The 71,307-nt window shown below is 48.5% G+C and overlaps 4 protein-coding genes across 4 annotated transcripts; 3 read left to right on the top strand and 1 right to left on the bottom strand.

Moving 5' to 3' along the window:
* Window positions 1–19,653: 19,653 nt before the first annotated feature.
* On the top strand, window positions 19,654–28,202 carry LOC120694150 (wall-associated receptor kinase 2-like). The gene is made up of 2 exons (XM_039977311.1): window positions 19,654–20,686; window positions 28,042–28,202. Exons 1-2 carry the CDS (start codon window positions 19,684–19,686, stop codon window positions 28,200–28,202), a joined length of 1,164 nt encoding a protein of 387 aa, XP_039833245.1. The 5' UTR covers window positions 19,654–19,683.
* A 528-nt stretch (window positions 28,203–28,730) lies between these two features.
* LOC120694149 (wall-associated receptor kinase 3-like) lies at window positions 28,731–30,323 on the top strand. Its single transcript, XM_039977310.1, has one exon. The coding sequence runs from the start codon at window positions 28,731–28,733 to the stop codon at window positions 29,904–29,906; it is 1,176 nt and encodes a 391-aa protein (XP_039833244.1). The 3' UTR covers window positions 29,907–30,323.
* Window positions 30,324–30,336: 13 nt separating this feature from the next.
* LOC120694148 (hsp70-Hsp90 organizing protein 1-like) lies at window positions 30,337–34,408 on the bottom strand. The gene is made up of 7 exons (XM_039977309.1): window positions 34,340–34,408; window positions 33,780–33,929; window positions 32,923–33,024; window positions 31,384–31,554; window positions 31,185–31,264; window positions 30,988–31,040; window positions 30,337–30,350 (listed from the first exon to the last, which is right to left on the bottom strand). Exons 1-7 carry the CDS (start codon window positions 34,406–34,408, stop codon window positions 30,337–30,339), a joined length of 639 nt encoding a protein of 212 aa, XP_039833243.1.
* An 872-nt stretch (window positions 34,409–35,280) lies between these two features.
* LOC120694147 (wall-associated receptor kinase 2-like) lies at window positions 35,281–65,650 on the top strand (the record flags this gene model as incomplete). Its single annotated transcript, XM_039977308.1, has 3 exons — window positions 35,281–35,446; window positions 64,767–65,014; window positions 65,077–65,650. Coding segments are annotated over exons 1-3 (988 nt in total), but the record flags the coding sequence as incomplete, so codon positions are not given.
* Window positions 65,651–71,307: the final 5,657 nt, after the last annotated feature.

Here is a 71,307-nt window from a genome sequence, read left to right as displayed (position 1 = left end):
CAAACGGAGGATTTTTGGCACATGAGATGGCGGGTCGAAGAGGGGTCTAGGGGCTAAATAGGGATCCGAGGGCCTATTTGTAATTAGTTTTGGGGGTGGAAGGACTTGATTAATATTTTTGAAAATATTTGGGTTACTCCAAAAAAGGACAAGGGTCTATTTAGAATTAATTTTATATAGTGGAGGGGCTTATTCATTAAAAGAAATAAGAGAGGGGCTTCTTTTGGAAATATTCTCGAGATGGCAAGGGCTTAATGTGACACCCTAATTTTAATTTCAGCATTTTTTTTTAATAAATTTAATTGGTTTTATTCAAATTTCTAAGATTTATTGTGTTTAGTTGGCATTTAAATCTAATTTTTGTTCAATAAATAATTAAAATCCATCATAGGTTAATTTTGTTGTTGCATCATGCTGGAGCATCTTTTCTTTTGTTGTGTGGTTAGGTTTTGAATTCAAATTAGTTTGAATTCAATTAGTTGTTTTGTTTGAATTAGAAATAGGAAAGGTAACCCAAGACCCAAAGCCCAACAAACCAGAACCCAGTCCAACCCTTTCACCCGGCCGGCCCAGCTCGCCCCCCGTTCCTCCCTTCCCCAGCGCAGCGCTCCGGCCCAGCTGCAGCCCGCCAGCCTCCCCGGCCTGCCCCGCGCCACGCGGCCCGCTCCCCCGCACACGACCGGGCCGCTCCACCCCGGCCTGCTTTGCACAACAGCCGCTCGCCCGCACCGCGCGACGCCCACCCGCTGAGCGCCCGGGCCCACTGGTCAGCCCCCTTCTTTCCCCCCCCCCCCCCGCGCGCGGTCAGCTCGCTCAAGCACACCCCGCGGCTTCCCCTCGCTGGCGCTGACGAACCGACCCCACCTGGAGGTATCTTCTCCCTCGCAGAGCAACAACCCCGCCATCCCCTCCGAGTTTCCCGGTGAGCCTTCCATCCGGGGCACGCCTCCCCAGGATCACCTGGGATGCTCTATAAACGGCGCCCGCACCCTGTAACCCTAGCCTCCATCCGCAGCCATCTCCTCAGCCCTCTACGCCGCGCCACCCCCTGGGATTTCCCTTGGAGCCGCCGCTACAGGTAACACGGCCGCCGCCCGATTTCTAGCCGCCGGCAATCCCCAAGCCTCCCTGACCCCTGGAACATCACCGCAGATCAACGCTGAAGCTTTGCGTGAGATCCAGAAGCCGGGACGCCCCTGCTGCAGCCTTGTCCGCGAGCTCCGCGTCGCCTCCACCGCTGGTCAGCTTCGCCGTCGACCCTGCATGCCAATCCAGCCCGTCTCGATCCCTCGGTAAGCGGCAGCTCTTTTCCTGGTCCTTTTGCTCTGGAGTTTAGATCCCGTGGGCCACGCCAGAGGCCGGACCCCCAGCCACCGGCGTTGCGCCGCCGCGCAGGCGCGGCCCTGCCGTGGCGGGCATGCTGCGGCATGGCACCGCCCCGCACGGGCAACGGTTCCATTTGTTTTCGCACTGTGCGCCCTCACCGTCACGATTGCACCCGGTTTTGAGCGCCACACGGCACGAACACGACCTCGCCGGTGGACCTCGCCGAGCCGAACCGCCCGCGCCGCTGCATCCGTGTCCCTGAGCCCTGCCGAGCCCAATTCAGTGCCCTGGGTGGTTTATCCATTCACGTATACCCTTCCTGATCCAATCCCCGCCCGAATCAAGCCCCGGAGCACCGAGATTGGCGGAATCCGGCGAGCCCCGTGTCGCGCCGCCGCGGAGCAGGGGACTCCGGTGACCTGCGCCGCCACCCCGCGCCCGATCTGCCCAGATCCGTCCGATCCGGATTCAACGCGCGCGATTAGATCTTGGATCCATCAGATCCTGACCGCCCGATCCAGATCCAACGGGCCTAGATCCAAGATACCGGTTCGGTCAGTGTTTTTGTTAAAGAGCCCCTCCCTTTCTTAGATATCAACCCGCGGTCCTTTTCTTTTGAAAAGTAATTACGGATCGGCCCAAAACTTTGCAAGAACACCCCTGATCTTCCTAGAATTAGCACCCGCAGTCCAGGCCTTGTGTTTTTGCACGTCAGCCCTTAGATTTAATGTTTATTTATGTTTTAGCCCTCGGTTTTAGCAGAAAACCCCCTGGAACTTCAGTTTTCTTACAAATAAGCCCCTAGGACTTGTTTTTAGCCTAGAAAATGTGTTTTAGCTCCGTTTTTAGCGTTCTTTATATCCACGCGATCGTTGTAACGCGTAGAATAGTTCTAGAGTAGTTTTGGGCGCTGTTTTTATGTATTGTTGTACTGTTCTTTAACTTTTTGTTAGAGTTTGCTTGTATGCTTATCGTTGTGCATTGTTTTGGCCATGTGTTCGTGAGTAGACGTTGATCCATCTGAGGAGCCTCAGTACCAGTACCTGGAGCAGCCGTCTTCGGAGCACTTTGAGCAGCAGCAGGAGCAGTACGAGGAAGGCAAGTGTAACATGAACAACCTATCACTTTTAATTACAATTTCATACTGCATTTTAATACTGTATGCCTTTAAGGATTTCCTAGCCAGTTTGTATCCTTTAAATATACCTTTGGGTTGCATTTTTTGGTTAGTTGTGCTAGGTTGCTGCGCTATAACACACTCTGGTCCTTTTTAATTAATTTGATTAATGGTTTACTTGAACTTAATTCTGAGAGTGGCCCTCTGTGTGGATGAGTGGCTCACGTCTCGTTAAAAGATGTTTTTGTAGAAACATGGTTTAGGGGGCCAGCACGGTGCTTAGTGCTTGGTTGGCCACTCTCCATAAGGACCGGTTCATAGAGCGACAACCTGGGACAACAGCGCTACCACAAGGCTAGAATGGGATAGACTTGGCGTAATAATTAGATCTTTTTTGTTTGGAGTAACTTACCTGCGGGGCAAGAGTAGTAAGCTTCAATGGTCCCTGCTCCTCCGGCTTGGTCTGTGCTTGGATTGCGCTCCTGTGCTTGTACCCCCGGAGGTGGGCCCCATCGTCGCCGATCTAACTCTCGCGGTTACGCCTTACCAACGAGATTCTTTTTAAAGGCCTCGTAGTGAGTCGCTAGTCATCTCACCTAAGGAAGTGTGATGAACAACTGGCATAGCTCACGACTTGTGGGTAAAGATGTGCAACCTCTGCAGAGTGTAAAACTGGTATACTAGCCGTGCTCACGGTTATGAGCGGCCCAGATCCTCCTTTTGATTAGTGAAGTTATCTCCTTCCGACGAGGGAGGTGCTTCTCGGGGTTTACCTTGGTGGTTTGGTTTCGGTTTGGTTTCTCAGTAGTTACATGATTAAACTTGATTAATTACTATGTAACTGGGTTAACGGTAATTCATCAACTCGTAGTAAATAGATCTAATAAAATTTTGCCAACACTTAAAAGCTAATGCAGTTGAGTCAGCCAGCCTAGAGCTTCATAGTTTGTGTTATACTTGTTGAGTACAAGTTGTGTACTCACTCTTGCCTCTTCTCTACTTTTTCCTCTTGGCTTCGCTACTGCTGCTCAGTTCCTGCCGACACGAGGGAGTTCGTCCAGCGCTACCAGGACTACGAGGACTTCTAGGTGCTTCGTCTCCCAGTCGACGTCCCTGTGGCGCCCTGCTTCAGCTTCAGAGAGCTTTTTCGTATTTTGTGCTTCGCTTCCACTGTATCAGACATTTTGTCATTATTGTAATAAATAACATTCGTATTCGCTTTATTATGTCTTTTTACGTGATATGTGCTATGATATACTGTTCATTCTGTTGTATATACGTGTGACTTGATCCTGGCACGTATATGATTGCTCGGTTTATGTTCTTTTATAAACCGGGTGTTACAGAGTGGTATCAGAGCCGTATCGACTGTAGGACGAAGCCTAGATAGAACTGGTCGAGTTTTAGGACTTCTTCTCACCAATCCTTGTCTGCTGAAACTATTTTACTATTATACCCCTTGACTTCTTTGACTTTTTACCTTTCTTGCCTTGATTTCTCTCTCTGAAGAATAGTTTTCGTAGATTTTGGCCTGAATCAGTCATCTGACCACCCTGAGTATAGCTAGGTGACCCTTTTATAATAATACGATAGCACGTTCTGCGACGCGTTGTGTTAGTCGAGTCTATTGCTCAAACTCGGCTAAGTCGTGAAAATTGTCTGCTTGTTATTATGCTACATGCTTGATTTGGATTTTTGACTGATTGCATAGTTTAGTAGTTTAAATTTGTTTAAAGAAAATCACTCTGATGTTAAAGATAACTAATTAATAAAATGAGTTAGATCGTTGGGGGTAAAACAGTCCACTCTATCCTGTCTACTTTATCATGGCTGAGTCTTTTTCCGCAAAGAGTTATCATATCCATCTGAGTTTATTCCTGCAATATCCTTAATCGTGAAATCTTTTGTTCAAATCAGATGGTGAACACCAGGAGCACCGGTTCAGGTTCTGGCCAGCAGCAGGGTCAGAACAACCAGGGTACTGGGATCCCGATGCCGCCGCCTTTGACTCCGGAGCAGTACTTCCAGCTCCAGATGCAGATGATGGCTACCCTGAACAACACCGTTCAGGCTCTTCAGCACGCTCACACTCAGCCTCCGCCTCCTCCACCGCCGCAGCCTCGCAACAGGCATGCTGAGTTCCTGAGGGGTCACCCGCCGACGTTCTCTCACACGTCCGACCCTCTTCAGGCTGACGACTGGCTCCGTGCAGTGGAGCGTCAGCTGGACATCGCCCAGTGCGATGACCGTGAGCGCGTCTTGTACGCAGCAGGACAGCTGCGAGGGGCAGCTTTGGACTGGTGGGAGTCCCACCCAGTTCACGACCGCGAGGCTCTCACTTGGCTCCAGTTCAGGGAGCGTTTCCGCAGCCACAACGTCCCCGCGGGCGTTATGAAGATGAAGCAGAAGGAGTTCCTTGCACTGAAGCAGGTAATCTTAAATATAATCATTCAGCGGTTTCTTTTGAGCTAATGCCCCTTGTTCTATCCTTATGAATCTTGAGTTAATCTTCCGATATCTATCTGTCTTTGTGAATTCAGGGGACTATGTCGGTCACGGAGTATCGTGATCGCTTTCTTCAGCTGGCATGCTACGCCCCTGCCGAGGTTGCGGATGACCGCAAGAAGCAGGAGCACTTCATGGAGGGTCTTGAGGACTACCTCCAGTACGCGCTGCTCAACCTCCGCTTCGACGACTTCAACCATCTGGTTGACAGTGCGCTCAACACTGAGCGTAAGCACCTCGAGATGGAGGACAAGAAGAGGAAGGTTGTCCCCGTTGCTTCCGGCAGCAACACTCGTCCTCGACTCCAGCAGCCCCAGCAGTACCAGCCTCAGTACCGGCCTCCTCAGCAGTACCAGCAGAGGCCACCGCAGCAGTACCCGCCTCGACAGCAGCAGGCAGGTCAGGGCCCGAGGTTACCGGCACCTCCGGCTCGTACTGCTCCACCAGCTCCACCAGCACCGCAGGCTCCACGTCCGGCAGCTCCTACCGGACAGCAGGCTCAGGGACCTCCACGCACCTGCTTTCACTGCGGCCAGCCGGGGCACTACGCCAACGCTTGCCCCCGGAAGGCGCAGGCGGGACAGCAGGGGCGCCCAGCTCAGCCCAGGGCGCCAGCACAGGGCAGGGTGAACCACGTGACGGCCGAGTCAGCGGCCGAAGCTCCCATCGTGGTCATTGGTACGTTCATGGTTAATTCATATCCAGCTACAGTGCTTTTTGATACTGGTGCTACGCATTCCTTCATTACTCAGTCTTTTGTCGAGCATCATGGTATTCATACTAGCACATTAAAGAGGTGCCTGTTAGTATCTTCACTGGGAGGACAGTTGAGGTCTCACACTTACTGCCCGAGAGTCAGTGTTTCTTTGAGGGGAGTAGAGTTCTGTACTGATCTGATGGTGCTAGACACCAAGGGCATTGATGTCATTCTGGGAATGGAGACTCTGGCCAAGTGGGGAGTTCGGATAGATTGTGCTCAGAGGACAGTCTTGCTATCAGCTTCCAGTGGCCAAGAGGTTGTTATCAGTGCAGTAGAGCCTTCTGGATTTCTTCATCAGATGGAGGCTAGACCCACGGACGGTATTCGCGTGGTGTCTGAATTCCCGGATGTCTTTCCGGATGATCTGCCAGGTATGCCGCCTGAACGCGCCATTGAGTTTTGTATTGATCTCTTGCCTGGCACAGCTCCTATTGCAAAGCGGCCCTACCGTATGGCACCTATAGAGCATGAAGAAGTTAAGAAGACTATTGATGAGTTGCTAGCCAAGGGCTATATCCGTCGCAGCTTCTCTCCTTGGGCTTTTCCATTGCTGCTAGTAGATAAGAAGGATGGCTCGAAGAGGATGTGTGTGGATTATCGTGAGCTGAATGCAGTCACTATCAAGAACAAGCATCCACTGCCCCGTATTGAGGATCTCTTCGATTTGCTTCGAGGTGCTCGTATATTCTCGAAGATTGATCTTCGTTCGGGATATTTTCAGCTGAGGATCCGTCCTGGGGATATTCCGAAGACGGCATTCACCTGCAAGTACGGGCTATATGAGTATACAGTCATGTCCTTCGGCTTGACTAATGCCCCGGCTTTCTTCATGCATCTGATGAACATGGTCTTCATGGATTATCTGGATGTCTTTGTGGTGATTTTCATTGATGATATTCTGATCTTCTCCAAGACAGAAGAAGAGCACGAGGAGCATCTGAGACTCGTATTGCAGAGGCTGAGAGAGCATCAGTTGTATGCCAAGTTCAGCAAGTGCGAGTTCTGGATTGACGAGGTTCCATTCCTCGGTCATGTTATCTCTCAGGGAGGCATTGCTGTTGATCCGAGCAAGGTGAAAGATGTGCTCGAGTGGGAGACACCGCAGACAGTAAAGGAAGTCAGGTCTTTCTTGGGCTTAGCAGGATATTATCGGAGGTTCATTGAGAATTTCTCCAAGATCGCGAAGCCTTTGACTTCTTTGCTGGAGAAGAATGTGGCTTTTGTATGGACCGATGAGCGTCAGATGGCTTTTGATGAGCTGAAGAAAAGGTTGACTACGGCGCCAGTCCTGACTCTGCCAGACCAGACGAAGAGGTTCACGGTATATTGTGATGCTTCGAAGGATGGTCTTGGGTGTGTTCTGATGCAGGAGGGCAGAGTGATAGCGTATGCTTCACGGCAGCTACGCCGGCATGAGCTGAATTATCCTACTCATGATCTTGAGTTAGCCGCAGTTGTGCATGCTCTGAAGATTTGGAGGCATTACTTGTATGGGCAGCGATGTGATATCTACACTGATCACAAGAGCCTCAAGTATATTTTCACGCAGAATGAGCTGAACATGCGACAGAGAAGATGGCTAGAGTTGGTCAAGGACTATGATCTGGAGATTCACTATCATCCGGGCAAGGCCAATGTTGTAGCAGATGCTCTGAGCAGAAGAAGTTATGTCAACATGGCCGTGGCTTTCCAGATGCCTCCAGAGTTATGCGAGGAGTTCGAGCAGTTGAGTCTGGGCTTCTTGCATCATACCTCCAGTGCAGCATTTGAGGCAGTACCGACTCTAGAGTCAGAGATCAGGCAGCATCAGAAAGATGATGAGAAGCTGCAGGAGATTCGTGAGTTGCTCAAGAAGGGCAAGGCTCCTCATTTCAGAGAGGATGATCATGGTACTTTGTGGTACAAGAACCGGATCTGTGTGCCAGATGTGAAGGATCTCCGGAAGTTGATTCTGAGTGAGGCCCACGATACAGCTTACTCTATTCATCCGGGCAGCACGAAGATGTACTATGATCTGAAGGAACGTTTCTGGTGGTATGGTATGAAGCGTTCAGTGGCAGAGTACGTGGCTATTTGTGACACCTGTCAGCGTGTCAAGGCTGAGCATCAGAGGCCAGCAGGTCTGTTGCAGCCTTTGAAGATTCCAGAGTGGAAATGGGAGGAGATCACTATGGACTTCATTGTTGGATTGCCTCGTACTCAGAAAGGGTACAACTCCATTTGGGTAGTAGTGGACCGTCTGACGAAAGTTGCTCACTTCATTCCAGTGAACACTACTTACTCCGGTGCTAGACTTGCAGAGTTGTACATCTCTCGGATTGTCTGCTTGCATGGTGTGCCGAAGAAGATCATATCTGACAGAGGGTCTCAGTTCACTTCTCGTTTCTGGGAGCAGCTCCATGATTCGTTGGATACGAAGCTGCGTTTCAGTACAGCTTATCACCCTCAGACAGATGGGCAGACAGAGAGGACCAACCAAGTGTTGGAGGATATGCTGAGAGCTTGTGCTATCCAGTACGGTACTAGTTGGGATAAGTGCCTGTCTTATGCTGAGTTTTCATATAACAACAGCTATCAGGCCAGTCTGAAGAAGTCTCCCTTCGAGGCATTGTATGGCAGAAAGTGCCGGACTCCTCTCTATTGGGATCAGATTGGTGAGAAGCAGCTCTTCGGTCCTGAGATCATAGATGATGCAGAGCAGATGGTTCAGGCTGTGCGAGAAAATCTGAGGATTGCACAGAGCAGACAGAAGAGCTATGCAGATGGCAAACGGAGAGACCTGACTTTCAGTGTTGGTGATTATGTGTATCTGAAGGTGTCTCCGATGAGAGGAATCCGCAGATTTAATGTCAAAGGGAAGTTAGCACCTCGTTATGTGGGGCCATTCAAGGTGCTAGAGCGGAAAGGCGAAGTTGCTTATCGCCTGGAGTTACCTCTCAGCCTCTCAGGAGTTCATGATGTCTTTCATATATCTCAGCTGAAGAGGTGTTTGCGAGTACCCGAGGAGCAGGCACCCCTGGATGGAGTCAATGTCCAGGAAGATTTGACTTATACCGAGCATCCGGTGAAGATTCTGGAGACATCAGAGAGGGTCACTCGGAACAAGCGCATCAAGATGTGCAGAGTTCAGTGGAGTCATCACAGTGAAGCTGAGGCTACATGGGAGCGAGAAGATGAGTTGAAGAAGACATATCCAGATCTCTTTGCTAGCCAGCCCAGCTAAATCTCGGGGACGAGATTTCTTTAAGGGGGTAGGGTCTGTGACACCCTAATTTTAATTTCAGCATTTTTTTTAATAAATTTAATTGGTTTTATTCAAATTTCTAAGATTTATTGTGTTTAGTTGGCATTTAAATCTAATTTTTGTTCAATAAATAATTAAAATCCATCATAGGTTAATTTTGTTGTTGCATCATGCTGGAGCATCTTTTCTTTTGTTGTGTGGTTAGGTTTTGAATTCAAATTAGTTTGAATTCAATTAGTTGTTTTGTTTGAATTAGAAATAGGAAAGGTAACCCAAGACCCAAAGCCCAACAAACCAGAACCCAGTCCAACCCTTTCACCCGGCCGGCCCAGCTCGCCCCCCGTTCCTCCCTTCCCCAGCGCAGCGCTCCGGCCCAGCTGCAGCCCGCCAGCCTCCCCGGCCTGCCCCGCGCCACGCGGCCCGCTCCCCCGCACACGACCGGGCCGCTCCACCCCGGCCTGCTTTGCACAACAGCCGCTCGCCCGCACCGCGCGACGCCCGCCCGCTGAGCGCCCGGGCCCACTGGTCAGCCCCCTTCTTTCCCCCCCCGCGCGGTCAGCTCGCTCAAGCACACCCCGCGGCTTCCCCTCGCTGGCGCTGACGAACCGACCCCACCTGGCGGTATCTTCTCCCTCGCAGAGCAACAACCCCGCCATCCCCTCCGAGTTTCCCGGTGAGCCTTCCATCCGGGGCACGCCTCCCCAGGATCACCTGGGATGCTCTATAAACGGCGCCCGCACCCTGTAACCCTAGCCTCCATCCGCAGCCATCTCCTCAGCCCTCTACGCCGCGCCACCCCCTGGGATTTCCCTTGGAGCCGCCGCTACAGGTAACACGGCCGCCGCCCGATTTCTAGCCGCCGGCAATCCCCAAGCCTCCCTGACCCCTGGAACATCACCGCAGATCAACGCTGAAGCTTTGCGTGAGATCCAGAAGCCGGGACGCCCCTGCTGCAGCCTTGTCCGCGAGCTCCGCGTCGCCTCCACCGCTGGTCAGCTTCGCCGTCGACCCTGCATGCCAATCCAGCCCGTCTCGATCCCTCGGTAAGCGGCAGCTCTTTTCCTGGTCCTTTTGCTCTGGAGTTTAGATCCCGTGGGCCACGCCAGAGGCCGGACCCCCAGCCACCGGCGTTGCGCCGCCGCGCAGGCGCGGCCCTGCCGTGGCGGGCATGCTGCGGCATGGCACCGCCCCGCACGGGCAACGGTTCCGTTTGTTTTCGCACTGTGCACCCTCACCGTCACGATTGCACCCGGTTTTGAGCGCCACACGGCACGAACACGACCTCGCCGGTGGACCTCGCCGAGCCGAACCGCCCGCGCCGCTGCATCCGTGTCCCTGAGCCCTGCCGAGCCCAATTCAGTGCCCTGGGTGGTTTATCCATTCACGTATACCCTTCCTGATCCAATCCCCGCCCGAATCAAGCCCCGGAGCACCGAGATTGGCGAAATCCGGCGAGCCCCGTGTCGCGCCGCCGCGGAGCAGGGGACTCCGGTGACCTGCGCCGCCACCCTGCGCCCGATCTGCCCAGATCCGTCCGATCCGGATTCAACGCGCGCGATTAGATCTTGGATCCATCAGATCCTGACCGCCCGATCCAGATCCAACGGGCCTAGATCCAAGATACCGGTTCGGTCAGTGTTTTTGTTAAAGAGCCCCTCCCTTTCTTAGATATCAACCCGCGGTCCTTTTCTTTTGAAAAGTAATTACGGATCGGCCCAAAACTTTGCAAGAACACCCCTGATCTTCCTAGAATTAGCACCCGCAGTCCAGGCCTTGTGTTTTTGCACGTCAGCCCTTAGATTTAATGTTTATTTATGTTTTAGCCCTCGGTTTTAGCAGAAAACCCCCTGGAACTTCAGTTTTCTTACAAATAAGCCCCTAGGACTTGTTTTTAGCCTAGAAAATGTGTTTTAGCTCCGTTTTTAGCGTTCTTTATATCCACGCGATCGTTGTAACGCGTAGAATAGTTCTAGAGTAGTTTTGGGCGCTGTTTTTATGTATTGTTGTACTGTTCTTTAACTTTTTGTTAGAGTTTGCTTGTATGCTTATCGTTGTGCATTGTTTTGGCCATGTGTTCGTGAGTAGACGTTGATCCATCTGAGGAGCCTCAGTACCAGTACCCGGAGCAGCCGTCTTCGGAGCACTTTGAGCAGCAGCAGGAGCAGTACGAGGAAGGCAAGTGTAACATGAACAACCTATCACTTTTAATTACAATTTCATACTGCATTTTAATACTGTATGCCTTTAAGGATTTCCTAGCCAGTTTGTATCCTTTAAATATACCTTTGGGTTGCATTTTTTGGTTAGTTGTGCTAGGTTGCTGCGCTATAACACACTCTGGTCCTTTTTAATTAATTTGATTAATGGTTTACTTGAACTTAATTCTGAGAGTGGCCCTCTGTGTGGATGAGTGGCTCACGTCTCGTTAAAAGATGTTTTTGTAGAAACATGGTTTAGGGGGCCAGCACGGTGCTTAGTGCTTGGTTGGCCACTCTCCATAAGGACCGGTTCATAGAGCGACAACCTGGGACAACAGCGCTACCACAAGGCTAGAATGGGATAGACTTGGCGTAATAATTAGATCTTTTTGGTTTGGAGTAACTTACCTGCGGGGCAAGAGTAGTAAGCTTCAATGGTCCCTGCTCCTCCGGCTTGGTCTGTGCTTGGATTGCGCTCCTGTGCTTGTACCCCCGGAGGTGGGCCCCATCGTCGCCGATCTAACTCTCGCGGTTACGCCTTACCAACGAGATTCTTTTTAAAGGCCTCGTAGTGAGTCGCTAGTCATCTCACCTAAGGAAGTAGTTACATGATTAAACTTGATTAATTACTATGTAACTGGGTTAACGGTAATTCATCAACTCGTAGTAAATAGATCTAATAAAATTTTGCCAACACTTAAAAGCTAATGCAGTTGAGTCAGCCAGCCTAGAGCTTCATAGTTTGTGTTATACTTGTTGAGTACAAGTTGTGTACTCACTCTTGCCTCTTCTCTACTTTTTCCTCTTGGCTTCGCTACTGCTGCTCAGTTCCTGCCGACACGAGGGAGTTCGTCCAGCGCTACCAGGACTACGAGGACTTCTAGGTGCTTCGTCTCCCAGTCGACGTCCCTGTGGCGCCCTGCTTCAGCTTCGGAGAGCTTTTTCGTATTTTGTGCTTCGCTTCCACTGTATCAGACATTTTGTCATTATTGTAATAAATAACATTCGTATTCGCTTTATTATGTCTTTTTACGTGATATGTGCTATGATATACTGTTCATTCTGTTGTATATACGTGTGACTTGATCCTGGCACGTATATGATTGCTCGGTTTATGTTCTTTTATAAACCGGGTGTTACACTTAATTATAATTATTGGGAACATTTTGGGTCACTCTGGAAATGGCTAGGACCTATTCATAATTATTTTGTAAAGTGGAAGGGTAGATTGGAATTATCAAAGATAGAGGGGGTTTTCTTTAAAAAGGAAAATAGAGAGAGTGGGAGGGCTCTTAAAAGAAAAGGGGGAAGAACAGGGGGCTCAAGACAAAAATTGCCCCCTTTCTTCTACCTGTCGACACAGGAAGAACAGAGGAGGGGGAGGGGGGCGCCGGCCATGGAGGAGGGGGAAATAGAGAGGGGGGCTAGGGGGTTCTATTCCCCTACCTGTCTCGAGTAGAGGCGGCCCGTGGAGGCGTGCCCGCGGTGGGCGGTGGAGGTCGCCGGAGATGGTGGTGGTGGCGGCGCTGCGGGCATGGGGGGGAGGGCTGGAGGTGGCGGGTGAGCTTGTGGTGCTTGACGGCTGCACGAGGGCCTATTTATAGCCCGAGGCATGGTGGGGAAGAGGGGGGCGCGACGGTGGTGGCCGGCGAGCTCAAGGACGGCGATTAATGGAGGTGGGTGTTGACATTTCTTAGCGCAATCACTAGGAATGGTTAATCCTTAGCAACAGTGCCAGAAAAGCCTGTTGGCAGTCCTTAGTGCAATCACTAGGAATGAGGGCGTCGAACCCATCCTAGCAATTGCACCCAAGGGGTGCCACTCTCGTGGTATAATTAATACGATTACAGATGGATTCGCAAGTGCACGGATATAGTAAGGGTATCGTCATTTATTTGTGTCTCAAAGGACGGCAGTGGCAAATGTATTGTACTCAACATTAACCATGACATTGTGCCTCAAGCAATAGGCAATACTCTAACAGGGGTAAGTACAGATAAAGAATAAGCAAGGGAAATGCGACACAGCACACATCCACACTCCAAGAGGAAGGAATAAATGAGAGAAACTATAAAACAAAGGACTACTCTATCCTACGTCAAGTCAGCTGGAGCATAGGCTAGGTTAGGTGTCCTAGTGCTTCTATCCAAAGCTGGGATTATGTTAGATCATGGTTAGGACTGCATGTGCCAGAAAAATGGGATAGCGGGGAGAAGGTCCCGCACCGGAGTACATCCAGTCTCGTTACCTCTTTGAATGAACTCCTACACCGAACCCGAACGTCGGGGAGTACTCTAAACGCAACACCGCTGTTACACCGGACGGACAGGGCTGTCACCACCTGTCGTCTACCCCAGTCACACCGTGGAGCACGGTCATATCCGAAGGATCCCACATACCCGAGCACCACGCTCGTGTATGAAGTCACTACTCTAGTACCCCCAGGTCTCCCACCCTTCGGATGGACGAGTAAAACACTAGAGCAAGCCCGAAAGCACAACGAACATCTATCCGTACCCGGATCATCTGGCCTAACCAAGATCGTAGCATAACTTATGAACGATCTAAGCATGGATTGATAAACTATCAAGATAGTAAAGCAACCATGGCAGAACTCTATATTATGAATAGAAGTCTGACAAGTCGGATACAAAGCCATACCAGGAGCCGAGGATTGCTCAACGACCCCGAGTACGACCTGCTCGCTAAAGAGAACTAGCCAAGCTCCACTACCTAGCTAAGAGAGCAAGAGAGAGGAAAGCCTTCTTGGAGAGAATGGAATGAAGTGTGTGTGTGTGTGAGGGGTGAGAGGGGGCCCTATTTATACTAGTGGAGGTCGGTTCCCGCCAAATGCACGTATGGAAGGTAATCAGGAGACTTGGGGCCGACTCCTCGAAATGCACCTGGACGGGAGGCCGGCCAGGTTCGGCCGACCCAGGGGGTCGGCCGGCCCCACCTGGCCGCCTCTCGTCCTTATCCTTCTCTGGCAGGCTGACATGTGGGCCCTGATATCTTTCCTTGTATGCATTATGCGTGGCGCGCCCGTTTGCTCGGCCAGATGGGCCCTCCTTGTAAGTGGGTGACGCCAGATGCGATATTTTGCGTAGTTGTATGGCGTCTACTGCGTGTTTTCGTCTTATTCCGCTCCTGCTCATCTGAAATGTACAAAACTCAAAAACAACTGTGGAGCAAGGTTAGTGATACAAATATGCGAGTAAGGCATGCAGTTTTCTTTATTATTGAGTATAGTTGATTGGTGAAAATGGCACTTAAGCACCGTCAATAGTGGGGCTTGCTCGGCCACTTGCTGGGCGTCCTATAGCGTGGTGCTGTGGCGCGGACGCGACGGCGAGAGGACGAGAGGACGGAGGGGCGGCGCAAGTGGGAGGGGCGGCAGCCAATGGCGGGGCACCGTGTGCGCGGCCGGCTCTGCTTCGCCGTGGCTCGTCGGGGCGGGCGCGAGCGCCGAGGTGGGCAAGGGGGGTACGACGCGCGCAGAGGGCGGAACGGGCGAGCAGCAGCCGCAAGCGGGGGAGGCGACGCCCAGGGAGGGGCTCGGCGCAAGGGGGCCGGCGTACCGAGCTCTGCTCGTGCAACGCGTGAGGGAAAGGAGGAGAAGAGGGAGAAGGAGAAAGGAAAGGAGGCGGAAAAGAAAAGGGAAAAAGAAAAAGGGAAAAAGAAAAATGGAGCGAGAGAAAGAGAGAGCTGTCGGCGGGATTCGCGGCGGCGGTCGGCCACGCGCGCGCTGCGGCGTTCGGCCGGTCAGCGACGAGCACGCGGAACGAGAGAAAGGGAAAGGGGATAGGACGGCGATTGGTACTGGTGTCGAGACGGCGGATTGCCGGGACATGATTTTGGGAGATTGGGAGCTCGTGCGGAAAATAATTTTGTAGTGATTTGAGCTCAGCGTTGAAAAAGGTTTTGAAAATAATATTTTTAGCGGGTGATTTATTTGGGCAAATTTTCGGGATGTTACAAACTCCTAGCTAACACTGAGTCAGACACTACATCTGCTCTCGGTACTAGGATTTCTGTTGAGGCCTTCAACAGAAATCCCCCTCAACCTAGCGAACTAATTTGAGTTCACTAGTCCGGGCGAGAAAACCCATAAGACAAGCTCCGACAAACAAGAGGGATAACTTAAACTGAACTAGAAGTAAACTACTTCCGCAGACAATTGCTAGTACTTGAAAAGATAAACGACTTGTGAAAAGTAAAGCTGACTCAAGTAAATAAAAAAGATTACTTATATTGATAAAGTCAAAGAAAAAGATACAAGAGTTTATACCGAGCTCCGATGACGACTCCGAATCCCCAAGACAAGATCGACTCGACTGTAACTCCCAACTACTAATCCTACTCTAGAAATGAGAGAGTGAAGAGAACTCCTTTGGTGTGTGTTTACAAGTGATGAATGGGGTCCTATTTATAGTGGCCAGATGTCGGTAAACGAGTAATCGCTGCAAGAGTACGCTACCCCTGACTTGGTTTGAACTTCACGCGAAAGGGGAGCTCCGGAGGCTGCAGTGTGGGGCTGGGCAGCCTGGCCTAGGCCGATCATCCTGGCTCTAGCACCACGTGTACACCGACTTCGCTTGGACGTCTCTGATTAACTCCAGGAGGTCGGAAAGTTGGGTATTTTCCTCGGATGTTGGAATCTCAGGTCGGACGGCCCGGGGGAGGCCGGGCGGCCTGGTCCCGGGGCCTGTTGGCCCTCCGTTTCACCGACTTTGAAGATCAACGCTCCACATTGCCTCTGAGTTGGGTAACTTCCACGTTTACAGATCTGGGCGCTAACTTGTGGGTCCTCTACTTGATCCACATGTCTTCCGGATCCACCGACTAAATTAGAGGTGATTTCCCGGTTCAGAGGCATTGTGAGCATGTCACGTTGCTCCTGTAACAAGGGTGTACCCCTGTATGTTGAGGTGTCAGGCCGGCCAGCACGGTTGAGGCCGAGTGGCCTGGATTTTCTCCGTTTTCGACCATCTTTGGACTATGATCTCCTACAGGCACAATTCATCCAATACTTGTGGAACTTATTAGAATTAAATAAAATATACATAGAACATAGTGTAAGAGATCAATTTATTTCCGAGAAATTGACAATCAAAACGTGAAATAATGTCCATCAACAGTAGCCTGAGGCCGATCCCCGGCGGCGGCGGTAGGGCCAGAATTCGGCTGTGTGTGCGTCGGGCGCTTGCTTGACTCGGCTATGGCGACGCCGGCGGCCGGTGCTTGATATTGCTCGGCATGGGCGGCGACCAACCCTCTTCACTGCGGTGGCGCCAATGTCCGCGTCTGGCTCGGCCAGTTTCATTGCGGCGGTCGGTGCGGCATGGTCCAGTTGCGTCGGTGTTCGCGACTGCCACGGTCTGCTGGAGCGGCGACGTATTTGACGCGGCAAGGGCCCGGCTTTGGCTTTTGGCGGCGGCTGGTCAACCCCGTGCCGCTATGTGTTGGCGGCTTCCTGATGGCGGGTGCCGGCAATTGTTTGCTCGGACGTATGGCGACATCGCAGTGGTGATGTTGTTGGCTGGGATACGGGTGAAAGCCCATCCCTCCTTGGAACGATGTTGATGGTGCTATTGGCGTCATTTCATCGAGCATCTCTAGCACGAGGCTCCTGTCGGAGGCCAACGATTTGGATGTCGGCCTTTCATGTCTGATGTGGCGGGTGAAAACCCAATGTCATTATCTCACCATGCTAGCGTGTTTGGTGAGATGAGATGCTTAATAGATTCCTCCAATGTGACCACGCGTATGCATTATAATATAGCTAGCTCTGGCAAGAGCAAATCGCGGGAGTCCTAAATTCATCGTAGCTCTCCGGCCTGTGGCCAAGCATTGCTGCAAGTCATCAAGAAAACTGTTTTTTCATTCATTTATCATGCTGTGGGAGTACGTGTGATGATTTTGCATAGTGTTCCGTTCGACAATGCAAAAGTTGTGCAGAAGAAAATGAAGTACTACAGAAGAAAATGATGTACTGTAAAAGTTGTACAGAAGATGAATACTCGATGGTTTTGACAACCACTATCGTACAATACATTTCCAAAATCCAAATGAGCTGTGTGGGATTAGAAGAGTACTTCAAGTCAAATCTACTATGATTTTTTTGTGGTTCTAAAGTAAATATTTCCTGCCTAAGGTGTCAATTATTGGCAAATGAGGAAATTAAGTAGCAAAAAACATCATTTCTCAATTAAGTAGCTAGGCAGCATGTTCATTTCTCAAGGTGTCAATTATTGGCAAATGAGTCATTATGGCTGCTGCAATCGTCGAAGAACTTCATACCGCCGCCACCCCATCTCCTTGTTGGTAAAGGCGGTGATGTCAAGGGTGTCCAGTCTCAGCGCCAACGCATCTTGCCGACGCTGCTGTCACGCCACACTTAGCTTCCTCCTGGCGATCGCGCAATGCCTTGCCTAGCCAGTCTGCGCAGGAACAACCATGGTACTAGGTTGAAGCAAAGGGTGGGCTTGCACCTGCCACTGCATGCTGGTCGGAGAGAGGGGAAATAATGCCGATCAGCTCATGCTAGAGAAAAACTAGGATTAGCTATTCTAAACTTTTTGTCAATCTAAACAAGTATTTTGGTTCCCTCCAACACTTCAGTGAAATCCAATAAAAGCAAAGGGTAAGTTTAATCGAGTAATCATATGAGTGCCATCAATGTAAGCCCATGGAGTATATATGTGCAATCCTTCGTCGTTAAATTCATCCTGGCTAGCTAGATTGTAACCTGTAACTGTAAGCATGCCAGTGTTGCCACCCACAAGCCCACAAGTCATGCAGTAATTATGTTTCATTCATTTGGCATGCTGCGGCTGCGCTCCAGTTTCGTGCGATCGTTTTAGTGCTTTCATATTACTATTCTGTTGAAAAGGTTGAGTTGTGGAAATGAAAATAGGCTGACGAACTGCGTTATGCTTTAGGCATTTATTGTAGCTGCCCGAAAAGAATTTTGGGCGCACCTAGGAGAGGACCCCTTACAAAATTTTAGCTGCAGGTTTGGATTCAGATTCGAACAAAAGATCGTTGTTTCACCAGAAAATTTTGCGAGTTCCAGTAAAAACAAAACGGTTCGAACGAAAAATGCCAATTTTCAATTTCTTTTAGGATTTTATTGAGGCTCTCTGGTCAATACGGTACAGGATCAACTCAAAGAAGTAGCCTCGTGATTCATCGTCACCACGGTCTCTGCTTTACCGGCGCCCGGCGTCGCGCTGATTTCAGAGATGTCGCCTGCGGTGGCCGTGCGGCTGATCTTGAACACAGTTGGCAGCTGAGGCGCCGAGCCATTGGCGCTTGAGCAAAGAAACTGAAACACCCAATCCGATCAGGGACAGGGACAGGGACAGCCGCTCATTAAACTCGGATACGAATCCAGACGAAGGAATCCAATGCCAGAGCCATGCAATCTTGCACGAGAGCGTTGCCAGTTGCCAGATCAATCAGTCTGATCGAGCAAGCTGATGCACCTGGCGGATCGGAGCGGCTACCGGAGGACGTGCGCCGCCGCGTTGGCTCGGCGCGTCTGCCGGACGGTGGCGCGTCTCCTCCTGCGCTCTGTCGCCGAAGGTATACCATAGGAGGTTAGCTTATACTCCCTCCGTTCTAAATTATAAGCCATTTCAAAAAATTTGGAGAATCAAAAATTTTTAAGTTTGATCAAATTTATACAACAACATGATAACATTTACGATACCAATTAAGTATCATTAGATTCTTTATTAATTATATTCTCATAGTATATCTATTTGCATAAATTTTTGTGTTTTTTTCTATAATTTTGGTCAAACTTTGAGATAGTTTGACTCTCCAAAATTTTTGAAATGATTTATAATTTAGAACGGAGGGAGTATTAATTTACATTTGTACAGATTGATGTATGGACCTTGATATATAGTACGCTTTTTGCGAAATAAATGGAGTTCTCCAATTATTTTTTTCTTTTGTCTTCCCGGCCTAAACAAGGTCTAGTTTCCTTGATCTGATCCGATCCGTACTAAAAAGAGGTTGTTTCTTCTTCTTATTTTTGACATTTTTTTCATTTTGATATAAAATAGTTAAGGATATCAAGTCTCATGGCTGGGTAGCGTGTTTGGTGAGATGAGATGTAGGTTCCTCCAACATGGTCACACCCACGCGGATATACCCGCATTTGCATTAGAGCAAGTTAATAATATAGCTAGATGCTGGCTGCAACAAGAATTTTTTCAGCCCACTCGTAGCCCACCTCTCAGTCCATTCTCCATTGTGTTTGCAAGAATTCTTGCAGCCCATGTCTCAACCTCTCGGTTTATTCGTATACTAGTTAGTTCTTCATCATTAATATATGACCCATTTATTTCTTTCTCAAAAATTTTTAGTTCTTATGTTAAAACCAACTGTAAATTTATAATTTGCTTCCACCTTATATTCTTTCAGCCTTTTATAATACCTGCTCTATCTGTAGCAGGAGCAGATCGCGCGTCACTAAACTAGTACTCCTAGCACTAGGCACTAGGCAAATTAGCAAGAAACCATGGCAGCAGCGGTGCTACTAGTGGCTGCGGCGGTGGTGGCGATGGCGGTGGCGTCGACACAGCGCGCGGCGGCGGCGGACGACGCCCCGCTGCCGCTGGTGGCCCCTGCGCCGGTAGGGCTGCCGAACTGCACGACCACGTGCGGCGACGTGCTGGTGCCGTACCCCTTCGGCCTGGGCCCGCCGCGCTGCTCCTGGCCGGGCTTCAACCTCACCTGCGCCGACGACACCGCCAGCCGCCCCGGCGCGCCGCCGCGGCTGCTCCTCGGCGACGGCACCCTCGAGGTCGTGGACGTCTCCCTCCGGAACACCGCCGTCCGCGTGGTTCGCCGCGGCGCCGTCGCCAACGTCACCTCCGGCCGGAACGTCACGTTCGGGCGCAGCTTCACGGGCGGCTACAGCGGCTACACGCTGTCGGACCGCAACGAGCTCGTCCTCTCCGGCTGCAACGTGGTGGCGGTGCTGGTCGGGGACCTCGACGAGTACTCCAACATCATCAGCGGCTGCGCCTCCTTGTGCTCCTCCGACGACGGCACCAGCAAGGGCGACATCAGGCAGCCGGCCGGCAAGTTCTGCTCCGGCCTGGGCTGCTGCCAGGCGCCCGTCACCATGAACTACAGCAGGCCCGAGGGCGTGCAGGTCAGCTGGCTCCGGGGCGGCGACGACCGCCGGCAGGACCTCCTCCGGCTGGAGCCCTTCGTGCTCGTCGCCGAGAAGGGGTGGTTCGACCAGAGCCCGGTGGCCGACCAGCTGGTGGGGCCCCCAGGCGGGAGCCAGAGGCCGGACGCCGCCGCGATTGAGGTCCCCCTCGTCCTGCAGTGGACGGTCACCAACGTAGCCCCGCCCGACGACAGGTACCCCGGGCCGGCGTGCTCGCCGGCGGTGGCCCAGAGGCTCTGCAGGAGCGCCAACAGCGAGTGCACGACCAACGGCAACGGCGACTACTCGTGCCAGTGCCGAGAGGGCTACGACGGCAACCCTTACCTCGACGGCGGATGCCAAGGTGATTGTTACTACTGGTTACTGACGCGCTACTCCAATACCACTCCACATAGCGGGCATTTTGTAGGGAAACGGGTAGACTACGCTAGCATCACTACCGCATATACCCAAGATACTTGCGAGTAGAAGATCATAGATTGTTACCACTAGACGCACAGCGCAGCGGAAGAAGTCGCGCGTCGATGTAGAGGAAGTAGTCGATCACGTCCCACGAACCGAGCTCCTCGTACTTGATCCCAGCAGCCGATCAGCGCAGCAGCGCCTCCACGGAGTCCACACGTACGGGGATGAAACGCCGGGCATCGGTGTGCTAGCACCGTACGCACGGCAAGGGCGGCGGCCGAGAGAGAGAGGGAGGGGCGGCGGCTAGGAGGTGGCGCGGCTCACTGGGGTGTCGCCCCCCTAACCCCTCCCTCGTATATATAGGGCGTACTAATGGGCTTCTATCTCATAGGCCCATTAGTAACCCTAATCCCTCTTGGATCAATATCCTCTTGGGCCTTTAAACCGTATTGTGATGATGGGCTCTTGGGCATATCACCAACAATCTCCCACTTGCACTAGAGACAATCATACAGGCAAGCTTTCCAACATTCCAAACCCCTTAAGTGTGTGACCCGTTAGGTTCATGTGTAGGTGGTCGTGATCGAAAATCATTTCCAAATCACAAGTCAATAGCGGCACCTAGCAGGGCATAGTGACTCACAAATACACATAAAGATCATATCGGCCGAACCTTAGATATACTCATACACCGATCCCTTTGCCACATGATACCAGTCAAGCTCAAAGCGAGATGCGTGCCACCTTTGTGATAGCTCGACCATTCTCTCGATCTAATAGTGGATTCTATTCATAACTAACCTTTAGTCATCATGATTAACTCTTTAATCACTTTGGCATGGCCATGCACTTTCAAATCCAACTATCTCGAGGGGCCCAGAGATATCTCTCCCGTTATCTAGGAGGGGCAAATTCCATCTTGATCCGCTCACATCCCATTCCATGTTTCATGACATACCTGTAAGCTGCTTTTGTAACTACCCAGTCACGGAGTAGCGTTTAGCAGCCCCAAGATGCACCACTACACACAGTGAGAAACAATGGCGATCTCAGGTCTAAGGATTCAGTAGGTATAACACTCAAGAACAACTGATGGCACATACAAAATAACAATCCCAACATTGTCTTGGAGTGGGTCAATCCAACACCATGTTCACCAACATGTGTCCACATCATTAATCCGATATCTCCATATCCATGATCCGTGAAACATGATCATCAATTAATGCATGTGCTAGTCTCAACGTCGTTGTTGTCCCACACAACGACATAAACTAGGGATAATTTAGAATCATATCATTTTCAACAAAGAGTTTCACGAACAAGTCACATACTTGATAATCAATGTAAAATAATCATCCATGGAACAAATAACAATTATTTATCATTACATAAACATACTCATGACACAAAATCTCCCACGCACACTAGAATCACTGATGTAAGTATCTAATACCCATAGATCTCATGTGCGCCTCATGCTTTGGTTGTGGGAGAGGCTTCGTCAACGGATCAGCAACGTTTGAATCCGTGTGCACCTTGCAAACCTTCACATCACCTCTCTCAACAAAGTTACGGATGAGGTGATACTTTCGCAGTATATGTCTGGACTTCTTAGTTGTTCTAGGCTCCTTTGCTAGTGCAACGACACCACTATTATCACAATAGAGGTCCACTGGACTGGACGCACTAGGAACAACACCCAAGTCAGAAACAAACTTTCTGATCCAAACAGCTTCTTTTACAGCTTCGGAAGCTGCAATATACTCGGCCTCTGTCGTCGAATCAGCCACCGTATCTTGCTTGGAACTCTTCCAGCTCACTGCCCCACCATTGAGGCAGAAAACAAAACCGGATTGCGATTTGGAGTCATCTTTGTCTGTTTGAAAACTAGCATCGGTGTAACCCTTTACAAGGAGCTCATCTTCGCCTCCAAATATTAGGAACATATCCTTAGTTATTCTCAAGTACTTAAGGATACTCTTTACAATTGTCCAGTGAGGTTCACCGAAATCTGACTGATACCTGCTCGTAACACTTAGAGCAAAAACATCTGGGCGCGTGCAAAGCATAGCATACATGATCGACCCTATGGCTGAAGCATAAGGAATCGTACTCATCCTCTTTTGCTCATCAGGTGTCGTAGCACACTGACTCTTGCTTAGAGTAATGCCATGTGACATTGGCAAGAAACCTTTCTTGGAATCTTGCATATTGAACCGATTCAATATCTTGTCAATGTACGTGTCTTGGCTCAATCCAATTAGCCTTTTTGATCTATCTCTATAGATCCTAATACCCAGAATATAAGCCGCCTCTCCTAAATCCTTCATCGAAAAACTCTTTTTCAATGAGGTTTTAACGGCTTCAAGCATTGGAATATCATTTCCGATCAGTAATATGTCATCCACATATAGGACCAGAAACACAAGTGCGCTCCCACTAGCCTTTTTGTAAACACAAGGCTCATCTTCATTCTTGATGAAGCCAAACCCTTTGACTACTTCATCAAAACGAATATTCCAACTCCGAGATGCTTGCTTCAATCCATAGATGGACCTCTGAAGCTTACATATTTTCCCAGCATTTTTAGGATCGACAAAACCTTCAGGCTGTGTCATATACACATCCTCACTTAGATGTCCATTAAGAAAAGCGGTTTTGACATCCATTTGCCATATCTCATAGTCATAATATGCGGCAATTGCTAGGAGAATCCGAACAGACTTTAGCATTGCGACGGGCGAAAAGGTTTCTTCATAGTCAACACCTTGAATTTGTCGGAAACCTTTCGCCACCAATCGTGCCTTATAGATGTGAACATTTCCATCCATGTCTAATTTTTTCTTAAAAATCCACTTACAGTCGACAGGTCTTACACTGTCAATCTGATCGACCAAGTTCCAAACTTGATTATCATGCATGGATTTTAACTCGGATTCCATGGCTTCAAGCCATTTGTCGGAGTCGGGTCCCATCATTGCTTCTTTGTAGGTTAAGGGCTCATCATTTTCCATCAATAATACATGGCGCTCCTCCGTAATAAGGAGGTTGAGCTTGTCAGTAGCGCGACGTGCCCTTATAGACCTTCGTGGGGCTGGTGCCTCAACTACGGGTTGTGCAACATCTTGCACATCCCGTGGATCTTCAGTGGGTGCTGAAACAGTTTCGGGTGTTTCCTGAATTTCTTCAAGTTGCACCTTGCTCCCACTAAATCCTTTTGAGAGAAACTCCTTTTCTAAGAAAACACCATTGCGAGCGACAAACATTTTGCCTTCCGCCTTATTGTAAAAATAATATCCTTTGGTTTCCCTAGGATACCCCACAAAGAAACATTTGTCTGACTTTGGAGTGAGCTTATCTGACATCAAACGTTTGACATAAGCCTCACATCCCCAAACTTTGAGAAAAGATAATCCGGGACGCTTCCCAGTCCATATCTCATATGGTGTCTTCTCAACAGACTTACTTGGAACCCTATTCAGTGTGAACGCAGCAGTTTCAAGAGCATAACCCCAAAATGACAATGGAAGATCAGCTTGGCTCATCATGGACCTAACCATGTCCAACAAGGTTCGGTTCCTCCGTTCGGAACCCCATTCCATTGAGGCGTTCCGGGCGGAGTTAGCTGCGGAACAATTCCACATTGCTTCAAATGATCACCAAATTCAAGGCTCAAATATTATCCTCCACGATCAGATCGCAGAAATTTAATTGTCTTGCCTAATTGATTTTGTACTTCATTCTGAAATTCTTTGAACTTTTCAAATGATTCAGACTTGTGCCTCATTAAGTAGATATAGCCATATCTACTAAAGTCATCAGTGAAAGTAATGAAGTACTGAAAACCACCTCTGGCTATTGAGCTCATTGGTCCACATACATCGGTATGTACAAGTCCCAACAAGTCACTCGCCCTCTCACTCTGACCAGTGAAAGGCGCTTTGGTCATCTTTCCAAACAAACAAGACTCACATGTGTCAAATGATTCAAAATCAAATGAGCTTAACAATCCATCTTTATGGAGTTGTTCAATGCGCTTCTCATTTATATGACCTAAGCGACAATGCCAAATAAAAGTGGGATTCAAATCATTTGGTCTAAGCCTCTTAGTATTAATGTTACAGACAGATTTATCCTCAAGATCAAGAACATATAATCCATTCACCAATGGACAATGAGCATAAAAAATACCATTGCAAAAGATAGAACAACGTTTGTTCTCAATTACAATCTTAAAATCACCAACTTCTTCCAAACACGAAGAAGAAATAATGTTCTTGCTCAAAGCAGGAATGCAATAACAATTATTTAATTCCAAAACTAATCCGGAGGGTAGAGACAAGTGGTAGGTGCCGACCGCCAACACCGCAACCTTTGCGCCATTGCCGACCCGAACGTCCAACTCGCCTCTTGCAAATCTTCTAGTCTCACTTAGACCCTGCAATGATTTGCAAGTGTGAATCATCGATCCAGTATCAAATACCCATGATTCACTAGAAGATAATGCAATATTTATTTCTATAACATTTATACCTGAAGTGGAAGTCTCACTTCCCTTCTTCTTCTTCTTTTCTTCCAAGTACTTCTTGCAGTTCCTAGACCAATGTCCCTTTTCATGACAGTGGAAGCATTCATCTTCAGAAGTAGGGCCAGATTTGGCCTTAGGTGCTGGCTTTAGCTTAGAGCCTGAGGACTCACCACCGGAACTCTTTTCCTTGCCTTTACCTTTGGGATTAGGAGGCGTCCAACGCTTCCTCTTTTTGTTCCCCTTCTGAATCATCATCACATGATTGGGATTCTTCTTAATGCTCTCCTCTGCTATTTTTAGCATCCCATGCAACTCACTCAATGTTTTATCCAAGCCATTCATCTGAAAGTTCATGATAAAAGGCTCATAACTCGCCGGGAGCGACTGGAGAATAACATCAGTAGCCAAGTCTTGGTGAAGTTCAGAACCAAGTCTATCCAAAGTCTCAATGTAACCAATCATTTTGATCACATGAGGACTGACTGGGCTACCTTCTGCCAGCTTGCACGCAAACAAGGATTTTGAGATATTGAACCTCTCAGTCCTGGCTTGGTTCTGAAACATCCCACGCAGCCCCTCGATCATGGTATGAGCATCCGCATGCTCATACTGCTTCTGCAGATCAGGGGACATGGTGACGAGCATCAGACAGCTGACATCAAGTGAGTCATTGCAGTGCTTCTCATAAGCTCTGCGATCAGCAGCAGTTGCATTGTCAGGGAGATCATCAGGATATGGCTGCTCAAGAACATACTCCTTTTTCTCTTGCCTGAGAACAATTCTCAGGTTGCGGTACCAATCAATAAAGTTTGTTCCATTCAACTTTTCTTTCTCAAGAACAGAACGCAAATTGAAAGCGGAATTGTTACTGGCAGACATGATCTACAACATTAAAGTAAAGCAAGATTTCAGCACTAAGTTTATGTAAAGACTTTCATTAACTGACTTAACAAAAGACAACCTACTATATCAAAGTCATCTTCCCTCTAATGACATATAGTGGTTCAAGATCCATAATCACTAAAATTCTAGTGAGCTTTAGCATCACGGCTAGAAAAGTAGTGATACAGGTAAGTGATAAATTACTAATCACATCTCTATGCGACTCTTGTTTGTTGGGTGGCATCCAATGCCCCGGCCCCAACCCTATGCCTTAAAGCCCAAAACTGTTTTGATAGCTTTGCTGAGTAAACCAATACTATGCTTGTGAATGTCCGACATCCACCCTATACAAAAGTGATAGCTGAGGGTACTCTACTTTGGTAAACCTACCACACAACGATCAAAATTTATAGGTGCAGCTATTGGTAAAAGGCATCAAAAACTCAACCTTTTCTGAGGGAAGCTATTCTATCATGATTAAAGCATCCACCATATGTAAAAGCATGAAAGAATAGTATGACAGGAAAATAAATATCACAAGCATATAATCATATTATATTGTGAATAGTATGGCCTCTTGCATCACAATGGGCACCATCGCCATGGCTCCAAGGTGACCTCCATTGCCATCCGTTCTGTCTTGTGGTGATCATCATCGCCATCATGATTGAAGCCTCCATGAAAAGATACTAAGCTACTACATCTAATAGCTAGTGAAATAATTACATGAGGATTCAAACATCACAAGTCGACACGCAGGTCGTTATACAATAATGGTGCAACCTCAACCCGGTTGTGTTAACTTGCGACACGCAGGCCGCACAAATCATCACATACATCATCACATGACATTGAGGCCATACCATTCACATCACACCCTGCAAAAACAAGTTAGGCGTACGACGTGTTCTACCAAAGTAGCGCTTGAGAAGCCGCTACAGCGAGAAAGCAACGGCGGTCCGAGCCATTCATAATGCCTCAATTTTCACTAGGTCAATCACCTTGACCGTGCAAACTTTGCACTTGAGAAGACTGCATCTACACATGACCTTGATCTGTTGGTTCAATCTGCTGACTATGCACACAGTTAGTCCCGATGGTGATTCCAGCCGGTAGGGACATGTCGTATGCATAACAGAGAAAGAACACAAACTAATCTTTTGTCATATGCCGCGCAATCAACTCGCTCCAGTTTTAACCCCTTATGACCAATTGATCTAATCAAACCGTGCAAAAGTAATAGATCCAATCTACTACAACAACATATCACCTATATGCAAAAGATCCAGACCAAAAACTACGCAAGATGGCTCTGGTACCACTGTAGGGAAACGGGTAGGCTACGCTAGCATCACTACCGCATATACCCAAGATACTTGCGAGTAGAAGATCATAGATCGTTACCACTAGACGCACAGCGCAGCGGAAGAAGTCGCGCGTCGATGTAGAGGAAGTAGTCGATCACGTCCCACGAACCGAGCTCCTCGTACTTGATCCCAGCAGCCGATCAGCGCAGCAGTCGCAGCAGCGCCTCCACGGAGTCCACACGTACGGGGATGAAACGCCGGGCGTCGGTGTGCTAGCACCGCACGCACGGCAAGGGCGGCGGCCGAGAGAGAGAGGGAGGGGCGGCGACTAGGAGGTGGCGCGGCTCACTGGGGTGTCGCCCCCCTAGCCCCTCCCTCGTATATATAGGGCGTACTAATGGGCTTCTATCTCATAGGCCCATTAGTAACCCTAATCCCTCTTGGATCAATATCCTCTTGGGCCTTTAAACCGTATTGTGATGATGGGCTCTTGGGCATATCACCAACACACTTAGTCTTCTTCCTCCGTCGGTTTCAATTTCAAATGGGTGCGATCGACCCGAAATCATGCAGATATCAACGAGTGCAAGCTGCCGCCGGAGGTCAATGGCTGCTTCGGCGACTGCTCCAACACGGAGGGACGGTTCGTCTGCCGGTGCCCGCCACGAACCAATGGCGACCACACTCAGAAAGGTGGCTGCGCCCCGGCTGCTTTGACAGGTCAGTACCGTTAATTTGCCTGCCCAAAACACATTACCAACTGCTGCTTGTTTTCTCACATACCGGTAACTTTTGCCAACTTAAATCATCTAGTGTTTTTGTCTCTTGAACCTCATCAAAGTAGAGTTCGCAAATCTCAGCGCCAAAACCAACAAAATATTTTACAGATATATACCCCTCATCTCATCTCCCTCCGTGTTGATTTTCTTTATATATACCTCTGGCCTTCGATCCTGACGGAGGCTGAAGTTGACATTGTTAATGGAACAGCTAAGACAAACTGACACATGTTCAGATTAATTAATAATAGTGGATTCTAACTACCATGTGGTGCGATCTCTCTCGTGTCAGCTAGATATATACTACTTGTAATCGTGGAACTAAATCATGTATCACAGTTGTACACAAATGCTCCAAACGTGGCGCCACATATATGCAATCATTTCAGTTCAAAAACATGTGCATGAGGACAACCAAACATTACCATTTTATCTTTATCATTTGAATATTTTCTTTCCGTTTCACATCTCTAGGATTTGGCTATGGAAGTGACAGCAATATACCTTCACACACTTTCAGGTTTCAGCGCTGGTATAGGTCTTGGTAGCGGGGCAGGCCTTATACTTTTGCTTCTTGCTGCAATATTTGTTACCAAAAAGATCAGACATAGGAGGATTAGAAAGTTGAAACAAAAATTCTTCAGCCAAAATCGTGGGCAGTTGTTGCATCAGTTAGTATCACAAAGGGCCGACATTGCTGAAAGGATGATCATCACGCTGGATGAGCTCGAAAAGGCAACAAACAACTTTGACAAATCTCGTGAGATTGGTGGTGGAGGGCATGGCACCGTGTACAAGGGGATTCTATCGGACCTACAAGTAGTAGCCATCAAAAAGTCAAAAATAACTGTCCAGAAAGAAATCGACGAGTTCATAAACGAGGTAGCAATCCTCTCCCAGATAAACCATAGGAACATAGTGAAACTTTTAGGGTGTTGCTTGGAAACTGAGGTCCCATTATTGGTTTATGAGTTCATTTCCAACGGAACTCTTTTTTACCATCTTCATGTCGAAGGGCCAACTTCTATAACATGGGACAGTAGATTGAGGATTGCCACTGAAACCGCAAAAGCTCTTGCATATCTTCACTGGTCAGTTTCAATCCCTGTAATACATAGAGATATCAAGTCTAGCAACATACTTCTTGATGATGCTATGACATCAAAGGTTTCAGACTTTGGAGCTTCAAGGTACGCTCCGGTGGATTCCACAGGGTTAACCACAAAGGTGCAAGGAACTATTGGATATCTGGACCCTTCGTACTTCTACACGGGCCGTCTTACTGAAAGAAGCGATGTCTTTAGCTTCGGTGTCATTCTTGTGGAGTTGCTCACCAGGAAGAAACCATTTTCATATTTGACCTCCGATGGTGAAGGCCTTGTTGCACATTTTGTGAGCCTTCTTAGAGAGGGGAATATTTCCCAAATATTGGATCCACAAATTATAGAGGAAGGTGGCAAAGAAGTCCAAGAAGTTTCCGTACTTGCAGCATCATGCATAAATTTAAGAGCTGAGGACCGACCTACAATGCGAGAGGTGGAACATGCACTCGAAGGTCTTCAAGTATCCAAGAAGAAAGGATCTATGGTAATGTCTTTCAAAAAAGGATATATGGTAAGAGATGAATTCGAGGATGATGATGGTGTTGCGATGAATTGACCGTTATCCAAAGAAGTGCAAAGCATCGGAGAATGTAATCAATATTCGAGCAGGGAGATACAGCTTGGGAGGCAGCTTAGGAGCCATGTGGTGATTGGGATGCATTTCTTGGAATAATCTCAGCTCTGTTTGTTGTTGGTATGCATTTCATACGGGCATTAACAAAGTTTAGCCTTTGGCATGCCCTCAGGCCGCTCTGCATCATTTTGGATGTCCAGGATTAAATTTTGTCATGCTCTTATATTCTCAAATCTCAAGTCATGTTCTTCTTCTCTTCACTAGTATGCATATGCTCCTTTATTTAGATGTCAGATTCATGTATGGATGTAGTTCCTGTTGTATGTTCCTTTTTGTTTTTAGACAACTAACATGATCACGAGTTAATTGGCATGCTTGATCATCTAGCATGCTTATATAGGTTCTGGATTATTCAAGCATGTAAACCTGTCAAGAGAACATCACCAAGTCACTAGCAGTGCATGAACCTCCAGCTTCTTGCCCGGGTGCTCCCAGAACGGTGGGTGGAGAGTGGAGAAAGCCAGAGATGATGCTGTACGCGTCGTCATCTGCGCCCGTCCCCGCGCAGACATCGTCAGCAGCAATGCTCTTTCAGTGGATCATCCAAGTAGGCCTTGGCATGCCCGCGCCGAGCGTCCAGCGCATCATCCAGGCGCCAGGCAATCCAAGTGCGTGGTAGCTACAAGTTATCTGAAGATCTCCGGGCACAGTAAATGACTCCCGATGGCGTCAGGAACTCAGCAGAGTGACAAAAGAAGTAGCAGAGTATTCAAGCATGGGAACACTCGGTCTGAAGCCCAGAAAAAAAATCCTTCACGTCGTGTGATGCTCCCAGCCAGCATCATATATATAGGTGAACACATCGTGATTCAGCCACTCACAGCAGGCTTCCCAACCTGGCAACGAAGAACACCAAGCGCTGTTGTTCCAGAGTACAGCAGACCCTGATACCGCTGCGTACAGTGTTTCTAGCTGCAAACTACTGACCACCGAGTGTTTCTACCCAAACCTCAAAAACATCCCAAGAAAAGAAAAAAAGGGAAAATGGAGATCCAGTTTTCACGTGTGCTTTCTCTAAGCCGCTCACTGCCGACATTCTTCAGTTCCATTGCCTCCCTACAAGGTTAAAGCCAATTAGTAGAAACTCGAAAACGGCGTATAGTTGGTGGATTCAAATAAACAGAACGTTGTTAGTTGTAGCAGTCCTACAGTTGCTGCAAGGAAACATAAGAAGCAATGGGCTGGTCTCTACTATCTTACCAGTATAGCTTATCGAGCTCATCGTTCAGAGGGTCCAGCTCTAAACCTTCAGCGATTGTGTCACATGCTTTTTCATAGTCCTAAGTAACACGATTAAAAGCGCATGGCCAGTTAAATTACTTATATGAGAGATGAAAGGGACAATGAAATATCAAATTCAGTTGGACACTGGAGCTGGACCCAGGGTGTTTTGTCGCACCTTCATGAGCATCAGAGCTTGTCCGTATCGGAAGTAGGCCTTTGCCCACTTTGGCCGCAGTATCTTGCATTTAACTGCATCTCGCAAAGCCCTTCTCCCATCACCTCTGCGGAACCAGCAAAGACTCCTGTTTGCGAACAATTCAGCATCATAACGATCCACCCTCATTGCCTGCAGTAACATAAATTAGCTGTGACGGTGTTACTGCTGTTGCCACGTTCCAGAAATGCTGCATACGTTAGCTCATAGACTTGCCATTTGCTTCTTAGGTACGACTGGGCTGAAATAAAATAATGTGAAGCAAAGAGCGATTCCCTCACAGAATTTCTCCCTAAAGCTAGACGCAAGAGGTCATCGGGAATATACATCACATCACTCAACCTCCTCCTGAAATTACTTAAAAGAGGTGGTGTTCCATGACCAACCCAAGGCTATCCAAGCTAGTTGATTGCTGGTTTCCATCTCAGAATATTTTACTTGTGGATATCGTGAGACAACAAAAAATGGAGGACAACAAATTCTACCAGTAGTACCAAGTTTTGTGAACACAAGAGCGTGCATGGTACTGCTTTTTCCAAGAAATATGCTTTGGTGATTGTGATGTATCATCACACATGGTACTCAGAAAATGTGAGCTGTTTGATTGACCACACCAAAGGGTATTTTAGGGATTCGATCAATTCGCAAAAAAGTACATACGGCTGAATAGATACCATTACATACCACGCTCTTGTTCTATGATTATGTTCAAGAAAACCTTTAACAAGGATGATTAAAAAATTAAAACGCAATAGAAGCTGCTGTCCATTCAAGGTCTTACAGCGGGGAGGTAACATTTCTGAGCATATTATAAGATCCCAAAAGACTTACAGATCAACTTAGCTTAGGTACTTTATTAGGAAAACTGGGATCTACCACAGAATTTAGGCAACTCTCAGATAGATGCCAATATCTCAACACCATCAGATTAAACTGGGTGAATGGATGACTCGTTTAGACTACTCTCCATACTCTATGGCTAAAACTAATTGCCTATCTAGACTTCCAATTTATAAGCTTCAACTAGTATATGCTCCATAATTTAGGAACCTTACAGATACATATGTACACTATCTCAATATCATCAAAATGAAGTTTATGAATGGATGCAATTACCTCCAAGTGTATAAAATTTGACCAAGGGGCAAAAAATGTCCCCTAGCTGCCTTAAGAGAGTGGAGTATTGAACCCTTTAGGGGAACAACTAGCACTAGGCTTGAGCTCGGGTGGGTGGTCTCTCAAATGGAGGCTCTACCAACCAAGGTATCAATCGGTTCTCTAGTTTCAAGCATTTTAGGAAGTAAATGGTTTCTTAGCTTCTTACAGACAGACAGCTCTAGGCAACTAAACTTTACAGTCAGCACGATGAGCTGTACACAAAGAGATGCTGACACTGCAGTTAACACAATGAGCTGTATACAAGAAGATGCTAACTCTAATCACTAAAATAGTTAACAATTTTCATGCTGCTGATGTTAATATAAGTTTAGTACAACATACCTGTGTGTAGTATGCTGATGCATTTCTATAATCTTGCTTCCCAAATGCATCATCACCCTGTTTTTTCAATTCAGACTTTCTTGTTTCAACAAAATCATCATCCTAAACAACTTTTGAGTCAGAGATGGATCCAAACGATATAAGCAGTTAAACAGTAACTTAAAAGGATTCCCATTTCCCAGAAACCCTTGTAGGTATCAACTATCAAGAGTATAAAAACTAGGCATATATCAGTGATTCCTAGAAATCCAATCATCCATATTGGCCCGCTGGTAACACACAGGAACAATCATTAAACAGCTACATACTTATTTATTTGTACACATTTGTGTCAAAAAAAATCTTAACTGCTAGTAACCACCAGTTTTTTTCCAGTATTTCATGGTAAACAGACAACTGCTACCAGCCTAGCTAAGTCTAAAATTCTTCCCACAGCCAGTTTCAGTAATCTTAATAAAGAATAACCAAAGAGTTAATTGCAGTACATGGCAACTAAAATATGCATGTCTGCCCAAAGTTCACTAGTCCTGCTTGTTGCAGTGCAACTGTGCAAAATAATTAAACATGGAAATTAGTGGTTTGCTAGAATATATCCTACTTATAAAATTTATTTTCTACAGGGAAAATGAATTGAACTTAAATGAACGAGCATTCCAATAATACAAGCTATCCAAGAAAGCATTCAAATTAAACAAATTTCCTAGACGAAACCTAGACAGAGAGATTAGGCAGCAATGCAAATGTGTTTGAACGCTAGCATTGTTAATCTTGATTTGTTTTTCAAGTCCTGACACATAAATATTACTAAAGTTGCACAGCCAAGTGCATAAATAAAAAGAATTGCTACAGTGGCATACCTCTAGTTGCTTTCTTTCCAGTTTCATGTGATTGATTATTCCATCAACGCTCCAATTTGTCACAGCTTGAATTGGGGAAGTGAATGGGAACAGAATTTCAACATCTTCACTTGTGCCATATACAGCAGCCCACTCTACTCTACTGGAATTCTACCATACTGTTGAACAGAGTATCGCAAGAAGACATTTAATATAAAAATGAGAAGAGGACACTTCCAAGAAAATAATAAGGATAATTATGCTCGCAAAGAGACCTAATGAAACTATGCAATGCCACCGAATAGATGCCTAAAGAAATCACTAGTCCAGATTGCAATGAGTAATTCTTGCCATACCCCAAATTTCCTTGATACGACACCATTGAAAATTAAAATGGACCAAAGTAGTACTGAAGGTTATAACTATGCATATATCCAGATTCCAGACTATCAGACTAACTAGTGGGATTTATGCTAAGCCGTTGCCACACACAACGGTCGAGTGATTTGCACGATAGTTGAATTAGGCAAGATGACACATCAACTCGGTACTTAATTGTGACAAAATGAATATCTCCCAACCTTCTTGCTCAACCACAAAGGTACAAGCACACCTTCTGGCAATTCACACAGAAATGCCATCCATCTCATCGAGACACAACTTTCATTTGTTTTCCATAAATCCAACTTTTTCCTTCCCACACACACACACTTCCATCTCAAAGCCTTCCGGGAAGTCCTGATCGAGGTACTGTCCTTCGGGGTCGCGGTACTGGTCCTCGCACACTTGCTCGCGGTACTGCTCATCGACGGGTTCTTTCTCGTTCACCCCGTGGTCTACAGCGCACACAAACAAGCACACAATAATGAAAAAAATAAAGGTTTTATCGTTGAGCTCGGGTCGGGAAAAATTAAGATATGGAGATAGGAGTAATATTTTTGAGTGATTTTCTAATGGTACAGCTGAATTTACGTTAGAAAAGGTGTGGTAAAGTTTCGGGGCAAACGAAGGATTTTTGGCGCATGAGATGACGGGTCGAAGAGGGGTCTAGGGGCTAAATAGAGATCCGAGGGCCTATTTGTAATTAGTTTTGAGGGTGGAAGGACTTGATTAATATTTCTGAAAATATTTGGGCTACTCCAGAAAAGGACAAGGGTCTATTTAGAATTAATTTTATATAGTGGAGGGGCTTATTCATTAAAAGAAATAAGAGAGGGGTTTCTTTTGGAAATATTCTCGGGATGGCAAGGGCTTAATTATAATTATTGGGAACGTTTTGGGTCACCCTGGAAATGGCTGGGACCTATTCATAATTATTTTGTAAAGTGGAAGGTTAGATTGGAATTATCAAAGATAGAGGGGGTTTTCTTTAAAAAGGAAAATAGAGAGTGGGAGGGCTCTTAAAAGAAAAGGGGGCTCAAGGCAAAATTGCCCCCTTTCTTCTACCTCTCGACACGGGAAGAACAGAGGGGGGGGGGCGCCGGCGGCCTTGGACCCGCGGCCCTGGGGGCTTGGGGCGGCCATGGAGGACGGGGAAACGGAGAGGAGGGCTTGGGGGTTCTATTCCCCTACCAATCTCGAGCAGAGGCGGCCCGTGGAGGCGTGCCCGCGGTGGGCGGCGGAGGTCGCCGGAGATGGTGGTGGTGGCGGCGCTGTGGGTGTGGGGATGGGAGGGCTGGAGGTGGCGGGTGAGCTTTTGGTGCTTGAGGGCGGCGCAAGGGCCTATTTATAGCCCAAGGCACGGCGGGGAAGTGGGGGGCGCGACGGTGGTGGCCGGCGAGCTCGAGGACAGCGATTAATGGAGGTGGGGCTTGCTCGGCCACTTGCTGGGCGTCCTCAAGCGTGGTGCTATGGCGCGGACGCGATGGCGAGAGGACGAGAAGACGGAGGGGCGGCGCAAGTGGGAGGGGCGACAGCCAATGGCGGGGCGCCGTGTGTGCGGCCGGCTCTGCTTCCCCGTGGCTCGTTGGGGTGGGCGCGAGCGCCGAGGCGGGCAAGGGGGTACGACGCGCGTAGAGGGCGGGACGGGCGAGCAGCGGCCGCAAGCAGGGGAGGCGGCGCCCAGGGAGGGGCTCGGCGCAGGGAGGGGGCCGGCGCGCCGAGCTCTGCTCGTGCAGCGTGTGAGGGAAAGGAGGAGAGGAGGGAGAAGGTGAAATGAAAGGAGGGGGAAAGAAAAGGAAAAAAAGAAAAAAGAAAAAGGGAAAAAGAAAAATGGAGAGAGAGAGAGAGAGAGCTGTCGGCAGGATTCGCGGCGGCGGTCGGCCACGCGCGCGCTGCGGCGTTCGGTCGGTCAACGATGAGCACACGGAACGAGAGAAAGGGAAAGGGGATAGGACGGCGATTGGTACTGGTGTCGGGACGGCGGATTGCCGGGATATGATTTCGGGAGATTGGGAGCTCGGGCGGAAAAGAATTTTGGAGTGATTTGAGCTCAGCATTGAAAAAGGTTTTGAAAATAATATTTTTAGAGGGTGATTTATTTGGGCGGATTTTCGGAATGTTACAAACCTACCCCACTTAAAATGAATCTCGTCCTCGAGATTTGACTGAGTTCTGAACAGATGGGGAAATTCCTTCTTTAACGCATCTTCGCGTTCCCACGTAGCTTCTTCCACTCCGTGTCTGCTCCATTGCACTCTGCAAATTCGTACCTCTGAATTCCTTGTTCTTTTTTGACAGTGTCTATGATTTTGACAGGCACTTCTTGATACCAAAGATTCTTTTGCAGGTCAATTGTTTCCACTGGTACTATTTCTTCTTCAGGTACCCTAAAGCACTTTCTGAGCTGAGACACATGAAATACCGGATGTATATTCGACATTTCCTCAGGCAATTGAATACAGTATGCTACCGCTCCAACTCTTTTCACTACTTGGTATGGTCCAATATACCGAGGAGCTAATTTTCCTTGAACTTGAAACCTTTGAGTCCCCCGGATCGGAGAGACCTTAAGGTATACAAAATCTCCAACCTCAAAACATAATTCTCTTCTTCACTTGTCTGCATAACTCTTCTGCAGTGATTGGGCTGCCTTTAGCTTCTCTCTAATCTCAGCCACACGTTCTTCTGCCTCTTTTATGAGAGCTGATCCGGTTAGTGTACGCTCTCCTACTTCTGACCACATCAAAAGGGTCCTGCACTTTCTTCCATAGAGAGCCTCAAATGGCGACATGCCTAAACTTACCTGATAACTGTTGTTGTAGGAGAACTCCGCATAGGGTAAACTTTGCTCCCAATCTTTACCATAGGTAAGGACACATGCACTTAACATATTCTCCATAATTTGGTTTACCCTTTTAGTCTGTCCATCAGTCTGCGGGTGATAGGCCGAACCAAAATCCAACTTGGTCCCCATGGCCTTATGCAGACTTTTCCAGAACTTGGAGGTGAACTGGGTCCCGCGATCTGAAACAATTCTACTAGGCACACCGTGCAGCTTTACTATATTAACCACATAGAGCTGGGCTAGTTTTTCTCCTCCATAATTCGTTCGTTTGGGTAGGAAGTGAGTGACTTTGGTGAGCCGGTCCACTATTACCCAAATGGAATCATAACCTTTCTGGGTCTTGGGCAATCCTACCACAAAATCCATTCATATTTCATCCCATTTCCAAATTGGGATAGGTAAGGGTTGTAGTAATCCTGCTGGCTTCTGATGCTCAGCCTTGATCCTTTAACAGGTGTCGCAATGGGCAACGAACTGGTCAATGTCTGACTTCATTCCATTCCACCAATACTTTTGTTTTAAATCCAAGTACATTTTGGTGGACCTGGGTGGATGGAATATGCCGAGTTATGAGCTTCGTCCATGATCATTTGCCGGAAGTCTCCTTCTTTGGGCACACAAATCCTATCTTTATACTACAGGGTTCCCTTATTGTTCACTCGAAAATTCGGTGCTTTGTTCTCTCCGGTATGTTTGCGGATTTTCATTAAATCTTTGTCCGAATCTTGGGCTTTTCTGATGCTGTCCTCCAGGGCAGGTTGAACACTCAGCTGGTGGCTGGAACCTCGGGGGACAATGTGCACATTCAATCGTGCCATTTCCTCTTGCAGATGGGCATCCTTGGGTCCATACGATTTCCGGCTTAAGGCATCGGCTACCACGTTAGCTTTGCCAGGGTGGTAGTGAATTTTCACATTATAATCCTTGACCAGTTCTAACCATCTTCTCTGTCTGAGGTTTAGATCTGGTTGGGTGAAGATATATTTCAGGCTCTTACATGTTTGGGGATATATATATCCCGTACAGCAACTCTTTCCCAACTAACCAAATCTCTTCTTATTCGACTCAAACAACTAACTTAATCTCTAACAAACCGACTCAAACAACTAACTCAATCTCTAACAAACCGAACTCAACAAACTAACTTGATGTAATCTAAATCCAACGACGACCAGTAACAAACTAACCAAACTGACGATGATCTGTGACAGCTAACCAGCCACCTTCTTGCACCTGACGTACTGCTTTCCCCACATCACATCATGAGGCCTGAGTTGGTGGGAAGCATATGCAACAACTTTCCCATCTTGCATAAGGACACACCCTAAACCTTGTCGGGATGCATCGCAATAAATGACAAAATCCCGATTAATGTCCGGTAGGGTGAGTACTGGGGCGGTTGTCAATCTTTTCTTCAACTCCTGGAAACTCCTTTCACAGGTTTCTGTCCAAACAAACTTCTTTTCCTTTTTAAGCAGCTCTGTCATGGGCCGGGCGATCTTGGATAATCCTTCAATAAATCTTCGATAATACCCAGCTAATCTAAGAAAGCTTCTGATTTCACTAACATTGGTCGGTTGCTGCTAGTTGGAGACTGCCTCAACTTTCTCGGGGTCAACTGCTACTCATTCTGCGGTCAAAATATGACCAAGGAAGGCTACTTTCTCAAGTCAAAATTCACACTTGCTGAATTTGCATATAGCTTATGTGCTCTTAGCTTTTCCAGAATCACTCTGAGCTGTTGTTCATGTTCATGAGCACTTTTGGAGTAAATAAGTATGTCGTTGATAAAAACTACGACAAATTTATCTAACTCATCCATAAACACCTTGTTCATGAGGTTCATAAAATAATCAGGTGCATTAGTGAGTCCAAAAGACATCACAGTAAACTCAAACTACCCATAACGAGTGACAAAAGTTGTCATTGGAATGTCATTTTTCTTAATCTTGAGCTGATAATATCCTGACCTCAGATCAATCTTGGAGAAGTACTTGGCTCCTTTTAGCTGATAAAAAAGATCATCAATCCTGGGAGGGGGTATTTATTCTTGATGGTAACCTCATTCAGTGCACGGTAATCTACACACAACCTAATACTCCCATCTTTCTTCTTGACAAATAGGACTAGGGCTCCCCATGGGGATGAACTAAGCCTAATAAAACCACTTCGTTATAAATCCTCTAGTTGTTTCTTTAGCTCTGCTAGTTCTGAGGCTGCCATCCTATAGGGTCTCTTGGCAATGTGAGAGGTTCCAGGGATAAGTTCAATGACAAATTCTATATTTCTGTCAGGTGGCATTCCGGGGAGTTCTTCCGGAAAAACATCAGGGTACTCATTCACAACTGGAATTCCTTCTAGGGATTTCCCATCCATACTGAAAACCATTGGGTCTGGTCCACTTCCCCCAGTATGGCAAGTCACTTACATCCCATCTGAGTTGGTTAGATGTACTATCTTGTCAGCACAACCTATGAGGCCATTGTGTAGGCTTAACCAGTCCATTCCAAGGATCACGTCTATTTCCTTAGACTTAAGTACTACTAGGTCTGCTAGGAATTCCACCCCACTTAAATTGATCCTTACCCGTAAACAACCTAGTTGACACTTAATGTCACCTCCAGGCGTCCAGGTTAATAGGAGTGTTTTTAGTAGTACCGTAGGTATTTTATGCTTATCCACGAAGCTTGACGATATCAACGAGTGTGATGCTCCAGAATCAAATAATACTATTGCCAGAGTTGATCTGACTAGGAACTCACCAAGTACCACTCCTTGCGCACCCTGTGCCTCCTGTGCGTTGATGTGCTTGACGCGGGCTCGTCCATAAGGCTGCTGGCTGTTGTTGTTGCCCTTGTTGTTGCTTCCGACGGGGACACGGTTGGCTCTGGATACAGGTTGCCTAGGCTCATTCACCGAGTTGGAGAAGGCTGATGCAGCATGCCTGTTTTTGGCATATGGGCAGTTGGCAATGTAATGTCCTGTCTCACTGCAGTTGAAACAGGCCCTAGCATTGTTGCTGTTAGTGATGACTTGGCTGGCATTGTTCTGCGAGGCTTTCATGGTGTTCTGGTTCCTGAACTGTGTGTTAGGGGTCTAGGGGCCTGTCACTTGGGACTGGGTCCTATACTGCATTGGGGCCTGAGATCCTGGTGCAGTATAGCTGGAGTTTCTTGGTTTCTGGAAGCGGTTCTGCTGGCGGGCCTTGCTTTCCGGGAACTTACGCTTGTTTTCTTTCCTTTCTTCAGCTTTGGCCCTTTCTGTGAGAATGGCCATGTTCATTAGAGTATTGAAGTCCGGGTATATCTGAGGGGTAAGCAGGGTCTGGAGTTCTGGGCTTAATCCCTTCTTGAACATGTCTTGCTTCTTCTCATCTTTATCCACTTCCTCCGGTGCATAGCGGGCAAGTTAAATGAACTGGTAGGTGTATTCTTCCACAGACATGCTCCCTTGCTGCAGTGCGCGAAACTCATCCACCTTGCGCTTCATGGTGGCTGCGGGGATATGGTAGCGGCAGAACTCTTTCACAAATTCGTTTCAAGTGATGGTGGTGGCATCTTCGGCAGCGGCACAGTAATTCTCCCACCAAGTTAAGGCAATTCCGGTGAGTTGGTGAGCTGCCAGAAGAACTTTGTCTTGGTCTTCGCATTCGAATGGCTCAAGCTTCCTTTTGATCACACGCAGCCAGTCATCTGCCCCCAGCAAAGGTGGGTGGCTTGGTTCTCAGGAAAGCTGGCCGCTTATCATTCATGGTCTGCTCTCGTAGCTGCTTATTGACGAGGGCATTGGCCAGGGCTTCCAGTATGAGGGTCTGATTGTTTATCGCCTGTACCAGGTCTCCAACAGGTGGAGGTGGTGGCAGTGGCACTTCTTCTTGGTTCCCTCCTTCGTTCTGGTTCACTTTCTGTTCTCTGAGATGGTCCTGTCCGTGCTCATTTTGCGGTCCTTCTGCACCAGGGGCTGTAGAGGCCCAACTGTGGGAGGGTCATGAACCGTGTCGGGAAGCCATCTGTAGATTGGATAGAGTCTTTGTGAGACTGGGATTAGGATTAAGTGATGTTTAAATTATTTAGTTCGTATTTTTGAAAAGGCAGAATCCACCTCCGGCCGAAGGCACACCAACTAACAACAAACACACAGGCTAGCAAGCAACAAGCACAAACAACTGCATTACTGCAAGAGGGGGTACAACACTGGGGCAAGGTCAAAATGCATACTACATGTCTGGGTACACAACTCCAAAAGAGGGGGGCACAACTCTAACTTTGGACAACATGGCTTCATCCCTTGACGGTCACTGGCGTTCAGGCAGACTCGTTGGCCTGAGTGGGTTCTTTCTAGGGTGGCTTTGGGACATGCTACTCGCGGGGCGAGCCTTCTTCTTGGACGTAGTGTGCCTCCAGGGGAATGAGCAGTCCTTGCTCACCGTTCTCTGGGTTTCTGTGTTCCAGGGGTTGCTCAGCAGCTTCTCCTTCATCGGCGACAGTAGGCCCTTCAGGGTTCTCGGGTGGGGCTTGTGGGGTCCCCAAAAGTGGTCCCCATCCCATGATGGGCGTCCCAAGTAGGACATGGGTTTATCTAATTGCTGGGACTGGCATTCCACTTCTGGTCCATTCCTGTATACGCAGATCCCGGGCCTGCCTGTGGCTCTCCCGGGCAACCGCCTCACCACTGACCGCGGCTGTGGCTGTTGCCTCGGCTTGAGCCACCCGGATTTGATGCATCCTTACTGCGAGCTCTGCTTGCTCGGCCCGATGGGTCTGCTCTCTCAGAGCTAATCCAAGGAGCCTAGGTAAGTAGCAACTTGGTACAGGGGTCCTCCTCATGGCGGCGCCGCTCCAGGCTTCTTATGCGAGCCTCCCAAACTGTGGTTCTGATGGCCGGAGGAAAGATCCTCATTGGTGTGGGGGCGAGGTGTCCCTCAAAAATTCGGCACAGATAACGGAGTGCCTTCCTGACGACTAAGGGATAGGTGTCTTGGTACCTAAACCTGGTGGTGGTCACTCGCCATGGCTGGATGTCGGGGTAGCGGTCACTTTTGGTGATGACCAGGATCACCCTGCAGCGGAGGGTACCATGGTGCTCGTACTCCCTGCTGTAGTACCTTGGGCATTCCGAAACACCAAGGCTCTCCAGGGCATTGATCAAAAGGCTGGGGAAGCCAGGGGCAGCTTGGCAAATGCCCTGGGTCTATCCTTCCTCAGCCATCTAAAAACAAAGATAGGGTGAACAAGCCTTGCACAGATACTTGGGTACAAAGGAGATAGATGGTTCTTATTATTACAACAGTGGGGTACATTTTTCATGGATACATGATTATTAGGATAGAGACTCTAGCCTAGGTGTACTACTCTCCTATCATGGGGATTCTTCCTCGATCTGGATAGGGCACTTCTTTAGTGGAAGACACTGCTCCAACATCTCATCTTCGGTCTGAGTACCCTTATCCCAATGGGTTTCTTCGGGTTCCTCTTCTAACCATCCACCTGCTCCTCTGTGAGCCTCGTGGTTTTGCCAATGGGTTTGAAGAGTGGCTAGGGAATTCTCGGCTTGTACGGCTCTTATCTGTTGTGACTCCATCTCTTCGATTGCTTTTTCTGCCCTGCGGATTTGGTATTTCAGTTGTGCCGCCTGTTCGCGGTAGAGTTGGTCAAAGCCGGTGAGGTAGATGGATAGGTGGGAGACCGTATCCTCTAGTTCTTCTTCTTCCTTTCCAAGTCCTCTCATCCGGGCAATCCATGAGCTTCCTCTTCCTTCAGTAGGCGGGAAAAATCACATAGGAGTCCGCTGAAGATGATGTTTATAAACCACACGCTGACGTCGTAGGGCTTTTCGGGCGGCCTTTCGGTAGGTGTCTGGGAAACAAAAGCCAGTGGTGGAGATGAACTAGGGTTCCACGTCAGGATAGCGGGTGCTCTTTCCCACAAAGATCATTATGTCACACCGACGGGTGCCCCTGGAGTCGTACTCCCGGTAGATGTACTCTGGTGTGTCCACAACACCGACGCGTTCTAGGCTGAGTAACAATAACTTAGGGAGGCCAGCCTCTGCGAAGCAGATTCCGTTACTCCATCCATTATCAGCCATCTGGAACAGGGCAAGAGTCAGGTGAGTGTGTGTGTGGAAAAAAAGCTAAACAAGAAAAGTCCTAATGTGGAAAGGCTTGAAAAAGGGTCTCGATCCTAGGGGTCACGTCCTACGGCCAACCTACAGCCCTGATACCACCTGAAGCATCTCCTCGTAAGAGGTGACTTAAATGTGATATAAATATCAGTCATAGGGGCTGATAACATATTTATTACATCAGATGATACATCACCGTACAACTCTGCACGGTAATGGGTAATCAAGCGCCACTATCGCGAGGATAACAACTAAAACCCAAACAACGATATTAACTACGAAGAGGTCATCAAAGTCTTGCGCCATACCAAGCTTTCTGCAGGTGACCCTATCCACAGACAAGGTTGGGTGTAGAACAGAACCCCTACTCAACGTCCTCGGGAATAAAGTCTGGATCTTCCTCTGTAAAAATTAAGCAATGGGTGAGTACAAACGTACTCAACAAGTCCAACCGCACCCACGGAGGGGGTATAAACAGAGTTCATGCACAGGATAAATCAAGGATAAGGCTATGGTTTAATTTGCGAAAAGCTAATTTTAACCCATGCAAGGGTTTATTTTGAAACAGGTTTTCAAAACAATTCTTTTCTAATCGGTGGGGTTGATCCACACAGGATCCAAAATTTTAAAAGTTCCTACCGGACTCCTCATCTGCCGTAGCACACGGCACAGCTGCCGGACACTTTTCCAAAACAACACACGCCATCCCAACCATCCCCTGACGAAACGCTAGTTATGTGACCAAACCGTAACTCGCCCAGTACCGTGGGCATGGTTATTCGAATAGGTTTTAACTCTGTAGAGGTGTGCAACTTTACCCACAAGTGGGGTACCACAGCACGATCACCTTAGTATCAGTGTAGATCCCAATCAAGCCATTACCCACCTTAGCTAGACCTGACTAGCCACCACAGGATCCACCATGGGGTCATTGACCCATCACCGAGGTTTAACCGGGGCATAAGTCACACAGAGTTTATCCCTTCTCTTTGATCACCCGTTGCTCTCAGCTCTCCTGATGACTATCAGACTAACTAGTGGGGTTTATGCTAAGCCGTTGCCACACACAACGGTCGAGTGGTTTGCACGATAGTTGAGTTAGGCAAGATGACACATCAACTCGAACCTTAATTGTGACAAGATTGATATCTCCCAACCTTCTTGCTCAACCACAAAGGTACAAGCACACCTTCTGGCAATTCACACAGAAATGCCATCCATCTCATCGAGACACAACTTTCATTTGTTTTCCATAAATCCACCTTTTTCCTTCCCACACACACACACATTTTCCTTTATAAATAATAATATTTGATGTGTAGTAGAACAAGTATAAGGTCCTAAGCAATTCTAGCATGATTAACATCCACATAGAACGAATCGCATGTAGACATCAATCTAGGTGGTCAAGGAATGGTTATAACAAGTCAAGGGGTGGCTATCCAACCATGTTTCAGCAGTAAAAACATATGCAATTTTGTAAAACAGGCCAATAGGTTGTGTTTATAAAACTGGGACAAAATATGCATCAAAGGATGGGATTGAACTTGCCGTTCTCAAAGCCTTCCAGGAAGTCCTGATCGAGGTACTGTCCTTCGGGTTTGGGGTCGCGGTACTGGTCCTCACACACTTGCTCGCGGTACTGCTCGTCGATGGGTTCTTCCTCCTTCACACCATGGTCTACAGCGCACACAAACAAGCACACAATAAAGAAAAAGAAATAAAGGTTTTATTGTTGAGCTCGGGTAGGGAAAAATTAAGATATGGAGATAGGAGTAATATTTTTGGGTGGTTTTCTAATGGCACGGCCGAATTTACATTAGAAAAGGCGTGGTAAAGTTTCGGGGCAAACGGAGGATTTTTGGCACATGAGATGGCGGGTCGAAGAGGGGTCTAGGGGCTAAATAGGGATCCGAGGGCCTATTTGTAATTAGTTTTGGGGGTGGAAGGACTTGATTAATATTTTTGAAAATATTTGGGTTACTCCAAAAAAGGACAAGGGTCTATTTAGAATTAATTTTATATAGTGGAGGGGCTTATTCATTAAAAGAAATAAGAGAGGGGCTTCTTTTGGAAATATTCTCGAGATGGCAAGGGCTTAATGTGACACCCTAATTTTAATTTCAGCATTTTTTTTTAATAAATTTAATTGGTTTTATTCAAATTTCTAAGATTTATTGTGTTTAGTTGGCATTTAAATCTAATTTTTGTTCAATAAATAATTAAAATCCATCATAGGTTAATTTTGTTGTTGCATCATGCTGGAGCATCTTTTCTTTTGTTGTGTGGTTAGGTTTTGAATTCAAATTAGTTTGAATTCAATTAGTTGTTTTGTTTGAATTAGAAATAGGAAAGGTAACCCAAGACCCAAAGCCCAACAAACCAGAACCCAGTCCAACCCTTTCACCCGGCCGGCCCAGCTCGCCCCCCGTTCCTCCCTTCCCCAGCGCAGCGCTCCGGCCCAGCTGCAGCCCGCCAGCCTCCCCGGCCTGCCCCGCGCCACGCGGCCCGCTCCCCCGCACACGACCGGGCCGCTCCACCCCGGCCTGCTTTGCACAACAGCCGCTCGCCCGCACCGCGCGACGCCCACCCGCTGAGCGCCCGGGCCCACTGGTCAGCCCCCTTCTTTCCCCCCCCCCCCCCCCCCCCCCCCCCCGCGCGGTCAGCTCGCTCAAGCACACCCCGCGGCTTCCCCTCGCTGGCGCTGACGAACCGACCCCACCTGGAGGTATCTTCTCCCTCGCAGAGCAACAACCCCGCCATCCCCTCCGAGTTTCCCGGTGAGCCTTCCATCCGGGGCACGCCTCCCCAGGATCACCTGGGATGCTCTATAAACGGCGCCCGCACCCTGTAACCCTAGCCTCCATCCGCAGCCATCTCCTCAGCCCTCTACGCCGCGCCACCCCCTGGGATTTCCCTTGGAGCCGCCGCTACAGGTAACACGGCCGCCGCCCGATTTCTAGCCGCCGGCAATCCCCAAGCCTCCCTGACCCCTGGAACATCACCGCAGATCAACGCTGAAGCTTTGCGTGAGATCCAGAAGCCGGGACGCCCCTGCTGCAGCCTTGTCCGCGAGCTCCGCGTCGCCTCCACCGCTGGTCAGCTTCGCCGTCGACCCTGCATGCCAATCCAGCCCGTCTCGATCCCTCGGTAAGCGGCAGCTCTTTTCCTGGTCCTTTTGCTCTGGAGTTTAGATCCCGTGGGCCACGCCAGAGGCCGGACCCCCAGCCACCGGCGTTGCGCCGCCGCGCAGGCGCGGCCCTGCCGTGGCGGGCATGCTGCGGCATGGCACCGCCCCGCACGGGCAACGGTTCCATTTGTTTTCGCACTGTGCGCCCTCACCGTCACGATTGCACCCGGTTTTGAGCGCCACACGGCACGAACACGACCTCGCCGGTGGACCTCGCCGAGCCGAACCGCCCGCGCCGCTGCATCCGTGTCCCTGAGCCCTGCCGAGCCCAATTCAGTGCCCTGGGTGGTTTATCCATTCACGTATACCCTTCCTGATCCAATCCCCGCCCGAATCAAGCCCCGGAGCACCGAGATTGGCGGAATCCGGCGAGCCCCGTGTCGCGCCGCCGCGGAGCAGGGGACTCCGGTGACCTGCGCCGCCACCCCGCGCCCGATCTGCCCAGATCCGTCCGATCCGGATTCAACGCGCGCGATTAGATCTTGGATCCATCAGATCCTGACCGCCCGATCCAGATCCAACGGGCCTAGATCCAAGATACCGGTTCGGTCAGTGTTTTTGTTAAAGAGCCCCTCCCTTTCTTAGATATCAACCCGCGGTCCTTTTCTTTTGAAAAGTAATTACGGATCGGCCCAAAACTTTGCAAGAACACCCCTGATCTTCCTAGAATTAGCACCCGCAGTCCAGGCCTTGTGTTTTTGCACGTCAGCCCTTAGATTTAATGTTTATTTATGTTTTAGCCCTCGGTTTTAGCAGAAAACCCCCTGGAACTTCAGTTTTCTTACAAATAAGCCCCTAGGACTTGTTTTTAGCCTAGAAAATGTGTTTTAGCTCCGTTTTTAGCGTTCTTTATATCCACGCGATCGTTGTAATGCGTAGAATAGTTCTAGAGTAGTTTTGGGCGCTGTTTTTATGTATTGTTGTACTGTTCTTTAACTTTTTGTTAGAGTTTGCTTGTATGCTTATCGTTGTGCATTGTTTTGGCCATGTGTTCGTGAGTAGACGTTGATCCATCTGAGGAGCCTCAGTACCAGTACCTGGAGCAGCCGTCTTCGGAGCACTTTGAGCAGCAGCAGGAGCAGTACGAGGAAGGCAAGTGTAACATGAACAACCTATCACTTTTAATTACAATTTCATACTGCATTTTAATACTGTATGCCTTTAAGGATTTCCTAGCCAGTTTGTATCCTTTAAATATACCTTTGGGTTGCATTTTTTGGTTAGTTGTGCTAGGTTGCTGCGCTATAACACACTCTGGTCCTTTTTAATTAATTTGATTAATGGTTTACTTGAACTTAATTCTGAGAGTGGCCCTCTGTGTGGATGAGTGGCTCACGTCTCGTTAAAAGATGTTTTTGTAGAAACATGGTTTAGGGGGCCAGCACGGTGCTTAGTGCTTGGTTGGCCACTCTCCATAAGGACCGGTTCATAGAGCGACAACCTGGGACAACAGCGCTACCACAAGGCTAGAATGGGATAGACTTGGCGTAATAATTAGATCTTTTTTGTTTGGAGTAACTTACCTGCGGGGCAAGAGTAGTAAGCTTCAATGGTCCCTGCTCCTCCGGCTTGGTCTGTGCTTGGATTGCGCTCCTGTGCTTGTACCCCCGGAGGTGGGCCCCATCGTCGCCGATCTAACTCTCGCGGTTACGCCTTACCAACGAGATTCTTTTTAAAGGCCTCGTAGTGAGTCGCTAGTCATCTCACCTAAGGAAGTGTGATGAACAACTGGCATAGCTCACGACTTGTGGGTAAAGATGTGCAACCTCTGCAGAGTGTAAAACTGGTATACTAGCCGTGCTCACGGTTATGAGCGGCCCAGATCCTCCTTTTGATTAGTGAAGTTATCTCCTTCCGACGAGGGAGGTGCTTCTCGGGGTTTACCTTGGTGGTTTGGTTTCGGTTTGGTTTCTCAGTAGTTACATGATTAAACTTGATTAATTACTATGTAACTGGGTTAACGGTAATTCATCAACTCGTAGTAAATAGATCTAATAAAATTTTGCCAACACTTAAAAGCTAATGCAGTTGAGTCAGCCAGCCTAGAGCTTCATAGTTTGTGTTATACTTGTTGAGTACAAGTTGTGTACTCACTCTTGCCTCTTCTCTACTTTTTCCTCTTGGCTTCGCTACTGCTGCTCAGTTCCTGCCGACACGAGGGAGTTCGTCCAGCGCTACCAGGACTACGAGGACTTCTAGGTGCTTCGTCTCCCAGTCGACGTCCCTGTGGCGCCCTGCTTCAGCTTCAGAGAGCTTTTTCGTATTTTGTGCTTCGCTTCCACTGTATCAGACATTTTGTCATTATTGTAATAAATAACATTCGTATTCGCTTTATTATGTCTTTTTACGTGATATGTGCTATGATATACTGTTCATTCTGTTGTATATACGTGTGACTTGATCCTGGCACGTATATGATTGCTCGGTTTATGTTCTTTTATAAACCGGGTGTTACAGAGTGGTATCAGAGCCGTATCGACTGTAGGACGAAGCCTAGATAGAACTGGTCGAGTTTTAGGACTTCTTCTCACCAATCCTTGTCTGCTGAAACTATTTTACTATTATACCCCTTGACTTCTTTGACTTTTTACCTTTCTTGCCTTGATTTCTCTCTCTGAAGAATAGTTTTCGTAGATTTTGGCCTGAATCAGTCATCTGACCACCCTGAGTATAGCTAGGTGACCCTTTTATAATAATACGATAGCACGTTCTGCGACGCGTTGTGTTAGTCGAGTCTATTGCTCAAACTCGGCTAAGTCGTGAAAATTGTCTGCTTGTTATTATGCTACATGCTTGATTTGGATTTTTGACTGATTGCATAGTTTAGTAGTTTAAATTTGTTTAAAGAAAATCACTCTGATGTTAAAGATAACTAATTAATAAAATGAGTTAGATCGTTGGGGGTAAAACAGTCCACTCTATCCTGTCTACTTTATCATGGCTGAGTCTTTTTCCGCAAAGAGTTATCATATCCATCTGAGTTTATTCCTGCAATATCCTTAATCGTGAAATCTTTTGTTCAAATCAGATGGTGAACACCAGGAGCACCGGTTCAGGTTCTGGCCAGCAGCAGGGTCAGAACAACCAGGGTACTGGGATCCCGATGCCGCCGCCTTTGACTCCGGAGCAGTACTTCCAGCTCCAGATGCAGATGATGGCTACCCTGAACAACACCGTTCAGGCTCTTCAGCACGCTCACACTCAGCCTCCGCCTCCTCCACCGCCGCAGCCTCGCAACAGGCATGCTGAGTTCCTGAGGGGTCACCCGCCGACGTTCTCTCACACGTCCGACCCTCTTCAGGCTGACGACTGGCTCCGTGCAGTGGAGCGTCAGCTGGACATCGCCCAGTGCGATGACCGTGAGCGCGTCTTGTACGCAGCAGGACAGCTGCGAGGGGCAGCTTTGGACTGGTGGGAGTCCCACCCAGTTCACGACCGCGAGGCTCTCACTTGGCTCCAGTTCAGGGAGCGTTTCCGCAGCCACAACGTCCCCGCGGGCGTTATGAAGATGAAGCAGAAGGAGTTCCTTGCACTGAAGCAGGTAATCTTAAATATAATCATTCAGCGGTTTCTTTTGAGCTAATGCCCCTTGTTCTATCCTTATGAATCTTGAGTTAATCTTCCGATATCTATCTGTCTTTGTGAATTCAGGGGACTATGTCGGTCACGGAGTATCGTGATCGCTTTCTTCAGCTGGCATGCTACGCCCCTGCCGAGGTTGCGGATGACCGCAAGAAGCAGGAGCACTTCATGGAGGGTCTTGAGGACTACCTCCAGTACGCGCTGCTCAACCTCCGCTTCGACGACTTCAACCATCTGGTTGACAGTGCGCTCAACACTGAGCGTAAGCACCTCGAGATGGAGGACAAGAAGAGGAAGGTTGTCCCCGTTGCTTCCGGCAGCAACACTCGTCCTCGACTCCAGCAGCCCCAGCAGTACCAGCCTCAGTACCGGCCTCCTCAGCAGTACCAGCAGAGGCCACCGCAGCAGTACCCGCCTCGACAGCAGCAGGCAGGTCAGGGCCCGAGGTTACCGGCACCTCCGGCTCGTACTGCTCCACCAGCTCCACCAGCACCGCAGGCTCCACGTCCGGCAGCTCCTACCGGACAGCAGGCTCAGGGACCTCCACGCACCTGCTTTCACTGCGGCCAGCCGGGGCACTACGCCAACGCTTGCCCCCGGAAGGCGCAGGCGGGACAGCAGGGGCGCCCAGCTCAGCCCAGGGCGCCAGCACAGGGCAGGGTGAACCACGTGACGGCCGAGTCAGCGGCCGAAGCTCCCATCGTGGTCATTGGTACGTTCATGGTTAATTCATATCCAGCAACAGTGCTTTTTGATACTGGTGCTACGCATTCCTTCATTACTCAGTCTTTTGTCGAGCATCATGGTATTCATACTAGCACATTAAAGAGGTGCCTGTTAGTATCTTCACTGGGAGGACAGTTGAGGTCTCACACTTACTGCCCGAGAGTCAGTGTTTCTTTGAGGGGAGTAGAGTTCTGTACTGATCTGATGGTGCTAGACACCAAGGGCATTGATGTCATTCTGGGAATGGAGACTCTGGCCAAGTGGGGAGTTCGGATAGATTGTGCTCAGAGGACAGTCTTGCTATCAGCTTCCAGTGGCCAAGAGGTTGTTATCAGTGCAGTAGAGCCTTCTGGATTTCTTCATCAGATGGAGGCTAGACCCACGGACGGTATTCGCGTGGTGTCTGAATTCCCGGATGTCTTTCCGGATGATCTGCCAGGTATGCCGCCTGAACGCGCCATTGAGTTTTGTATTGATCTCTTGCCTGGCACAGCTCCTATTGCAAAGCGGCCCTACCGTATGGCACCTATAGAGCATGAAGAAGTTAAGAAGACTATTGATGAGTTGCTAGCCAAGGGCTATATCCGTCGCAGCTTCTCTCCTTGGGCTTTTCCATTGCTGCTAGTAGATAAGAAGGATGGCTCGAAGAGGATGTGTGTGGATTATCGTGAGCTGAATGCAGTCACTATCAAGAACAAGCATCCACTGCCCCGTATTGAGGATCTCTTCGATTTGCTTCGAGGTGCTCGTATATTCTCGAAGATTGATCTTCGTTCGGGATATTTTCAGCTGAGGATCCGTCCTGGGGATATTCCGAAGACGGCATTCACCTGCAAGTACGGGCTATATGAGTATACAGTCATGTCCTTCGGCTTGACTAATGCCCCGGCTTTCTTCATGCATCTGATGAACATGGTCTTCATGGATTATCTGGATGTCTTTGTGGTGATTTTCATTGATGATATTCTGATCTTCTCCAAGACAGAAGAAGAGCACGAGGAGCATCTGAGACTCGTATTGCAGAGGCTGAGAGAGCATCAGTTGTATGCCAAGTTCAGCAAGTGCGAGTTCTGGATTGACGAGGTTCCATTCCTCGGTCATGTTATCTCTCAGGGAGGCATTGCTGTTGATCCGAGCAAGGTGAAAGATGTGCTCGAGTGGGAGACACCGCAGACAGTAAAGGAAGTCAGGTCTTTCTTGGGCTTAGCAGGATATTATCGGAGGTTCATTGAGAATTTCTCCAAGATCGCGAAGCCTTTGACTTCTTTGCTGGAGAAGAATGTGGCTTTTGTATGGACCGATGAGCGTCAGATGGCTTTTGATGAGCTGAAGAAAAGGTTGACTACGGCGCCAGTCCTGACTCTGCCAGACCAGACGAAGAGGTTCACGGTATATTGTGATGCTTCGAAGGATGGTCTTGGGTGTGTTCTGATGCAGGAGGGCAGAGTGATAGCGTATGCTTCACGGCAGCTACGCCGGCATGAGCTGAATTATCCTACTCATGATCTTGAGTTAGCCGCAGTTGTGCATGCTCTGAAGATTTGGAGGCATTACTTGTATGGGCAGCGATGTGATATCTACACTGATCACAAGAGCCTCAAGTATATTTTCACGCAGAATGAGCTGAACATGCGACAGAGAAGATGGCTAGAGTTGGTCAAGGACTATGATCTGGAGATTCACTATCATCCGGGCAAGGCCAATGTTGTAGCAGATGCTCTGAGCAGAAGAAGTTATGTCAACATGGCCGTGGCTTTCCAGATGCCTCCAGAGTTATGCGAGGAGTTCGAGCAGTTGAGTCTGGGCTTCTTGCATCATACCTCCAGTGCAGCATTTGAGGCAGTACCGACTCTAGAGTCAGAGATCAGGCAGCATCAGAAAGATGATGAGAAGCTGCAGGAGATTCGTGAGTTGCTCAAGAAGGGCAAGGCTCCTCATTTCAGAGAGGATGATCAGGGTACTTTGTGGTACAAGAACCGGATCTGTGTGCCAGATGTGAAGGATCTCCGGAAGTTGATTCTGAGTGAGGCCCACGATACAGCTTACTCTATTCATCCGGGCAGCACGAAGATGTACTATGATCTGAAGGAACGTTTCTGGTGGTATGGTATGAAGCGTTCAGTGGCAGAGTACGTGGCTATTTGTGACACCTGTCAGCGTGTCAAGGCTGAGCATCAGAGGCCAGCAGGTCTGTTGCAGCCTTTGAAGATTCCAGAGTGGAAATGGGAGGAGATCACTATGGACTTCATTGTTGGATTGCCTCGTACTCAGAAAGGGTACAACTCCATTTGGGTAGTAGTGGACCGTCTGACGAAAGTTGCTCACTTCATTCCAGTGAACACTACTTACTCCGGTGCTAGACTTGCAGAGTTGTACATCTCTCGGATTGTCTGCTTGCATGGTGTGCCGAAGAAGATCATATCTGACAGAGGGTCTCAGTTCACTTCTCGTTTCTGGGAGCAGCTCCATGATTCGTTGGATACGAAGCTGCGTTTCAGTACAGCTTATCACCCTCAGACAGATGGGCAGACAGAGAGGACCAACCAAGTGTTGGAGGATATGCTGAGAGCTTGTGCTATCCAGTACGGTACTAGTTGGGATAAGTGCCTGTCTTATGCTGAGTTTTCATATAACAACAGCTATCAGGCCAGTCTGAAGAAGTCTCCCTTCGAGGCATTGTATGGCAGAAAGTGCCGGACTCCTCTCTATTGGGATCAGATTGGTGAGAAGCAGCTCTTCGGTCCTGAGATCATAGATGATGCAGAGCAGATGGTTCAGGCTGTGCGAGAAAATCTGAGGATTGCACAGAGCAGACAGAAGAGCTATGCAGATGGCAAACGGAGAGACCTGACTTTCAGTGTTGGTGATTATGTGTATCTGAAGGTGTCTCCGATGAGAGGAATCCGCAGATTTAATGTCAAAGGGAAGTTAGCACCTCGTTATGTGGGGCCATTCAAGGTGCTAGAGCGGAAAGGCGAAGTTGCTTATCGCCTGGAGTTACCTCTCAGCCTCTCAGGAGTTCATGATGTCTTTCATATATCTCAGCTGAAGAGGTGTTTGCGAGTACCCGAGGAGCAGGCACCCCTGGATGGAGTCAATGTCCAGGAAGATTTGACTTATACCGAGCATCCGGTGAAGATTCTGGAGACATCAGAGAGGGTCACTCGGAACAAGCGCATCAAGATGTGCAGAGTTCAGTGGAGTCATCACAGTGAAGCTGAGGCTACATGGGAGCGAGAAGATGAGTTGAAGAAGACATATCCAGATCTCTTTGCTAGCCAGCCCAGCTAAATCTCGGGGACGAGATTTCTTTAAGGGGGTAGGGTCTGTGACACCCTAATTTTAATTTCAGCATTTTTTTAATAAATTTAATTGGTTTTATTCAAATTTCTAAGATTTATTGTGTTTAGTTGGCATTTAAATCTAATTTTTGTTCAATAAATAATTAAAATCCATCATAGGTTAATTTTGTTGTTGCATCATGCTGGAGCATCTTTTCTTTTGTTGTGTGGTTAGGTTTTGAATTCAAATTAGTTTGAATTCAATTAGTTGTTTTGTTTGAATTAGAAATAGGAAAGGTAACCCAAGACCCAAAGCCCAACAAACCAGAACCCAGTCCAACCCTTTCACCCGGCCGGCCCAGCTCGCCCCCCGTTCCTCCCTTCCCCAGCGCAGCGCTCCGGCCCAGCTGCAGCCCGCCAGCCTCCCCGGCCTGCCCCGCGCCACGCGGCCCGCTCCCCCGCACACGACCGGGCCGCTCCACCCCGGCCTGCTTTGCACAACAGCCGCTCGCCCGCACCGCGCGACGCCCGCCCGCTGAGCGCCCGGGCCCACTGGTCAGCCCCCTTCTTTCCCCCCCGCGCGGTCAGCTCGCTCAAGCACACCCCGCGGCTTCCCCTCGCTGGCGCTGACGAACCGACCCCACCTGGCGGTATCTTCTCCCTCGCAGAGCAACAACCCCGCCATCCCCTCCGAGTTTCCCGGTGAGCCTTCCATCCGGGGCACGCCTCCCCAGGATCACCTGGGATGCTCTATAAACGGCGCCCGCACCCTGTAACCCTAGCCTCCATCCGCAGCCATCTCCTCAGCCCTCTACGCCGCGCCACCCCCTGGGATTTCCCTTGGAGCCGCCGCTACAGGTAACACGGCCGCCGCCCGATTTCTAGCCGCCGGCAATCCCCAAGCCTCCCTGACCCCTGGAACATCACCGCAGATCAACGCTGAAGCTTTGCGTGAGATCCAGAAGCCGGGACGCCCCTGCTGCAGCCTTGTCCGCGAGCTCCGCGTCGCCTCCACCGCTGGTCAGCTTCGCCGTCGACCCTGCATGCCAATCCAGCCCGTCTCGATCCCTCGGTAAGCGGCAGCTCTTTTCCTGGTCCTTTTGCTCTGGAGTTTAGATCCCGTGGGCCACGCCAGAGGCCGGACCCCCAGCCACCGGCGTTGCGCCGCCGCGCAGGCGCGGCCCTGCCGTGGCGGGCATGCTGCGGCATGGCACCGCCCCGCACGGGCAACGGTTCCGTTTGTTTTCGCACTGTGCACCCTCACCGTCACGATTGCACCCGGTTTTGAGCGCCACACGGCACGAACACGACCTCGCCGGTGGACCTCGCCGAGCCGAACCGCCCGCGCCGCTGCATCCGTGTCCCTGAGCCCTGCCGAGCCCAATTCAGTGCCCTGGGTGGTTTATCCATTCACGTATACCCTTCCTGATCCAATCCCCGCCCGAATCAAGCCCCGGAGCACCGAGATTGGCGAAATCCGGCGAGCCCCGTGTCGCGCCGCCGCGGAGCAGGGGACTCCGGTGACCTGCGCCGCCACCCTGCGCCCGATCTGCCCAGATCCGTCCGATCCGGATTCAACGCGCGCGATTAGATCTTGGATCCATCAGATCCTGACCGCCCGATCCAGATCCAACGGGCCTAGATCCAAGATACCGGTTCGGTCAGTGTTTTTGTTAAAGAGCCCCTCCCTTTCTTAGATATCAACCCGCGGTCCTTTTCTTTTGAAAAGTAATTACGGATCGGCCCAAAACTTTGCAAGAACACCCCTGATCTTCCTAGAATTAGCACCCGCAGTCCAGGCCTTGTGTTTTTGCACGTCAGCCCTTAGATTTAATGTTTATTTATGTTTTAGCCCTCGGTTTTAGCAGAAAACCCCCTGGAACTTCAGTTTTCTTACAAATAAGCCCCTAGGACTTGTTTTTAGCCTAGAAAATGTGTTTTAGCTCCGTTTTTAGCGTTCTTTATATCCACGCGATCGTTGTAACGCGTAGAATAGTTCTAGAGTAGTTTTGGGCGCTGTTTTTATGTATTGTTGTACTGTTCTTTAACTTTTTGTTAGAGTTTGCTTGTATGCTTATCGTTGTGCATTGTTTTGGCCATGTGTTCGTGAGTAGACGTTGATCCATCTGAGGAGCCTCAGTACCAGTACCCGGAGCAGCCGTCTTCGGAGCACTTTGAGCAGCAGCAGGAGCAGTACGAGGAAGGCAAGTGTAACATGAACAACCTATCACTTTTAATTACAATTTCATACTGCATTTTAATACTGTATGCCTTTAAGGATTTCCTAGCCAGTTTGTATCCTTTAAATATACCTTTGGGTTGCATTTTTTGGTTAGTTGTGCTAGGTTGCTGCGCTATAACACACTCTGGTCCTTTTTAATTAATTTGATTAATGGTTTACTTGAACTTAATTCTGAGAGTGGCCCTCTGTGTGGATGAGTGGCTCACGTCTCGTTAAAAGATGTTTTTGTAGAAACATGGTTTAGGGGGCCAGCACGGTGCTTAGTGCTTGGTTGGCCACTCTCCATAAGGACCGGTTCATAGAGCGACAACCTGGGACAACAGCGCTACCACAAGGCTAGAATGGGATAGACTTGGCGTAATAATTAGATCTTTTTGGTTTGGAGTAACTTACCTGCGGGGCAAGAGTAGTAAGCTTCAATGGTCCCTGCTCCTCCGGCTTGGTCTGTGCTTGGATTGCGCTCCTGTGCTTGTACCCCCGGAGGTGGGCCCCATCGTCGCCGATCTAACTCTCGCGGTTACGCCTTACCAACGAGATTCTTTTTAAAGGCCTCGTAGTGAGTCGCTAGTCATCTCACCTAAGGAAGTAGTTACATGATTAAACTTGATTAATTACTATGTAACTGGGTTAACGGTAATTCATCAACTCGTAGTAAATAGATCTAATAAAATTTTGCCAACACTTAAAAGCTAATGCAGTTGAGTCAGCCAGCCTAGAGCTTCATAGTTTGTGTTATACTTGTTGAGTACAAGTTGTGTACTCACTCTTGCCTCTTCTCTACTTTTTCCTCTTGGCTTCGCTACTGCTGCTCAGTTCCTGCCGACACGAGGGAGTTCGTCCAGCGCTACCAGGACTACGAGGACTTCTAGGTGCTTCGTCTCCCAGTCGACGTCCCTGTGGCGCCCTGCTTCAGCTTCGGAGAGCTTTTTCGTATTTTGTGCTTCGCTTCCACTGTATCAGACATTTTGTCATTATTGTAATAAATAACATTCGTATTCGCTTTATTATGTCTTTTTACGTGATATGTGCTATGATATACTGTTCATTCTGTTGTATATACGTGTGACTTGATCCTGGCACGTATATGATTGCTCGGTTTATGTTCTTTTATAAACCGGGTGTTACACTTAATTATAATTATTGGGAACATTTTGGGTCACTCTGGAAATGGCTAGGACCTATTCATAATTATTTTGTAAAGTGGAAGGGTAGATTGGAATTATCAAAGATAGAGGGGGTTTTCTTTAAAAAGGAAAATAGAGAGAGTGGGAGGGCTCTTAAAAGAAAAGGGGGAAGAACAGGGGGCTCAAGACAAAAATTGCCCCCTTTCTTCTACCTGTCGACACAGGAAGAACAGAGGAGGGGGAGGGGGGCGCCGGCCATGGAGGAGGGGGGAAATAGAGAGGGGGGCTAGGGGGTTCTATTCCCCTACCTGTCTCGAGTAGAGGCGGCCCGTGGAGGCGTGCCCGCGGTGGGCGGTGGAGGTCGCCGGAGATGGTGGTGGTGGCGGCGCTGCGGGCATGGGGGGGAGGGCTGGAGGTGGCGGGTGAGCTTGTGGTGCTTGACGGCTGCACGAGGGCCTATTTATAGCCCGAGGCATGGTGGGGAAGAGGGGGGCGCGACGGTGGTGGCCGGCGAGCTCAAGGACGGCGATTAATGGAGGTGGGTGTTGACATTTCTTAGCGCAATCACTAGGAATGGTTAATCCTTAGCAACAGTGCCAGAAAAGCCTGTTGGCAGTCCTTAGTGCAATCACTAGGAATGAGGGCGTCGAACCCATCCTAGCAATTGCACCCAAGGGGTGCCACTCTCGTGGTATAATTAATACGATTACAGATGGATTCGCAAGTGCACGGATATAGTAAGGGTATCGTCATTTATTTGTGTCTCAAAGGACGGCAGTGGCAAATGTATTGTACTCAACATTAACCATGACATTGTGCCTCAAGCAATAGGCAATACTCTAACAGGGGTAAGTACAGATAAAGAATAAGCAAGGGAAATGCGACACAGCACACATCCACACTCCAAGAGGAAGGAATAAATGAGAGAAACTATAAAACAAAGGACTACTCTATCCTACGTCAAGTCAGCTGGAGCATAGGCTAGGTTAGGTGTCCTAGTGCTTCTATCCAAAGCTGGGATTATGTTAGATCATGGTTAGGACTGCATGTGCCAGAAAAATGGGATAGCGGGGAGAAGGTCCCGCACCGGAGTACATCCAGTCTCGTTACCTCTTTGAATGAACTCCTACACCGAACCCGAACGTCGGGGAGTACTCTAAACGCAACACTGCTGTTACACCGGACGGACAGGGCTGTCACCACCTGTCGTCTACCCCAGTCACACCGTGGAGCACGGTCATATCCGAAGGATCCCACATACCCGAGCACCACGCTCGTGTATGAAGTCACTACTCTAGTACCCCCAGGTCTCCCACCCTTCGGATGGACGAGTAAAACACTAGAGCAAGCCCGAAAGCACAACGAACATCTATCCGTACCCGGATCATCTGGCCTAACCAAGATCGTAGCATAACTTATGAACGATCTAAGCATGGATTGATAAACTATCAAGATAGTAAAGCAACCATGGCAGAACTCTATATTATGAATAGAAGTCTGACAAGTCGGATACAAAGCCATACCAGGAGCCGAGGATTGCTCAACGACCCCGAGTACGACCTGCTCGCTAAAGAGAACTAGCCAAGCTCCACTACCTAGCTAAGAGAGCAAGAGAGAGGAAAGCCTTCTTGGAGAGAATGGAATGAAGTGTGTGTGTGTGTGAGGGGTGAGAGGGGGCCCTATTTATACTAGTGGAGGTCGGTTCCCGCCAAATGCACGTATGGAAGGTAATCAGGAGACTTGGGGCCGACTCCTCGAAATGCACCTGGACGGGAGGCCGGCCAGGTTCGGCCGACCCAGGGGGTCGGCCGGCCCCACCTGGCCGCCTCTCGTCCTTATCCTTCTCTGGCAGGCTGACATGTGGGCCCTGATATCTTTCCTTGTATGCATTATGCGTGGCGCGCCCGTTTGCTCGGCCAGATGGGCCCTCCTTGTAAGTGGGTGACGCCAGATGCGATATTTTGCGTAGTTGTATGGCGTCTACTGCGTGTTTTCGTCTTATTCCGCTCCTGCTCATCTGAAATGTACAAAACTCAAAAACAACTGTGGAGCAAGGTTAGTGATACAAATATGCGAGTAAGGCATGCAGTTTTCTTTATTATTGAGTATAGTTGATTGGTGAAAATGGCACTTAAGCACCGTCAATAGTGGGGCTTGCTCGGCCACTTGCTGGGCGTCCTATAGCGTGGTGCTGTGGCGCGGACGCGACGGCGAGAGGACGAGAGGACGGAGGGGCGGCGCAAGTGGGAGGGGCGGCAGCCAATGGCGGGGCACCGTGTGCGCGGCCGGCTCTGCTTCGCCGTGGCTCGTCGGGGCGGGCGCGAGCGCCGAGGTGGGCAAGGGGGGTACGACGCGCGCAGAGGGCGGAACGGGCGAGCAGCAGCCGCAAGCGGGGGAGGCGACGCCCAGGGAGGGGCTCGGCGCAAGGGGGCCGGCGTACCGAGCTCTGCTCGTGCAACGCGTGAGGGAAAGGAGGAGAAGAGGGAGAAGGAGAAAGGAAAGGAGGCGGAAAAGAAAAGGGAAAAAGAAAAAGGGAAAAAGAAAAATGGAGCGAGAGAAAGAGAGAGCTGTCGGCGGGATTCGCGGCGGCGGTCGGCCACGCGCGCGCTGCGGCGTTCGGCCGGTCAGCGATGAGCACGCGGAACGAGAGAAAGGGAAAGGGGATAGGACGGCGATTGGTACTGGTGTCGAGACGGCGGATTGCCGGGACATGATTTTGGGAGATTGGGAGCTCGTGCGGAAAATAATTTTGTAGTGATTTGAGCTCAGCGTTGAAAAAGGTTTTGAAAATAATATTTTTAGCGGGTGATTTATTTGGGCAAATTTTCGGGATGTTACAAACTCCTAGCTAACACTGAGTCAGACACTACATCTGCTCTCGGTACTAGGATTTCTGTTGAGGCCTTCAACAGAAATCCCCCTCAACCTAGCGAACTAATTTGAGTTCACTAGTCCGGGCGAGAAAACCCATAAGACAAGCTCCGACAAACAAGAGGGATAACTTAAACTGAACTAGAAGTAAACTACTTCCGCAGACAATTGCTAGTACTTGAAAAGATAAACGACTTGTGAAAAGTAAAGCTGACTCAAGTAAATAAAAAAGATTACTTATATTGATAAAGTCAAAGAAAAAGATACAAGAGTTTATACCGAGCTCCGATGACGACTCCGAATCCCCAAGACAAGATCGACTCGACTGTAACTCCCAACTACTAATCCTACTCTAGAAATGAGAGAGTGAAGAGAACTCCTTTGGTGTGTGTTTACAAGTGATGAATGGGGTCCTATTTATAGTGGCCAGATGTCGGTAAACGAGTAATCGCTGCAAGAGTACGCTACCCCTGACTTGGTTTGAACTTCACGCGAAAGGGGAGCTCCGGAGGCTGCAGTGTGGGGCTGGGCAGCCTGGCCTAGGCCGATCATCCTGGCTCTAGCACCACGTGTACACCGACTTCGCTTGGACGTCTCTGATTAACTCCAGGAGGTCGGAAAGTTGGGTATTTTCCTCGGATGTTGGAATCTCAGGTCGGACGGCCCGGGGGAGGCCGGGCGGCCTGGTCCCGGGGCCTGTTGGCCCTCCGTTTCACCGACTTTGAAGATCAACGCTCCACATTGCCTCTGAGTTGGGTAACTTCCACGTTTACAGATCTGGGCGCTAACTTGTGGGTCCTCTACTTGATCCACATGTCTTCCGGATCCACCGACTAAATTAGAGGTGATTTCCCGGTTCAGAGGCATTGTGAGCATGTCACGTTGCTCCTGTAACAAGGGTGTACCCCTGTATGTTGAGGTGTCAGGCCGGCCAGCACGGTTGAGGCCGAGTGGCCTGGATTTTCTCCGTTTTCGACCATCTTTGGACTATGATCTCCTACAGGCACAATTCATCCAATACTTGTGGAACTTATTAGAATTAAATAAAATATACATAGAACATAGTGTAAGAGATCAATTTATTTCCGAGAAATTGACAATCAAAACGTGAAATAATGTCCATCAACAGTAGCCTGAGGCCGATCCCCGGCGGCGGCGGTAGGGCCAGAATTCGGCTGTGTGTGCGTCGGGCGCTTGCTTGACTCGGCTATGGCGACGCCGGCGGCCGGTGCTTGATATTGCTCGGCATGGGCGGCGACCAACCCTCTTCACTGCGGTGGCGCCAATGTCCGCGTCTGGCTCGGCCAGTTTCATTGCGGCGGTCGGTGCGGCATGGTCCAGTTGCGTCGGTGTTCGCGACTGCCACGGTCTGCTGGAGCGGCGACGTATTTGACGCGGCAAGGGCCCGGCTTTGGCTTTTGGCGGCGGCTGGTCAACCCCGTGCCGCTATGTGTTGGCGGCTTCCTGATGGCGGGTGCCGGCAATTGTTTGCTCGGACGTATGGCGACATCGCAGTGGTGATGTTGTTGGCTGGGATACGGGTGAAAGCCCATCCCTCCTTGGAACGATGTTGATGGTGCTATTGGCGTCATTTCATCGAGCATCTCTAGCACGAGGCTCCTGTCGGAGGCCAACGATTTGGATGTCGGCCTTTCATGTCTGATGTGGCGGGTGAAAACCCAATGTCATTATCTCACCATGCTAGCGTGTTTGGTGAGATGAGATGCTTAATAGATTCCTCCAATGTGACCACGCGTATGCATTATAATATAGCTAGCTCTGGCAAGAGCAAATCGCGGGAGTCCTAAATTCATCGTAGCTCTCCGGCCTGTGGCCAAGCATTGCTGCAAGTCATCAAGAAAACTGTTTTTTCATTCATTTATCATGCTGTGGGAGTACGTGTGATGATTTTGCATAGTGTTCCGTTCGACAATGCAAAAGTTGTGCAGAAGAAAATGAAGTACTACAGAAGAAAATGATGTACTGTAAAAGTTGTACAGAAGATGAATACTCGATGGTTTTGACAACCACTATCGTACAATACATTTCCAAAATCCAAATGAGCTGTGTGGGATTAGAAGAGTACTTCAAGTCAAATCTACTATGATTTTTTTGTGGTTCTAAAGTAAATATTTCCTGCCTAAGGTGTCAATTATTGGCAAATGAGGAAATTAAGTAGCAAAAAACATCATTTCTCAATTAAGTAGCTAGGCAGCATGTTCATTTCTCAAGGTGTCAATTATTGGCAAATGAGTCATTATGGCTGCTGCAATCGTCGAAGAACTTCATACCGCCGCCACCCCATCTCCTTGTTGGTAAAGGCGGTGATGTCAAGGGTGTCCAGTCTCAGCGCCAACGCATCTTGCCGACGCTGCTGTCACGCCACACTTAGCTTCCTCCTGGCGATCGCGCAATGCCTTGCCTAGCCAGTCTGCGCAGGAACAACCATGGTACTAGGTTGAAGCAAAGGGTGGGCTTGCACCTGCCACTGCATGCTGGTCGGAGAGAGGGGAAATAATGCCGATCAGCTCATGCTAGAGAAAAACTAGGATTAGCTATTCTAAACTTTTTGTCAATCTAAACAAGTATTTTGGTTCCCTCCAACACTTCAGTGAAATCCAATAAAAGCAAAGGGTAAGTTTAATCGAGTAATCATATGAGTGCCATCAATGTAAGCCCATGGAGTATATATGTGCAATCCTTCGTCGTTAAATTCATCCTGGCTAGCTAGATTGTAACCTGTAACTGTAAGCATGCCAGTGTTGCCACCCACAAGCCCACAAGTCATGCAGTAATTATGTTTCATTCATTTGGCATGCTGCGGCTGCGCTCCAGTTTCGTGCGATCGTTTTAGTGCTTTCATATTACTATTCTGTTGAAAAGGTTGAGTTGTGGAAATGAAAATAGGCTGACGAACTGCGTTATGCTTTAGGCATTTATTGTAGCTGCCCGAAAAGAATTTTGGGCGCACCTAGGAGAGGACCCCTTACAAAATTTTAGCTGCAGGTTTGGATTCAGATTCGAACAAAAGATCGTTGTTTCACCAGAAAATTTTGCGAGTTCCAGTAAAAACAAAACGGTTCGAACGAAAAATGCCAATTTTCAATTTCTTTTAGGATTTTATTGAGGCTCTCTGGTCAATACGGTACAGGATCAACTCAAAGAAGTAGCCTCGTGATTCATCGTCACCACGGTCTCTGCTTTACCGGCGCCCGGCGTCGCGCTGATTTCAGAGATGTCGCCTGCGGTGGCCGTGCGGCTGATCTTGAACACAGTTGGCAGCTGAGGCGCCGAGCCATTGGCGCTTGAGCAAAGAAACTGAAACACCCAATCCGATCAGGGACAGGGACAGGGACAGCCGCTCATTAAACTCGGATACGAATCCAGACGAAGGAATCCAATGCCAGAGCCATGCAATCTTGCACGAGAGCGTTGCCAGTTGCCAGATCAATCAGTCTGATCGAGCAAGCTGATGCACCTGGCGGATCGGAGCGGCTACCGGAGGACGTGCGCCGCCGCGTTGGCTCGGCGCGTCTGCCGGACGGTGGCGCGTCTCCTCCTGCGCTCTGTCGCCGAAGGTATACCATAGGAGGTTAGCTTATACTCCCTCCGTTCTAAATTATAAGCCATTTCAAAAAATTTGGAGAATCAAAAATTTTTAAGTTTGATCAAATTTATACAACAACATGATAACATTTACGATACCAATTAAGTATCATTAGATTCTTTATTAATTATATTCTCATAGTATATCTATTTGCATAAATTTTTGTGTTTTTTTCTATAATTTTGGTCAAACTTTGAGATAGTTTGACTCTCCAAAATTTTGAAATGATTTATAATTTAGAACGGAGGGAGTATTAATTTACATTTGTACAGATTGATGTATGGACCTTGATATATAGTACGCTTTTTGCGAAATAAATGGAGTTCTCCAATTATTTTTTTCTTTTGTCTTCCCGGCCTAAACAAGGTCTAGTTTCCTTGATCTGATCCGATCCGTACTAAAAAGAGGTTGTTTCTTCTTCTTATTTTTGACATTTTTTTCATTTTGATATAAAATAGTTAAGGATATCAAGTCTCATGGCTGGGTAGCGTGTTTGGTGAGATGAGATGTAGGTTCCTCCAACATGGTCACACCCACGCGGATATACCCGCATTTGCATTAGAGCAAGTTAATAATATAGCTAGATGCTGGCTGCAAACAAGAATTTTTTCAGCCCACTCGTAGCCCACCTCTCAGTCCATTCTCCATTGTGTTTGCAAGAATTCTTGCAGCCCATGTCTCAACCTCTCGGTTTATTCGTATACTAGTTAGTTCTTCATCATTAATATATGACCCATTTATTTCTTTCTCAAAAATTTTTAGTTCTTATGTTAAAACCAACTGTAAATTTATAATTTGCTTCCACCTTATATTCTTTCAGCCTTTTATAATACCTGCTCTATCTGTAGCAGGAGCAGATCGCGCGTCACTAAACTAGTACTCCTAGCACTAGGCACTAGGCAAATTAGCAAGAAACCATGGCAGCAGCGGTGCTACTAGTGGCTGCGGCGGTGGTGGCGATGGCGGTGGCGTCGACACAGCGCGCGGCGGCGGCGGACGACGCCCCCGCTGCCGCTGGTGGCCCCTGCGCCGGTAGGGCTGCCGAACTGCACGACCACGTGCGGCGACGTGCTGGTGCCGTACCCCTTCGGCCTGGGCCCGCCGCGCTGCTCCTGGCCGGGCTTCAACCTCACCTGCGCCGACGACACCGCCAGCCGCCCCGGCGCGCCGCCGCGGCTGCTCCTCGGCGACGGCACCCTCGAGGTCGTGGACGTCTCCCTCCGGAACACCGCCGTCCGCGTGGTTCGCCGCGGCGCCGTCGCCAACGTCACCTCCGGCCGGAACGTCACGTTCGGCGCAGCTTCACGGGCGGCTACAGCGGCTACACGCTGTCGGACCGCAACGAGCTCGTCCTCTCCGGCTGCAACGTGGTGGCGGTGCTGGTCGGGGACCTCGACGAGTACTCCAACATCATCAGCGGCTGCGCCTCCTTGTGCTCCTCCGACGACGGCACCAGCAAGGGCGACATCAGGCAGCCGGCCGGCAAGTTCTGCTCCGGCCTGGGCTGCTGCCAGGCGCCCGTCACCATGAACTACAGCAGGCCCGAGGGCGTGCAGGTCAGCTGGCTCCGGGGCGGCGACGACCGCCGGCAGGACCTCCTCCGGCTGGAGCCCTTCGTGCTCGTCGCCGAGAAGGGGTGGTTCGACCAGAGCCCGGTGGCCGACCAGCTGGTGGGGCCCCCAGGCGGGAGCCAGAGGCCGGACGCCGCCGCGATTGAGGTCCCCCTCGTCCTGCAGTGGACGGTCACCAACGTAGCCCCGCCCGACGACAGGTACCCCGGGCCGGCGTGCTCGCCGGCGGTGGCCCAGAGGCTCTGCAGGAGCGCCAACAGCGAGTGCACGACCAACGGCAACGGCGACTACTCGTGCCAGTGCCGAGAGGGCTACGACGGCAACCCTTACCTCGACGGCGGATGCCAAGGTGATTGTTACTACTGGTTACTGACGCGCTACTCCAATACCACTCCACATAGCGGGCATTTTGTAGGGAAACGGGTAGACTACGCTAGCATCACTACCGCATATACCCAAGATACTTGCGAGTAGAAGATCATAGATTGTTACCACTAGACGCACAGCGCAGCGGAAGAAGTCGCGCGTCGATGTAGAGGAAGTAGTCGATCACGTCCCACGAACCGAGCTCCTCGTACTTGATCCCAGCAGCCGATCAGCGCAGCAGCGCCTCCACGGAGTCCCACACGTACGGGGATGAAACGCGGGCATCGGTGTGCTAGCACCGTACGCACGGCAAGGGCGGCGGCCGAGAGAGAGAGGGAGGGGCGGCGGCTAGGAGGTGGCGCGGCTCACTGGGGTGTCGCCCCCCTAACCCCCTCCCTCGTATATATAGGGCGTACTAATGGGCTTCTTATCTCATAGGCCCATTAGTAACCCTAATCCCTCTTGGATCAATATCCTCTTGGGCCTTTAAAACCATATTGTGATGATGGGCTCTTGGGCATATCACCAACAATCTCCCACTTGCACTAGAGACAATCATACAGGCAAGCTTTCCAACATTCCAAACCCCTTAAGTGTGTGACCCGTTAGGTTCATGTGTAGGTGGTCGTGATCGAAAATCATTTCCAAATCACAAGTCAATAGCGGCACCTAGCAGGGCATAGTGACTCACAAATACACATAAAGATCATATCGGCCGAACCTTAGATATACTCATACACCGATCCCTTTGCCACATGATACCAGTCAAGCTCAAAGCGAGATGCGTGCCACCTTTGTGATAGCTCGACCATTCTCTCGATCTAATAGTGGATTCTATTCATAACTAACCTTTAGTCATCATGATTAACTCTTTAATCACTTTGGCATGGCCATGCACTTTCAAATCCAACTATCTCGAGGGGCCCAGAGATATCTCTCCCGTTATCTAGGAGGGGCAAATTCCATCTTGATCCGCTCACATCCCATTCCATGTTTCATGACATACCTGTAAGCTGCTTTTGTAACTACCCAGTCACGGAAGTAGCGTTTAGCAGCCCCAAGATGCACCCACTACACACAGTGAGAAACAATGGCGATCTCAGGTCTAAGGATTTCAGTAGGTATAACACTCAAGAACAACTGATGGCACATACAAAATAACAATCCCAACATTGTCTTGGAGTGGGTCAATCCAACACCATGTTCACCAACATGTGTCCACATCATTAATCCGATATCTCCATATCCATGATCCGTGAAACATGATCATCAATTAATGCATGTGCTAGTCTCAACGTCGTTGTTGTCCCACACAACGACAATAAACTAGGGATAATTTAGAATCATATCATTTTCAACAAAGAGTTTCACGAAACAAGTCACATACTTGATAATCAATGTAAAATAATCATCCATGGAACAAATAACAATTATTTATCATTACATAAACATACTCATGACACAAAATCTCCCACGCACACTAGAATCACTGATGTAAGTATCTAATACCCATAGATCTCATGTGCGCCTCATGCTTTGGTTGTGGGAGAGGCTTCGTCAACGGTATCAGCAACGTTTGAATCCGTGTGCACCTTGCAAACCTTCACATCACCTCTCTCAACAAAGTTATCGGATGAGGTGATACTTTCGCAGTATATGTCTGGACTTCTTAGTTGTTCTAGGCTCCTTTGCTAGTGCAACGACACCACTATTATCACAATAGAGGTCCACTGGACTGGACGCCATAGGAACAACACCCAAGTCAGAAACAAACTTTCTGATCCAAACAGCTTCTTTTTACAGCTTCGGAAGCTGCAATATACTCGGCCTCTGTCGTCGAATCAGCCACCGTATCTTGCTTGGAACTCTTCCAGCTCACTGCCCCACCATTGAGGCAGAAAACAAAACCGGATTGCGATTTGGAGTCATCTTTGTCTGTTTGAAAACTAGCATCGGTGTAACCCTTTACAAGGAGCTCATCTTCGCCTCCAAATATTAGGAACATATCCTTAGTTATTCTCAAGTACTTAAGGATACTCTTTACAATTGTCCAGTGAGGTTCACCGAAATCTGACTGATACCTGCTCGTAACACTTAGAGCAAAAACATCTGGGCGCGTGCAAAGCATAGCATACATGATCGACCCTATGGCTGAAGCATAAGGAATCGTACTCATCCTCTTTTGCTCATCAGGTGTCGTAGCACACCTGACTCTTGCTTAGAGTAATGCCATGTGACATTGGCAAGAAACCTTTCTTGGAATCTTGCATATTGAACCGATTCAATATCTTGTCAATGTACGTGTCTTGGCTCAATCCAATAGCCTTTTGATCTATCTCTATAGATCCTAATACCCAGAATATAAGCCGCCTCTCCTAAATCCTTCATCGAAAAAACTCTTTTTCAATGAGGTTTTAACGGCTTCAAGCATTGGAATATCATTTCTGATCAGTAATATGTCATCCACATATAGGACCAGAAACACCAAGTGCGCTCCCACTAGCCTTTTTGTAAACACAAGGCTCATCTTCATTCTTGATGAAGCCAAACCCTTTGATTACTTCATCAAACGAATATTCCAACTCCGAGATGCTTGCTTCAATCATAGATGGACCTCTGAAGCTTACATATTTTCCCAGCATTTTTAGGATCGACAAAACCTTCAGGCTGTGTCATATACACATCCCTCACTTAGATGTCCATTAAGAAAGCGGTTTTGACATCCATTTGCCATATCTCATAGTCATAATATGCGGCAATTGCTAGGAGAATCCGAACAGACTTTAGCATTGCGACGGGCGAAAAGGTTTCTTCATAGTCAACACTTGAATTTGTCGGAAACCTTTCGCCACCAATCGTGCCTTATAGATGTGAACATTTCCATCCATGTCTAATTTTTTCTTAAAAATCCACTTACAGTCGACAGGTCTTACACTGTCAATCTGATCGACCAAGTTCAAACTTGATTATCATGCATGGATTTTAACTCGGATTCCATGGCTTCAAGCCATTTGTCGGGTCCCAAGTCGGGTCCCATCATTGCTTCTTTGTAGGTTAAGGGCTCATCATTTTCCATCAATAATACATGGCGCTCCTCCGTAATAAGGAGGTTGAGCTTGTCAGTAGCGCGACGTGCCCTTATAGACCTTCGTGGGGCTGGTGCCTCAACTACGGGTTGTGCAACATCTTGCACATCCCGTGGATCTTCAGTGGGTGCTGAAACAGTTTCGGGTGTTTCCTGAATTTCTTCAAGTTGCACCTTGCTCCCACTAAATCCTTTTGAGAGAAACTCCTTTTCTAAGAAAACACCATTGCGAGCGACAAATTTTGCCTTCCGCCTTATTGTAAAAATATCCTTTGGTTTCCCTAGGATACCCCACAAAGAAACATTTGTCTGACTTTGGAGTGAGCTTATCTGACATCAAACGTTTGACATAAGCCTCACATCCCCAAACTTTGAGAAAAGAATCCGGGACGCTTCCCAGTCCATATCTCATATGGTGTCTTCTCAACAGACTTACTTGGAACCCTATTCAGTGTGAACGCAGCAGTTTCAAGAGCATAACCCCAAAATGACAATGGAAGATCAGCTTGGCTCATCATGGACCTAACCATGTCCAACAAGGTTCGGTTCCTCCGTTCGGAACCCCATTCCATTGAGGCGTTCCGGGCGGAGTTAGCTGCGGAACAATTCCACATTGCTTCAAATGATCACCAAATTCAAGGCTCAAATATTATCCTCCACGATCAGATCGCAGAAATTTAATTGTCTTGCCTAATTGATTTTGTACTTCATTCTGAAATTCTTTGAACTTTTCAAATGATTCAGACTTGTGCCTCATTAAGTAGATATAGCCATATCTACTAAAGTCATCAGTGAAAGTAATGAAGTACTGAAAACCACCTCTGGCTATTGAGCTCATTGGTCCACATACATCGGTATGTACAAGTCCCAACAAGTCACTCGCCCTCTCACTCTGACCAGTGAAAGGCGCTTTGGTCATCTTTCCAAACAAACAAGACTCACATGTGTCAAATGATTCAAATCAAATGAGCTTAACAATCCATCTTTATGGAGTTGTTCAATGCGCTTCTCATTTATATGACCTAAGCGACAATGCCAAATAAAAGTGGGATTCAAATCATTTGGTCTAAGCCTCTTAGTATTAATGTTACAGACAGATTTATCCTCAAGATCAAGAACATATAATCCATTCACCAATGGACAATGAGCATAAAAATACCATTGCAAAAGATAGAACAACGTTTGTTCTCAATTACAATCTTAAAATCACCAACTTCTTCCAAACACGAAGAAGAAATAATGTTCTTGCTCAAAGCAGGAATGCAATAACAATTATTTAATTCCAAAACTAATCCGGAGGGTAGAGACAAGTGGTAGGTGCCGACCGCCAACACCGCAACCTTTGCGCCATTGCCGACCCGAACGTCCAACTCGCCTCTTGCAAATCTTCTAGTCTCACTTAGACCCTGCAATGATTTGCAAGTGTGAATCATCGATCCAGTATCAAATACCCATGATTCACTAGAAGATAATGCAATATTTATTTCTATAACATTTATACCTGAAGTGGAAGTCTCACTTCCCTTCTTCTTCTTCTTTTCTTCCAAGTACTTCTTGCAGTTCCTAGACCAATGTCCCTTTTCATGACAGTGGAAGCATTCATCTTCAGAAGTAGGGCCAGATTTGGCCTTAGGTGCTGGCTTTAGCTTAGAGCCTGAGGACTCACCACCGGAACTCTTTTCCTTGCCTTTACCTTTGGGATTAGGAGGCGTCCAACGCTTCCTCTTTTTGTTCCCCTTCTGAATCATCATCACATGATTGGGATTCTTCTTAATGCTCTCCTCTGCTATTTTAGCATCCCATGCAACTCACTCAATGTTTTATCCAAGCCATTCATCTGAAAGTTCATGATAAAAGGCTCATAACTCGCCGGGAGCGACTGGAGAATAACATCAGTAGCCAAGTCTTGGTGAAGTTCAGAACCAAGTCTATCCAAAGTCTCAATGTAACCAATCATTTTGATCACATGAGGACTGACTGGGCTACCTTCTGCCAGCTTGCACGCAAACAAGGATTTTGAGATATTGAACCTCTCAGTCCTGGCTTGGTTCTGAAACATCCCACGCAGCCCCTCGATCATGGTATGAGCATCCGCATGCTCATACTGCTTCTGCAGATCAGGGGACATGGTGACGAGCATCAGACAGCTGACATCAAGTGAGTCATTGCAGTGCTTCTCATAAGCTCTGCGATCAGCAGCAGTTGCATTGTCAGGGAGATCATCAGGATATGGCTGCTCAAGAACATACTCCTTTTTCTCTTGCCTGAGAACAATTCTCAGGTTGCGGTACCAATCAATAAAGTTTGTTCCATTCACTTTTCTTTCTCAAGAACAGAACGCAATTGAAAGCGGAATTGTTACTGGCAGACATGATCTACAACATTAAAGTAAAGCAAGATTTCAGCACTAAGTTTATGTAAAGACTTTCATTAACTGACTTAACAAAAGACAACCTACTATATCAAAGTCATCTTCCCTCTAATGACATATAGTGGTTCAAGATCCATAATCACTAAAATTCTAGTGAGCTTTAGCATCACGGCTAGAAAAGTAG

Source organism: Panicum virgatum, unplaced genomic scaffold (assembly GCF_016808335.1).
Source record: "Panicum virgatum strain AP13 unplaced genomic scaffold, P.virgatum_v5 scaffold_3658, whole genome shotgun sequence".
NCBI classification, from domain to species: Eukaryota; Viridiplantae; Streptophyta; class Magnoliopsida; order Poales; family Poaceae; genus Panicum; species Panicum virgatum.
The sequence above is the reverse complement of the archived record's forward strand: the minus strand, read 5'-3'. Positions and strand labels throughout refer to the sequence as shown.

Coding starts and splice junctions, on each gene's coding strand:
- LOC120694150 (XM_039977311.1), top strand. CDS start 19,684: ATGGCAGCAGCGGTGCTACTAGTGGCTGCGGCGGTGGTGGCGATGGCG. Junction 20,687..28,041: donor CCTCGACGGCGGATGCCAAG/GTGATTGTTACT, acceptor GAAATCATGCAG/ATATCAACGAGTGCAAGCTG.
- LOC120694149 (XM_039977310.1), top strand. CDS start 28,731: ATGGAAGTGACAGCAATATACCTTCACACACTTTCAGGTTTCAGCGCT.
- LOC120694148 (XM_039977309.1), bottom strand. CDS start 34,408: ATGAGATGGATGGCATTTCTGTGTGAATTGCCAGAAGGTGTGCTTGTA. Junction 33,930..34,339: donor CTTTGTGGTTGAGCAAGAAG/GTTGGGAGATAT, acceptor ACAGTATGGTAG/AATTCCAGTAGAGTAGAGTG. Junction 31,555..32,922: donor CATCAGCATACTACACACAG/GTATGTTGTACT, acceptor ATGTTACTGCAG/GCAATGAGGGTGGATCGTTA.